General features: G+C 33.8%; 4 protein-coding genes across 7 annotated transcripts in view; 2 read left to right on the top strand and 2 right to left on the bottom strand.

The window, feature by feature from the left end:
• Positions 1-21,874, top strand: part of LOC123547106 (mucin-like protein) — a 22,818-nt gene extending 944 nt beyond the window's left edge. Inside the window, exons 2-7 of one of the 4 annotated variants that reach the window (XR_008372423.1) lie at positions 12,403-12,582; positions 13,733-13,900; positions 14,172-14,339; positions 15,615-15,782; positions 16,789-17,094; positions 20,538-21,873. Coding sequence is in view for 3 of the 4 variants with exons in the window: in XM_053551393.1 (XP_053407368.1) it covers positions 9,364-9,436; positions 12,403-12,582; positions 13,733-13,900; positions 14,172-14,339; positions 15,615-15,782; positions 16,789-16,898 (867 nt within the window). In the remaining variant the exon portion in view is untranslated. Of the gene's footprint in view, positions 1-8,874; positions 9,437-12,402; positions 12,583-13,732; positions 13,901-14,171; positions 14,340-15,614; positions 15,783-16,788 lie in introns of those variants that run through there. The other 3 variants (XM_053551393.1, XM_053551391.1, XM_053551392.1) reach the window with 3 other exon arrangements.
• Positions 21,875-38,818: 16,944 nt separating this feature from the next.
• Positions 38,819-54,548, top strand: LOC123547104 (uncharacterized). The gene is made up of 5 exons (XM_053551390.1): positions 38,819-39,384; positions 40,879-41,058; positions 43,116-43,283; positions 43,439-43,606; positions 47,651-54,548. Exons 1-5 carry the CDS (start codon positions 39,006-39,008, stop codon positions 48,043-48,045), a joined length of 1,290 nt encoding a protein of 429 aa, XP_053407365.1. The 5' UTR covers positions 38,819-39,005; the 3' UTR covers positions 48,046-54,548.
• A 132-nt stretch (positions 54,549-54,680) lies between these two features.
• LOC128545850 (vitelline membrane outer layer protein 1-like) lies at positions 54,681-56,656 on the bottom strand. The gene is made up of 3 exons (XM_045333918.2): positions 56,400-56,656; positions 56,053-56,259; positions 54,681-55,083 (listed from the first exon to the last, which is right to left on the bottom strand). Exons 1-3 carry the CDS (start codon positions 56,577-56,579, stop codon positions 54,805-54,807), a joined length of 666 nt encoding a protein of 221 aa, XP_045189853.1. The 5' UTR covers positions 56,580-56,656; the 3' UTR covers positions 54,681-54,804.
• A 6,724-nt stretch (positions 56,657-63,380) lies between these two features.
• Positions 63,381-65,335, bottom strand: LOC123547105 (vitelline membrane outer layer protein 1 homolog). Its single transcript, XM_045333917.2, has 3 exons — positions 65,077-65,335; positions 64,729-64,935; positions 63,381-63,712 (listed from the first exon to the last, which is right to left on the bottom strand). The coding sequence occupies exons 1-3, from the start codon at positions 65,254-65,256 to the stop codon at positions 63,434-63,436; spliced, it is 666 nt and encodes a 221-aa protein (XP_045189852.1). The 5' UTR covers positions 65,257-65,335; the 3' UTR covers positions 63,381-63,433.
• Positions 65,336-72,089: the final 6,754 nt, after the last annotated feature.

Here is a 72,089-nt window from a genome sequence, read left to right as displayed (position 1 = left end):
AAATTAAAAAGGCATTATTTAACACAATGTTTCTATGTTCTATGTAAATTGGCTAGATACAGTAATCTTATACTCAATAATTGATGTAGCTTGTAAAGTTTCATGTTGGACTAATATACGTTAAGACTGATATGGTGTCATTTTTTTTCTGCAAACGAGTTCATCTAAGATGGTAAACTGCAGTATACACAATTCAAAATATTATACGTATTTCTTGTTTGTTTGTCCTACAAGAGAAAAAAACTTTATTTTTTAATACAATAGACGGTTCAGTATCGAAAGTATTGCAATGTGATTCCCCTACCCCTTCTACCCCCTACCCCTTCCTCCCCCTTTTCTATGTTTTGCATAAATTTAAAATGTACTAGTTGGATTTTTGAAGCAACCCGTCTATAATATTTTTCCGTTATAGCTTCTTTTTTGTGGGCATACTTTGTAAATGCGTGGCTCTGTGACTGTGTTTGTGGTGCTCTGTGCTTCCGACAAATCTACCCTTACCTATTATCTTGCAATACTTGTACAATCACTTCTTTTATATTCCAAAAATATCGTTCATGACGACATAAAATATCTGTTCTGTTGATTGCTACGTTTTGGAACATTTAAGGACACGTTACGGATATGATATCTTAGTATTATTGTAAAACGCAATAGATAATGAAATTTTGTTACCAGTGTATGTTCTTATTAGATAAATCATCAATATATATATATAATTACAATTAGTCAAAACAAATATATATATATATATTTGTTTTGACTAATTGAAATTTTGTGAATGGCTCTAATTTGTGTCAGTTACAACCTATAGACAGTAAATCATTCATCTTTAATCTATTCAATCATATGACAGTCTTAATATTCCAGTTACATTCATTAGTAAATGTCGCAAAAACAACTTAAAGTTTTCACTGGAACAAGATAAATGATACCATTCTAACACGGTATGAAAAAGAATTTTACTTCAGCAGAGCCAATCTAGATTTTATGTACTTGTTATAATAAAAGTCAATAATACCCTCCCAAAAGGCAGATACAAAACAAAACATGCTAACAAACTGATCAAAAGAAGTTAAGACAACATAAAATATGCAGAGGTGGGGGTGTCGGATCAAAATGGAGAAACCAAGAGAGCGAAGAAATACCTTCACGTTTTAACAAGTAGTTCATCACGACATTAGCCAAATAAATAGGTATGACGAGTACATTCTACTTAACGGCAAATGCTATATTTGGCAAATAACAGAAACGTCTGAAGTGACAAATATCTGTGCTACACTAGTTATTGGCTATCTTGAAAATAAATTATACATGGGACTAAATTGCGATTTTTCAATACTAAACAATGTAACATCGCAAAGGCATTTCGTTCAATTTTTTTTCTCGCCGTGTATACCAGTATATAAGTAATAGAATGTTTAACCGTCATTAATCTAGTATGCATTGATCAATGTACTGTATAATATTAACATGAAGACGTTGCTAGTTAAATCTAATAGTGATCATATCATAACTATCCTAGCCTTCAAAAATGTTGCAAATATGTTCGTTATTAATACTTCAACTGTGGTCTCTTAATTAAAAATTATTTATTCAGCCTATTCAAATCATAGCCCTACTAATTATACATGCCTTTCTCGTGACGCTAGTGGATTTGCTGATTGACATGGGATAAAAGCAATGCCCAGTTTGACAATTTTTACATGTAAAATTTCAATGAAGTGCATTCTTAGGTATGAAAACAGGGATGGTCTCAACAATGCACTCGGTATTTAATTTCTATTGCCCAAACTGTACACTAACATTCATATCGAGGGCTGAGCGCGAAACGACTGTGTCTTTTTCTTTATTTATATACAGTTACAATACTTTCGCGCTTATCGCATTATATCACTTTGGTTGTTGGTGAAACAAAGTCTTCTAACTAAAGAATATGTATGACATGCTTTTTTAGTAAATTGTCGAAATATTAGAATGACATATACCTGATATTTTCACAGTGAAAAATATCAAATAATTGTATTTTTCATTAGAAAGAAAATATAAAATCCACAAACAGAAACATTTAAACCAATTGCAATACGAACCAAATAATTATATCATTAAGAAATGTTAAAAACATTTTTGTTGAATGACGTCAGCTCTCTGCTCTGTTCGATTATTTTCTTGACCTCCCAAAAACATGAAACATTTTTTACATTCATTTTTTCATTAGAACATTTGCAACAGAAACACGTGCATGTAATAGCAATTAAATGTCAAGCAGTAACAGTCGTTACTGGAATCTAAGTGCACATTTGTAAGTGTGTATAGCAATACATGTGTGTGCTATTTTAAACCTGATACGTAGAACTTGCGGATCCAGGGAGAGGGCGCACCCGGCGCCCCCAACCCTAAAATCGCCAGAGCATAGGGTCTGGGTGAAAAAAAGAGCAAAATATGCATTTTCTTCCTCGCTAGCTCGCATACGTAATTTATCTCTTGTTCTGGGTGAAAATATATCAAATATGCATTTTTTTCTCGCTCGCATAGTTAATTTATCTTTTGTTCTGGATGAAGAAAATATGCAATTTTCTCGCTCACTACGCTCGCGCAAATAACATCCGACAATGTTTGCCCGAGCTCCTATAACGCTCTTTACCATTTTTATGTTAAATAGCCCTTGGTAACCCCTCCCCATAAAAATCCTAAGAAATCGGGCTCAGAAATTCCGAGATTCCGAGACGTACGCAAGAATAAGTCTGACAAGTCATAAAACATGAACTATAATAGCATGTTATTTGGGTTAATTTTGTTTCAAAGTCTGTCTTTTTTCAATACCAAATAAAGTACCTCATAACGCCCAGAATGCACCAGATGGATCCATTGTTTTCAAAATTTTCCGTGGGGATGGGGGGGGAGGATGCGGGCGGCTCCCCCCAGTTGCTCTACTACAGATATTGTACGTCCACCCTAACAGCATATCCTGTATCCGCCCCTGCGTAGTACTGTTAAAACACACATACATGTTAATTGTATGTTCACAGAAACTGTATATAGTATGTGTTCATATTGTCAATCATTTGGGTTAAGTATACCTTTAAGTGAGTGAAAACGGGTCACTATCGTATTGTGCCTTATAAAGTAAAACACTGTTTACATATTTTTACAAAGCTTCGCCTACATTTTTTCTGAAAGAGGGCGGCGAAATTGAAATCTTCTAAATAAAAAGGAAGTAAGAGTGGCCTTTTGTATCAGCTGATATTCATATGAATTTCGGAAGAGTATTTCCGTAGTTACAAATCAAATTATGAAAGTGATAAACTGCCCGAGTACTTGTTATATTTGCCACCGGTTTCCCCCTTTATCTTTGTTTTTAACAGTTGGACTATTACGCAAAGGGTAACAATTGCTTGTTACAGTAGGTAAAAGTAACAGAAAAACAAACTATTATACAGCAACTATTAATAATAACAAAATCTTATTCATAAAAGTAACAATTCAAATACATATGTACTTTAAAAATGTCAAAAAGCCGTAAAATCTAATCTAATGTGCAAAAATAGTCCAAATCCTGTCTTGATCAAATCCAGGGAGTAATAATTCCAAATTATTCACAAATCAAAACTGTATTTAAGTATGTCCAATGATTATCAATCCTCTCTTCAAAGATAACTTTTTAAATCCTCAATTTTAATGAAAATAATTCAAATGTTAATTTTTATTTTATTTTGTTGGGTTTAACGTCGCGTCGGTACAATTATAGGTCATATGGCGACTTTCCAGCTTTGCTGGTGGAGGAAGACACAAGGTGCCTCTCTGTGCATTATTTCATCATAAGCGGGCACTAGGGTAGAACCACCGACCTTTCGTAACCAGCTGGATGGCTTCCTCACATGAAGAATTCAACGTCCCAAGTGAGGCTCGAACCACATCGATGAAGAGCAAGTGATTTGAAGTCAGCGACCTTAACCACTCGGCCAATAAGGCCCCTCAAATGTTAAATAATCAATCTTGTAATAATTTGTTATTACGAAATACAGGAAAGTTTTCAATAAGATCTATAACTCTAAGTTCTATCCTAAACAGCTCCCTATTTAATGTATCATGGAAGGTTTCAGAACTTTCTTGAAACACTAAGAATAAAAAGAAAATTCTGGAAAAACCAAGAACAATCCAGACTTTAAAAATAATTATTACAACCTGTTTATTAGTATTGTGGTAGAACATTCTGGAACACCATAGAATATAACAAACTTATTTACAAGATGTCTCAAAACTAGGTCAATAAAAATGACTCATCAATAAAGTTAAGCCTAAAGGTGGAATGATATATACATAACAGGACATCAAATCATAACAAGCTTCTTGGTAGCAAACAAAACAGAGCATTTTGATGATAGCGCTTAGTTCATATCAGATCATGTCACCGTTTCAGTATTCATATGACGAACATAAGAAAACAACTAACACAATTATATATCCAACATGGATAAAAAGAGGCTTTAATAAATATATTAAATATGTGAAAGTATTGCGTGGACTCTAAGAGGAGCAGGTCCAAAATTAAAAAGGCATTATTTAACACAATGTTTCTATGTTCTATGTAAATTGGCTAGATACAGTAATCTTATACTCAATAATTGATGTAACTTGTAAAGTTTCATGTTGGACTAATATACGTTAAGATTGATATGGTGTCATTTTTTCTGCAAACGAGTTCATCTAAGATGGTAAACTGCAGTATACACAATTCAAAATATTATACGTATTTCTTGTTTGTTTGCCCCTACAAGGGAAACACTTTATTTTTTAATACAATAGACGGTTCAGTATCGAAAGTATTGCAATGTGATTCCCCTACCCCTTCTACCCCCTACCCCTTCCTCCCCCTTTTCTATGTTTTGTATAAATTTAAGATGTACTTGTTGGATTTTTGAAGCAACCCATCTATAATATTTTTCCGTTACAGCTTCTTTTTTGTGGGCATACTTTGTAAATGCGTGGCTCTGTGGCTGTGTTTGTGGTGCTCTGTGCTTCCGACAAATCTACCCTTACCTATTATCTTGCAATACTTGTACAATCACTTCTTTTATATTCCAAAAATATCGTTCATGACGACATAAAATATATGTTCTGTTGATTGCTACGTTTTGGAACATTTAAGGACACGTTACGGATATGATATCTTAGTATTATTGTAAAACGCAATAGATAATGAAATTTTGTTACCAGTGTATGTTCTTATTAGATAAGTCATCAATATATATATAAAATTTCAATTAATCAAAACAAATATATATACAATTGAAATTTTGTGAATGGCTCTAATTTGTGTCAGTTACAACCTATAGACAGTAAATCATTCATCTTTAATCTATTTAACTCCCTGGGGCCGAAATGCGACTATAGGCGTTATATTTTCTACCCCTGCAGCGTCGATATGCGACAATACGCGCGTTATCAGGACTCCCCAGGACGGAGATTGACGAGTATAGTCGCGGCACCGAGATCATGATTATTGCGATAAGTACTTGTTAATTTTTGATAATCTTGACAAAAGCAAAATTACTTTGCATACTGGCTATTATTTCTTTGATGTAATAATTACTAGTTGTGCTAATAGTTAGTACCCTTGTTAAAATAAATGTCTGTAACTATGCGGTAATGTAAATGAAATAAAAAGACGATCTCCGCTATGTTTCGTTCATACTGTATTTCAAAAGAGTAAAATATTGTCGTCGGCCAGAGATCTTTCTTAAAATGAAGAAAATGTTTATTTATTATCATGCTGGTTCTGAAATATCAGTTCCGTCGGATGATGATTCCGACGATGCGATTCCATTATCAGACAAATGAATGGTCGGAAAATGTTAAGTTTTAGAAGGCTGAAATATTGGTACACTTACATCACATACGATACAAATTGATAAAAAATAACATCACAATGCATGTTTCATAAAATACAAAAACAATATATGTAAATAAACGCATGTTTGTAAATTTAATAATTATTCAAAGATGCATGTAAATATTACAACTTAATTGTCTCAGCGCGTGACACACAACATTTGTGTACATGTTTAAAAATAGATTATACATCAAAATAAACCATTGATACTCACACAAAAACGGGTGTAAATTTCGAGTAATGCTCATGTAAATATTCATGGTTAATGATGCATTTCTATTTATGGGAATTTAATGTTCAAATATCTATTAAACGCAGTAGGTGTGTTAAAATTGTGAATATGTAGAAGTGAAAATTTTGTTCTATTTGGATATAAGCTACGGACGCAATTGGATTTAAAAAATATTTGTTCAAACTTCGAATATTTTGTAAGTATATTCTAATTTACACCCAAGTTAATAATGTTTCCCTACATGATTTCAACTTACCGTATGCGAGTGTGATTATAATAAGGTTAGATAATGTTCTTCGACGTCAGGTGGTAATTCTTATCCCGCCGCAGCAGGTATGTTACGATATCGGCCTCAGGGAGTTAATCATATGACAGTCTTAATATTCGAATTACATTCATTAGTAAATGTCGCAAAAACAACTTAAAGTTTTCACTGGAACAAGATAAATGATACCATTCTAACACGGTATGAAAAAGAATTTTACTTCAGCAGAGCCAATCTAGATTTTATGTACTTGTTATAATAAAAGTCAATAATACCCTCCCAAAAGGCAGATACAAAACAAAACATGCTAACAAACTGATCAAAAGAAGTTAAGACAACATAAAATATGCAGAGGTGGGGGTGTCGGATCAAAAATGAGAAACCAAGAGAGCGAAGAAATACCTTCACGTTTTAACAAGTAGTTCATCACGACATTAGCCAAATAAATAGGTATGACGAGCACATTCTACTTAACGGCAAATGCTATATTTGGCAAATAACAGACACGTCCGAAGTGACAAAATTCTGTTCTACACTAGTTATTGGCTGTCTTGAAAATAAATTATACATGGGATTAATTTGTGATTCTTCAATACTAAACAATGTAACATCGCAAAGGAATTTCGTTCATTTTTTTTCTCGCCGTGTATACCAGTATATAAGTAATAGAATGTTTCACCGTCATTAATCTAGTATGCATTGATCAATGTACTGTATAATATTAACATGAAGACGTTGCTAGTTAAATCTAAATATGATCATATCATAACTATCATCAAAAATGATGCAAATATGTTCGTTATTAATACTTCAACTGTGGTCTCTTAATTAAAAATTATTTATTCAGCCTATTCAAATCATAGCCGTACTAACTATACATGCCTTTCTCATAACGCTAGTGGATTTACTGATTGACATGGGATAAAAGCAATGTCCAGTTTGACAATTTTTACATGTAAAGTTTCAATGAAGTGCATTCTTCTGTATGAAATAATAAGTCTGACAAGTCATAAAACATGAACTATAATTAGCATGTTATTTGGGATGATTTTCTCACAAAATCTGTCTTTTTTCAATACCAAATAAAGTACCTCATAACGCCCAGAATGCACCAGATGGATCCATTGTTTCCAATACTTTCCGGGGGTGATGGGTGTGTGGGGGGGGGGGGGGGGGGGCGGGCGGCTCCCCCTAGTTGCTCTACTACAAATATTTTACGTCCACCCTAACAGCAAATCCTGTGTCCGCCCCTGCGTAGTACTGTTAAAACACACAGACATGTTAATTGTATGTTCACATAAACTGTATATAGTATTTATTCATATTGTCAATCATTTGGGTCAAGTATACCTTTAAGTGAGTGAAAACGGGTCACTATCGTATTGTGCCTTATAAAGTAAAACACTGTATTTTTACATATTTTTGAAAAGCTTCGCCTACATTTTTTTCCGAAAGAGGGCGGCGCAATTGAAACCTTCTAAATAAAAAAGAAGTGTTTTGTAAGAGTGGCCTTTTGTATCAGCTGATATTCATATGAATTTCGTGAAAGTATTTCCGTAGTTACAAATCAAATTATGAAAGTGATAAACTGCCCGAGTACTTTTTACATTTGACACCGGTTTCTCCCTTTATCTTTGTTTTCTAACAGTTGGACTATTACGTAAAGGGTAACAATTGCTTGTTACAGTAAGTAAAAGTAACAGAAAAACAAACCAGCAACAATTAACAATAACAAAATTTTATTCATAAAAGTAACAATAAAAATACATATGAACCTTACAAATGTCAAAAAGTCAGCTTTGATGGTGGAGGAAGACACAAGGTGCCCCTCCGTGCATTATTTCATCACGAGCGGGCACCTTGGTAGAACCACCGACCCTTTGTAACCAGCTGGATGGCTTCCTCACATGAAGAATTCAACGCCCCGAGTGAGGTTCGAACCCACATTGATGAGGGGCAAGTGGTTATAATTCAGCGACCTTAGCCACTCGGCCACGGAGGCCTCTCAAATGTTAAATATCCAAACTTGTAATAATTTGTTATTACGAAATACAGGAAAGTTTTCAATAAGATCTATTTCTCTAAGTTCTATCCTAAAACAGCTCCCTATTTAATGTATCATGGTAGGTTTCATGTAACACTAAGAATTACAAGAAAATTCTGTAAAATCCAAGAACAATCCGGACTTTAAAAATAACTATTACACCCTGTTTAAGTGTTGTGGTAGAACATTCCGGAACACCATAGAATATAACAAACTTATTTACAAGATGTCTCAAAACTAAATCAATAAAAATAACTCATCAATAAAGTTAAGCCTAAATGGGGAATGATATATACATAACAGGACATACATATCAAACTTAATGTAGATGAAGATTTTGTGATTGAACAAATACAAACCAAGTTTGAACTTTAAAAATAACCATGTTTAAGACTGGCAACTCTTCCCTTTTTCACTGGTATAAAGATCGAGAAAGATGTTGACAAATAGTGTATCACTTCATTTATTAAATAATGTACTGATTTAACAAAGAAATATTTTTATTTTTAATATATTACATTCTTATTCAAACTTCCTTTAAACATCAAAGATTCGTACGGAATTTATAAACCTTACAGAAAGGTTAACATAATTGACACTGCTCTTTGTATTTTACGAAACTGCAAGTGGCCAGAGACTAAAACAATTACCAAGGAAGTAAATGTAATAAAACCGCAAATAAGTTATGGAAATTAATAAGTCTAAAAGGAACATTAACATACATATGTGAAATCTCTGTTGTTTTAAGCAGCATGGAAGGCACACATTCAGAGGAAAAATTATACATAAACTCTGGCGACGTTGTTTTAACAGTTTTTGAAAAGACAAATTCACGACGTAGATAAAAATGTGAGACACTTCAAACAGCACCAAAAGAAGAACACAAGACCGACGCTTCTAAAGTAGCCATCTACACGACGTGGCAGAAAGTAATGTTTATATTTGTTTTGTCGAGTGTGTTAATGAGCAGTGTTTCTTTGATTGCTCTTACCATTCATTTGACAGGTAAGTTAATTATTATCATGGACATCAAATCATAACAAGCTTCTTGGTAGCAAACAAAACAGAGCATTTTGATGATAGCGCTTAGTTCATATCAAATCATGTCACCGTTTCAGTATTCATATGATAAACATAAGATAACAACTAACACAATTATATATCCAACATGGATAAAAAAAGGCTTTAATAAATATATTAAATATGTGAAAGTATTGCGTGGACTCTAAGAGGAGCAGGTCCAAAATTAAAAAGGCATTATTTAACACAATGTTTCTATGTTCTATGTACATTGGCTAGATACAGTAATCTTATACTCAATAATTGATGTAGCTTGTAAAGTTTCATGTTGGACTAATATACGTTAAGATTGATATGGTGTCACACAATTCAAAATATTATACGTATTTCTTGTTTGTTTGCCCCTACAAGAGAAACACTTTATTTTTTAATACAATAGACGGTTCAGTATCGAAAGTATTGCAATGTGATTTCCCTACCCCTTCTCCCCCCTACCCCTTCCTCCCCCTTTTCTATGTTTTGCATACATTTTAAATGTACTTGTTGGATTTTTGAAGCAACCCGTCTATAATATTTTTCCGTTACAGCTTCTTTTTTGTGGGCATACTTTGTAAATGCGTGGCTCTGTGGCTGTGTTTGTGGTGCTCTGTGCTTCCGACAAATCTACCCTTACCTATTATCTTGCAATACTTGTACAATCACTTCTTTTATATTCCAAAACTATCGTTCATGACGACATAAAATATATGTTCTGTTGATTGCTACGTTTTGGAACATTTAAGGACACGTCACGGATATGATATCTTAGTATTATTGTAAAACGCAATAGATAATGAAATTTTGTTACCAGTGCATGTTCTTATTAGATATATCATCAATATATTTATATATATATATATATATATCTGTGTGTGTGTGTGTTTTGACTAATTGAAATTTTGTGAATGGCTCTAATTTGTGTCAGTTGATTGAAACAACAGTAATTCTTACAGGATTTGGATAGAGAAAAGGACAGCAAATTAACAGTCAGTTCTTTGTTTGTTTTTACTTAGCAGTTGTAAACTAGAATATAGAACAGCCTTTCTGAGAAAATCGAACTGGAAGGCAGAAATAACAGCAAAGTTTTAATTATGTCAGGAGTCATTTACCACCTGGCAAATTTTGTCATAACGTTTCTGTAAAATTAGTTTTATCTCTAAATTCTTTATATCCATTGGTTTTGCAACTACCTTTTAGTACATTGAAGTGTGTAACATAACAATAAATTTCATAACCACAGTTGTAATAGAAAATTGTTTTGTTGAGCTCTTTGGGGTCACATAAAAATTTATATTGTTTTAGTTAATTGTTGGTAATAAGGACATCAAAACTCATTCTCAATGCACAAGAATGGTTCCTTTCTAATGGATGAAGAAACATATTAGTGTGACTCTGAACGTTACATTTTTTGTCAACAATTGTATATTTTTGTCATTCACCGGAAGTTCACAATCTTAATACTCAAGCAAAGCAAGTTTCATGTCTCGCAGAAACGTTCACAGAACATACTAAGCACATTTCAAACATGACAAAACCTGTCATATATTGATAGAAAAACAGCTTATTGTTTGCATCCATTCCATCCACAATACTCACAATCCTGCGACTTACGGTTACACGATTCATTCTGAACACATGTTGGCAGTGGACGTTGGGCATATGTTTTACAAAGAAGTGTGTAAAATACATAGTCAAATGAACACAGAATAGTGGCACAATGAATTTTGTTTATTATTATTGATTTCGAAAAGTGTGTATAAGTAGTTTATATGCTATGAAGACATGCTTAGGCGAAGATTGTGTTTGTTACTTTGTATTGCTTTCGGCGAATACATACCAAATATCAGTGTTTGAATTTTGTCAAATATTACTCGCTCAACTAGAAATGATGTTTCAAGCATATAATGCAATATGTAGATGAGCGTACAGGTAAATAACTTAAAATCTCAACTTCTCTTTCTTTTATATAATATATTTATTGCAACTGTAACATAGTAACAAGTTATCATTAATTCCCAATTGAAATAACAATGATATACTATGTACAAGTCTACGATTACTTAAAAACCTGTAAATAATTACATGGAATATGAATGACAGAGTACAATCATTATAAAATGACAACGCGGGACACAGCAACCTTTATTACTTTTGATATGCAACACCTACTTTGCCATATGTTTTCGCTGTTAACTGATATCAAGTTTTGTCGTTTATAAGTATATGTTTTAACAGGAAAATACTATGAATAACAAATCATTTGTTAAATGATACATTAATCTGCTTAATTGGGTCATATAAGGAAGTAGAAAAAACGAGAAGTTTAATTAAAATTTTAATTTTTGTTAAAGGCACTGACCTCCAGATCGTTCGACAACAAAATAAAATAGTTTTTTAGATATCAGAAGAATATTGCTATATTTATTAAAAAGGCCTTGAAGCTTAGTTACTGATAGATTATATCTTATGGTACTAGCTTTTTCTAGCGTTTGTAACGGGGTACTGGAGACAAACCGCCTTAATTATAAAGCTTTATATCAAACGATCGTCAATTACATATTTCTCTGTAGTGTATTGGTCAAGACCGCAAGAAACTATTTATTGCCGCGGCGACCCGGGCCTGTTCCCATTACGGGCACGCTTTTGTTCTTGAGGGAAGTTTAGAAACAAAAACTCATGTGCGAATGTTCATAATTTGACCAAATTTCAATTAAAATCAAGCATATTTTTTGGCCAAAATCTGAAGGTCAGTGCCTTTAAATTCTTATACATCAAGATCAAATCTATTGACATATACTACGTAACTGTCGCGATCATATTTTATAATTTATGTTTATACCCAATACTCCTATCGTGATGTTTCTTATTTTTGATACTGTTTTATCTTACAACGAAGTATTTTTTGCAAACAGCCGAGGCAGTGGACGGGTCCTGGAGTGACTGGGGATCATGGGAGGCCTGCTCAACTACATGTGGTGTAGGATTGCAGACACGTCATCGGAACTGTTCAAGTCCTGCTCCATTAGGAGATGGCCGTCAGTGCCTTGGCGAAGTCAACGAACACAGATTGTGCATGCCTGGACCTTGTTCAAGTAGGTCTTGAAATACATCTGCAACCAAGATAAAGCCGTCATGGCTTCAGCTAAAGAAACAAACAATTCCTTAATCTAATAATTACTTACTAATATGTAATAACTTCTGACTATTGACACCAAATATAACCCTGACTTTGACATACGTCACGATCTGACACGAAACACACGTGGTCAGGTCGACCATGACATAATTCTTAGTATTTTTCACTGTTCACTTCTGTCACTGTAAATGATATGTTTTGCATGTTGATATAATATTAAAGATATTTTACTAATTTTAAAAATATTTAATCTTTAGATATTTACTTCAAGTGACCAAACTCCTCATCAAACTTTTCTAAAAAAAATAATTTATTGTGTATGTAGAGCTACATTCATAATTAAATGACATGCTGTAACAGCCGTTTAGTAAAAAAACTTCCAGTTTTAGCTGTTTAGTTACTATTTTAAGTCTAATGCATAGTACTGTTAATACACATGAACTTGTTGCTTTTATGTTTAAATAAACTAGATGTAGACATTGTATATATTTTGAAATAAGATGTTGGGTCTAGTACACCGTTAAAATGCGTCTCTAAAACCGAAATGACTAAATGCGTATAGCATGACACATCATGGCCCAGCTGCTTCTTCATATAATATCGGAAAAGTATAATATTTCACGTCCCGCACTTAAAGAATCTCGACGTCATATTCATATGACAATCAACTTATCTTTTGAATGTTGAGTCCTTGTTTTAGTATGTAGTTTTATTACATAGAAAAAACGGTAGACACGAAGGGAAGGGATTAGGTCAATGGAGTGATTCTTATAGGTACTATTAGATGCTATCATAACGTCCGATCAAACGTAAGATAAATGCTCATTTTTAATGCAACTAAGTAAAACTAAAACACTAATGTCTTAATTATTTAACAAATCAATCTAAGTAGATTTTGTAATAACGAAATCATTTCTAATATACATCTATTTGAGGGATTACTGATACAAGATCAATTTAGGCTTTCCAGTTTGAGTAATTGCTGTATTCCTGCATCTTTGCTTTTGAGACAATTAAGATAAAGCAACAGTTACTGTTATTTGAAAGCCAATAATTTCAAATATCAGTGTTAGTTGCACCTCTTATACTGACTTATTCTATTATAGACGGAGGTTGGTCAGCTTGGGGAAGATGGGGAAGTTGCAGTGCTTCTTGCGACGTTGGACTTAAATCAAGATTAAGAACTTGTACTCGTCCTAGACCTTCACCGTTTGGTAGTTTTTGCGAAGGGGATAACATGCAAACAGAGATTTGTGGCGGAGAGCCATGCAGTGGTATTATTTATATTTCAAACATAACTTGACACTTTCTTTTAAAAAGGATCATATTGAAGGGACACATGCTGATTTGTGAAGCAAGTACGTTCTTACTACGGAAGTAACGAAGGGAAGGAATCAGATCAATAGAGTGATCAATTAGACTTTTCAGTTTGAGAGTAATTGCTGTATTCTTGTATCTTTGCTTTTGAAACAATTAAGATATAGCAACTGTTATTTGAAAGCCTATAATTTCAAATATCAGTGTTAGTTGCACCTTCTATTATAGACAGAGGTTGGTCAGCTTGGGGAAGTTGGGGAAGTTGCAGTGCTTCTTGCGATGTTGGACTTAAATCAAGATTAAGAACTTGTACTCGTCCTAGACCTTCACCGTTTGGTAGTTTTTGCGAAGGGGATAACACGCAAGCAGAGATTTGTGGAAGAGAGCCATGCAGTGGTATTATTTTCATGTCACTTTCTTTTAAAAACGATCATAATGAAGGGAAAATGCATTGACTTTTCATTAAAGTAATAAATAGGTAGAAGACAATGTGTACAACATGTGCATTATTTTATTTTCTCCGTTTGCCCATCCGTTCGTATATCTGTCTATTCTTCCTTCTGTCAATCACAAATGGTGTTTTCTGTCAAAATTTTGAAGTACAAAAGATTTTTTCATGAAACCCGTGACATAGACAGAAAGCAATATTAGAACGTTTTATTTTATGTGATGTGATTCATTTATCCGCCGGTTCGTCTATATATATGTGCATCAGTCACAGTGACTCACAAAGGACAGATCCTTTGTCAACGTTGCAAGTGCAAGACTTTTTTCCCCATGAAACCTGACTTTAGATAGTAATTGAATTGAAGATTGAAGATATTTCGGGTTTTTCAATTAAATTTCAATTTAAAATTGTGGTTTCTATGACAGAAAATATGGCAAATACCCCTCCCGGTAGGAAAAGTTTAAAAACCTGCTTGTACATTATATCTGTAAAAAGATCACTTGGAAGCATAGAATGCAACCAAGCAGAGTAATAGCAGACTCGGTTTCATGAGTCTGTTCATGAGAGGTAATGAAATGTGCAACACCTCTCATGCCCCCTTGCACCAGCTTTAGCGGAACTCTATTGTACATACATTGAATTGATTCCATGTTCCCAAAGTACCAGAAAATATAACAACACTGAATTCATATGTAATAAATATAGCACCGCACACAAAACGCTTGTAACGCAATAGAAATATGATGTGACGTAGAAGGAATTCAGCTGTTCTCTATATCATACTTGTAAAATAGTTTCTTAGAAATTATTGAATATGATTCATTTTTTTGTTTTAGAATTTATAAATGATGACCTCTATTATCTTTCTGCAGCTTCTAAATATCGGATAACATTTCACGTCTCACCCTTAAAGAATCTCGACGTCCTATTCATATGACAGACAACTTATATTGTGTATGTTTAAACCTTGTTTTAGTGTGTAGTTTTATTACATAGAAATAAATGCTGATTTGTGAAGCAAGTACGTTCTTACTACGGAACTAACGAAGGGAAGGAATTAGATCAATAGAGTGATCAATTAGACTTTTCAGTTTGAGAGTAATTGCTGTATTCTTGCATCTTTGCTTTTGAGACAATTAATATATAGCAACTGTTATTTGAAAGCCTATAATTTCAAATATCAGTGTTAGTTGCACCTCTTACACTGACTTATTCTATTATAGACGGAGGTTGGTCAGCTTGGGGAAGTTGGGGAAGTTGCAGTGCTTCTTGCGACGTTGGACTTAAATCAAGATTAAGAACTTGTACTCGTCCTAGACCCTCACCGTCGGGTAGTTTTTGCGAAGGGGATAACACGCAAACAGAGGTTTGTGGAAGAGAGCCATGCAGTGGTATTATTTTCATGACACTTTCTTTTAAAAACGATCATATTGAAGGGACAATGCTTTGTCTTTTCATTAAAGTAATAAATAGGTAGAAAACAATGTGTAAAACATGTGCATTATTTTATTTGTTCCGTTTGTCCATCCATTCGTATATATGTCTGTCCTTCCTTCGGTCAGTCACAAATGAAGGATTCTGTCATAACTTTAAAGTGCAAAATATTTTTGATGAAACCCGGGACAAAGGCAAGAAACAATATGTAGAACCTTTTAATTTTATTTGATGTGATGTGATTCATTTATCAATCTGTTCGTCTATCTATCTGTACATCATTCACCACAAAGGACAGATCCCTTGTTAACAAGTGCAAGTTTTTTTCCCATGAAACCTAACTTATAGATAGAAGACGATTTGAAGATTGAAGATAATTCAATTCCAATTAAATTTCAATATAAAATTGTGGTTCCTATGATAGCAAATATGGCAAATGCCCCTACCAATGGGGATATTTTATTGCTTGACAATAGTCTTGTAAGCTAAAACCTACTTGTACACGTAATAAATGTAGCAACACAAACAAAGGCGCTTGTCACGCAATAGAAATATGATGTGACATAGAAGGAATTCAGCTGTACTTAATAATATAATCGTAAAATAGTTACTTACATTGTGTAAATATTATTGAATTCTTACTTCTTATTTGATATATGTACTTTTCTGAAATTAAATCAATTTTATAAATTAAGTTCGTGTAGAGATTGACCTTTTATAACAGAAGTAATCATATGCGTAGATGATTACAGTTTCATTCTTGGTATGTATTTCATGTCAAAATGTCTTCCCTATAAGAAGAAACCAGTCCTGTCGTTCCAAATGTGTTTCACAGAAACAGCATATTTACTTGTTCTTAAAGAGAAAACTATTTCATTTTTATTTTGATATTAAGGACATAACCCGCTTCAATTAATGAATTGTAGTGGCAGTTCATTCATTCTTTTATTGTTGTAATTTCAGAAACTCGCGTTGCATTTAACGTATATGAGTCCTCTGTCACGGGATATAACGAAAGCCACACTGTAATATTTACTAGGATATTACTTAATGAAGGGCAAGCTTACAATTAAAGTAATGGAATCTTTACCGCTCCATTCAATGGACTTTACCAGTTCAACGGGCAAGTTTGTACAGCAGTAGGAAAGGATGTAGATTACGCCATTAAAATCGAAGGAGAGTCTATTGCAAGCGGAGAATATAGAACACCATCAAATAAAACTGATGGAAAATGTACATCGTTCAGCACAGTTGCGTCCGTTCAAGAAGGTGAGAAAGTTTGGATTGAAAGTAGTTATTTGTTCCAAAACGACAAAGATTGGAACTCCTTTTCTGGGATCCTCATTCACAAAACGTAGAGGAATTTATGATTAACGGAAAACCAGAACGGAACCAATTACACGAAAAGATAAAATTACTTAATTTTCACACATATTTCGATTTACCGTTTTCATAAAATAAATTTATAAATCAGTAGATAAGGTGTTAATTCATGAACACATTCAGTGTGGATAAACCATAAGTAAGCTTAGAACGTACAAGCTTTTTAAGAATTCGTAAGGAAAATTATTGTGAAATTAATGCGCCATTTGCCTACAGATCATATTTAGCTAAATTCAGGCGGAGCGGTACCCCACTGAGGATATAAACAGGGCATTGCACTTACACACCAGAACATAAGCGGGAAATTGAAAAGCAAGTATTGCTTGACTGGCCTGTGCACATGTTGGAAAGACAGCAGCTACTTGCAAACTAAGTGAATGAATTATATCCAGGAGATTTTAGTAGCTTAAGTGAATCTTAAAACCTTAAATACTTAAATAAGAACTGACAAGGATATTAGAAATAACAAAGGTTAGAAATAATTTGTTGTATTTAAGAAATATGTAAAATGAGTCATATCTGAGACCTAACTTACTGTATCTTAACAAGTTTCAAAACCTTTTTGAGATCCATTAACAAAGCTCCAAGTGATAATATTTTATAAAGGCAATTATTATTACTCCTCTAAGAAAATTTGTCTACAGGATATTTGGAAAAATGTATTAATCTGTTCAATTCTAATCTGATCAAAAGATGATACGTATTTTACAATATTTTTACTAGAGTACTTTTTGTGCACCTGTCAATCATCTCAGTTTCTTAGATAAATCAGTTTTAGCAATTTTTAAAACAGTACCATATGTTGTAGTTGTCATGAGTAACAGTGTTTCCCAAACTTTTCAATTCGTATCTGAATAAGTACAGCTGTGCAAATTGTATTTAGATTGCTGTAGACTGGGAGCAATATCTTTTCCATGATTTATTTTAATTAGGTCGATAATTGTAATTTATTATACACATTTAATGAATTGAATGTTTATAACTATAAATCAGTATATGGATGTACAATCTAATTTGTTGTATACTTTATCATAAAATACAGCAGTGTTGCAGTCAACCAATCATTTAATTTGCACGTGGTGTTACCTTAGAAAGTACCTTAGTCATATGGCTGTGTAGCTATGTTATGCTAATACAATGTATAGCCTCTTTAACTCTATATTAGTGTGGCAGTATGCATAGACATGTTAAATATTTATTTTAAATGTACATACCTGTGATGTACACTGATTTTCTTGCTTGTCTGTTTGTTTATCTATGTTGGGGGGGGGGGGGGGGGGGTGCGTGCGTATGCGTGTGCGTTTTTGTGTGTGTGTCTGTGAGTTTTTGCGTTATTGTGATTTACGGTGTAGGGAGTCTGCATTTTAGGAACGTGGCTTTCCCTTTTCAATATTTATAATTGTTTTTCCCCTTCCGCAAACAACCCCACCCTTTTGTATACCCATTACCCTTTTTTTGTATTTTGCATACAATTGAAATGCAATTGTTGGATTTTGAAGCAACCCGTCTACTATATTTTTCCTTTACAGTTTCTTTTTTGTTGCGGGCCTACTTTGCGATACATGGCTCTATAACTGTTTAGGTGCTCTGTTCCTGTTATATATGTCTGCATCTACTTATTTACATTTAATTTGTATCAAAATAATTTTTGATGATTGCTATAATTAACGGGCATCGCATAAAGATTAAAAAGCTTTATATACATGTAAAATACATATTGGGAACGCACACTCTTAGTTTAGTTTTAGCACACCTTTATGCCTGAAGAAAATATATATTATCTGTAAATATTTTGGGATACCGATCCGCATATTGTTCATTTAATGTATCTCTTTGTAAATATATATCATCAATAACAGAGTCAACTGATTAAATTTACACTCTAGCATTTATCGCAAGTGTAAAAATGCTAAATGGTGTCAAAGAAAAAAAAACATGGTTTTGGTTATTGCTTGTTTCAGCAATTCTTTTGATTAAAAAATTATGACTATTTCATACAAAACAAATTGACGTAAATGCAAATGGTAAGTCAGGGTTCATTATCAAACTGAGAAAATATATTTAGCTGTTCTCGCTCCGTCTTTTGATAATCACCAGTCGCATATTCATACTTATTTTCACATTTCCATTTTCCAAGCTTAAATCTGACTCGCGAAATTTCAAATATAAAGCCGTTGAAAATAAAGCAAAATTAAAGTATTTTATAAACAAAGATATTCATATTTTTTTAAATCTTACAATTGGACTAATTAAACACCTAAATTTTCAAAATAGCGACCAGTTGTTGTAAACATTTTTATTTGTACGATCAACTGTGAACTTGAATTTTTTATTATATGAGCTTACTTTCATTAAAAACTCGCCTTTTGGAGATCCCTGGCAAGCTATTGAATGACATAAAAAAGAAGAGAGCATCTGTCTATTTTCAGAAGCTGGTGTGGGTAATATAACAACCTTAATCATATGTCTTACTAAGTTTTTTGGCTTTTCCTGTTGGCCATGCGCTGTTTACCAGTTTCAAGACGCTCCAAAATTTAATGGTGATTATACATGATCGGCATAGAAAATTGAGAAATATAAGTAACTCGTTACACATTGACAGTGACATATATTAGGCCAAGACAATGTGTTTAATCTCTCCACAAGTTATTGAATCAATGTAGCAGTATGCCAATCACTTGATATATTTAGTAAAGTTTAGATCTCATTTTGTTTGTACGGTGCAAGACAGTTATTCATATATGATTTAAAACTATATTGAAAAGAGATTGACTAAATAACTTTGCATATGAAGTTGTAAAAACACATTAATTAAGGAAGGGCATAAACCTTCCGTCTATCATCTTGTAGTAAAGTTTATTTTACCGGTATTATCAGATTGATTTACATGAAGTTTATGTGCGGAAAAGTGGGTCACTAGGTAGTGGTGAGTCTTTAAATGGAGAGGAATTTTTTTTCACCATCGTCATCATAATGTATGTTTAAAAAGAAAAAGAAGTAGGGAAGTCGATCATATCAATACAGTAATCTACGACAAGTCATTTTGGACAATCCATTGAGTCATCTGCATGGCTGTAGTCATCCTAGAAGAAAGTAGAATGTAGATATTGAGCGCAACACGGTTAGGAGATTACAGTATAATCTTTTACATGTACTTTATTATAGATAGTATTAAATTTAATACACTAAGTCGTAAACGCTTGTATTTGATTTTACCTTAAATTTTTGTATAATGTTTATATTTTCTAATTAGAAATCAATATTTACTGTCAATTTATTTATAAGTGAGATTTTGTTCTCATCAACTAATATTGCTGCTCCACTTTCAGACTGAGCTGTAACATTGCAATGAAAATTGCAATGATAATTCTCACAACAGTGCTGGCAAATTGGAGTGGACCTTGACATGGAATTACTGGAATGGGTCCCAGTTCTGTCTGATCGTTTTAAAGAGAGACACTGTAAAAATGTTAGTATGTCAAAAGATATAAGAAGAACAGAATTTGATTTATACTACAGAATAGTTATTTTAAACTTTTAATGGAATCATAAAACGCGTGGTCTCGTATTTAAGCACTTAATGAGTAAATGGTATTATTTAGATTGCAGGTAGCTATTCAAATTCCTCATGGTAAACATAATCTGATAAGTGTTTAACATAATACAAGAGGTGCTACGTAAAGAAAGCATATCTTATTCCGTGACAAAACGTTCCTGCAAGAATAGCTGACAATTTAGTATTGTAGTGTTTATTTAGTTTGTTTCTTCTTTTGAACATCGACTGTTTCCCTAGGAAAACAAACTCATTTTATCTGAAAAAAAGCTTTCTTTCCTAGATTTTAGTGACACTTGCCTCTTAGAACTAAAAATGTAAGTATGTATATTGTCCGTGAGAATTTATAAATTGTGTATATAATTAGAAGTGTTGTTAGTACTTTCTTCAGACAGTTCTTCTAAATAGTTTCATGTCAGTGATATTTGTACCGCATAAAATACGTGGACACACTACATTGTACAACTGTGTCATGATTTGGCTGCGTGTATGGAGTTTACTCATATATGTAAAACTTTGTAAAATCATTAATTAATTACTCAAGCACTTTGTCTATAGTTAACAAATTTATTTATTTCTGTCCAATAACCGACATAGATAAATTCTTCTTTCTCAAATAAAAGAAATCTCCAGAATTTCTTTAACAATTCTTTTCAAAGTTAATTGTCGATATTTTTAACATTAAATTTCGCACTAAAAATGATTGTCAAATTAAAATGTTCTTCTATATAGTCACTTCCCAAAGAATTAGTTGAGTGTCAAAGCTTAAACTTGTTCCGTTCCTATCTATATGCTAACTAGGAACTTAAGGAAAGACTTCCGTCCATTTCTTATTATCATCTCTCAAGATCCTAAAGACAAGATTGACAGGTACTTAGATAGCCTGTAATGTTCAATGATAACCCTTTAACATGTCAGATGACTCTTTACAGATCTCTCTTTGTTGGAAACTTAAAGAGTTCATTGACGTGGCCGTTAAATTTTATACACTTTAAAATTCAGTTATGAAACAATAAGGCAATTAACTTAGTTACAGAATGTCATATGATGGCCCTTAAAACACAGTTATTTCCTCAAGATAAGTGGTTGAAGATTTTTGAACTGATCAATTAACCACAGAGCCCTTGAGGTCCTATAAATAATTACAAAAAGAATATTGTTAAATGTTTTGTAACTACACATGCAGTCGAAGGAGTGGACAATCGTGACTGTTTGTCAAGATTTATTCGAGGGTATTTTCCACGAAGCTATTTCACAGCGAAGTTCTATTGCAATAAAGTTTAAATTAAGAAATGCCAAAGGCGGTAGAAGACATAATGTATTATTATTATTATACCAGATTTATATAGCGCCCTTTTCATGATCAATTTCACGTTCAAAGGCGCTTTACATAGTTCAAATGCAGCCACACAGGGCGCATAATTCATCCTCTACTAGTACAGAGCGATCTGACCAGAGGGACAGAGTGAGACAAAGCTTCCACGATAGAGAGATCAAAAATCAGATACAGGCTTGTCCGGCTAACTTAGCCTAGCTCATTGCAAATAGACAGCCTGGTTCTTTAACGTGCACTGATACACGCAGGGATTGCCTGGCTTCCTGACCAGTACACCTCTAGTTGAAAAGCGTTTCTGAAAATTCCCGAGTAGCTGCCGGGGATCGAAACCCCGACCTCAGGATTGGAAGACCAGTGTGCAAACCACTGAGCTATCCGTCCACCACAAGTTTTATATATCTTAAGAACTCTATCAAACAGAAGAAAATTGCTATTAGCCTTACCTCTTTTGTGGAATTTTAGATTATCTTATAGTGTAAGTTTACGTTTAACAGAGCCAAGATTCAAACATTTATGAGATACTGCTAGAATATTTGTGATATGTAAGGTCTGAACTTACTTCATAGGGATTACAGAAGCTGGTGGTTTTGCATTATTTCATATTATACATGAATGCACGTCATAACACAGAGGGCCTCTCTGGTCCCGGTCAGGCAGTCTTCAATATAATAAAGTATTACGTTATTTTACATTCAACATTCTGAACAAAAAACGTGCCTTTTGACGAGTAACCGGGAAGACTCTCGACTCCTTCAGTATGTGTCTGGATGAATACGTGTATTAACAGGACATTTTTTTGTTTCAGTTTAAGAACTTTCTCTAATTACTGTACTTTTCGTTGGTCAAGTATTTCATTCAAACCATTGGGGGGATTTTTGTAACAAATTAAACATAAAACTCTCTGTTGCGGTGATACTGTTATATACTACACTGGGGATTTAAATACAATATATAATACTTCGAAACGTTGACATTAAACCTTTTGTAAATCTTCACTTCCTAATCCGACAATGTTACACAGATCAGAGGCGCTTCACTCAAAACAATTTGCAGAATGTTGTCGACATTAACGTCGCTGCTGAATGATGTATTGCTACATTTCATAAAATAACAAATATCTAAACGTAAAGTCTGATTTCCTGCAAAATGTCAAACGTATTTTCCTTCCAACCATACCTACAGCTACATATATTTATCCATAAATATACAGAGAGGAAATGTACGCCACTTTGAAAAATAGACACACATGACAAACAAACATCGATGTTCTATTTGCAATATAAAGATTTCCTAGCTTGTTTTACTATACCTTCTTGAAACAGGAAGCTTCTTATAGTAGTTCACAATGGAATCCCTTACACAACTCGCACAAATGTCTTATCAGTATCCTGTCTATATGCTGTGTCTACTCAATGGAAATAAAGTTGCGACCATTTTCATTTAATTACATAATGTTCATATATTTTTTTCCGATTTGAACAATATAATTTACATATTTAAATCTTATACAAGTGTTAAAATTTAAATGTTATTGACTTTGTTTAAGGAAACAAGAACAACATGAGAACAAAACCTTTATCACAGAAACCTATTTGTAAGAATAATTGGCATGTAAAAAAACAACTTACTTTCGATTTGGTACAGCCTGTTTTATAACGGACTTGTCCTTTTTTTGTTGTGAATGTCTCCACATCGCATACCTGAATTAAGTTTTGATAAACAAAATCAAGTAAATATTTTCTCTGTACCATAATGTGTTGAAACTAACTTTAAGTTATAGTACAGTAAAATGGTGTAAAAATACTTCAGAAAATGGGAAAAGCATGAAACTTGGTACATAACTACTTTAGGGCAAAATACTAAAAATGAGGATGAGACCCACTCCGAAAAATCCAATATGGCCGAAAAATCCAAGATGGCCGCCATATATGTATATATTATAAAAAATACATAATATTATATATAAAATTTCTATTGACACTTACAGTCATCAATATGATTAAGCTAAAACCACCTGCCTGAATAAATCCAAACATATTATATTAACAAGAATACCGCTCTTCCAACAAAAATGAAAAAAGTTGTCTCCCTTGGATAAAATGGCTATTAAGCAGAAGAAAAGTCATAATGCATTTATATGAATCAAAATTAAGTATATAATGGTAACTGGCATATCAAGAATGTTTAAAATGGCAACAGTCCTGTGCAGAACTTTACAACAATTTTAAATTAATTAATTATAAATACATTCGAATTTCGGTAACTGGAACCCATCAGGACCGACTAAATTTATTCGAATTATCGGTAGTATGAGTGATCGAAAAATATATTATAAAGGAATTTGTTTGGGACCTGACGATAGATTAATTGAAGAATGGTGTTCGAATCATCAGAGTTTGAGCAAACGAAGTTTTAGTCTGTAATGTGTATTAGTGAATAAATGACATGTGTTTCACTTTGTCATTAGTTTTCGTGACTCAGAATTTGTAAGTGTTGCTGTATTCATTTCAATTTATTTACACTAAGAGAACTAATGACACTTAATAAAACTATATAATTCATTAATTATGTTAGTGTGATAGACCATGTGAACATCCCTGGCCTGTCAGATCATCATGATTCTTTGGGAAAAAGTCATTGCCGGTTGATCAGCGTAATCAAATTTACATTTGCATGTTCCTGTAATATTCTGTTTTTGTCAAATTGTAGCACATTGTGCCATAACAATGGTTTTATAGTTTAATGTCATAAGCATATAATGTACAGTCACTAATGCCCTGATCACTCTCAGGCAAAGACCATGAAGATTATACTGCTTCCTGAAAATTTTGACGCGGTGGGGACGGGGATCAAACTCGAAAAATGTGCAGTTCTAAAGTTCATACTGCGCGCTTTTAATATCCTTGCCAGGTTCTTAGGCGTCTAACACTAATTTTCTTACCATGCGCTTCTTCATGTCCAGTGTGTTCTTACTACATTCTTAGTACGATCAGTCAGATTGCACCTCTCGCTTACCATGCTTTAACCATATGCTTATCACCTTTTCACTGCATTCGTCGGCTACTTATAAATACTACGCCATGCGCCTCTTTTTTTTCATTCCTTCTGCAAGTTATATTGACATAATTGTGTCCGCATCTACACTCAACAATCATAACTTACAATAAACGACGACCCCACACCCCACCCCAATGCCCCAATAAAGAAAAAAGAGCAGTCTTATAGAGAGACTGCGGTGGAATAAGCAAAAGCAGTGTGAAGGATATACGGAGGTCCAAAAGTCCACTACAAGCTGCCAGTGCTGCCGAGTCCATGATTATGTGGCAATTCCTGATGATGTTCGATACCCATTGCTGATTGAAAACGAAGTGATTGGGAATTGGATCCAGTATTCATACTCAGTTTTCAGAATCTGAACCAATCATGGTGAGAACCTGCTGCAAACGTGACATAGATGTGTTAAGAACCGAAAGAACGTATTAATAACCTGATGCGGTATACTACAATGTGGCATGCACGTAGCATGGTCATAGCACACAAGCGTAGATAAGTTGTAGTAAGAACTCCATTGACGTAGCAAGAACGCAATGATAACCCAATGACAGCGCAGTGAGCGCGCCATACAGCCTTTCCCGTCCGCACCACGCTTGTACTATGTCATACTAGGTTTTAGTTACATCATTACTACGTCCTTCCTGCTTCCAGATTAGACCGCGTTCTCACTACATTTGTTCTGAACATGTCCAAAATTCGACCGCGTTCTCTACACTCATGGAGACCATAATTATCATGTTCTTATCGGAGTCTACTGTATTTCTTCTACATTGTACAAGTTCTTACTGCGTCCTGCTAGTTTTTACGACGTAAGGGGAACGTGGCTGAGTGTAACGGGGGTATAAATTACGAGCAGAATCTATCATTTCTACAAGAAAAATGTGCTCTAATATCTATTTCTGGACATTTTGCTGAAATTAAAATAAAATTAAATGTGAGTACTTGAGGATTTTTCTAATGAGCACAGGTACATTCGAAACACAATTTTAATACCAATTTAAATTACTAGTTTTAAGACGACAAATATTATCTATTTATCAGTTGTACTTCCAGTTAAGCTGTCTAATGTAAGAATAACACTGTCTTGTCAAACAAAACAAACCAGTACAGCTCGCGCTTACCGGTAAATCAAGCTTTTAAATGCATTTTCCACATCTTCCTACAAACAAACTGTTCGTATTGTATTTCTGGGGTATAAATGGAGGCTTTCGATACTCTTCTTTACAGCAAAACATGTCAAGTAGCTTGATCAACCATCTGTTCACATAGATTAGGGCTATAATGTGCATTCCTGCATCGTTTGCTACACCTCTTGAACATACTAAAAAAGGTTGCCCATTAGGTCGGGCACATATGGGTGTCGGGTGTTCCATCACTTTCCTAAAATTCCTAGTCAAGATAAATAAGGCTGACCAGGGAGATCTTTGATATATTGGAACCTTTTCAATAGTTTTTGTCTCAAGTACCCAGAGTCTCGTACCTCAAGTGCATTTGCAACCTCGATAAAGGCTGTGGAGTAAAACGTAATTTGTCAAACGTGCTGAAATGCTCTGCACTGCCTTAAGCAAGTTAACTAAAGTTGTCGACAATCTTGTGCTTGTGTGTACTGACAAGAGTATCTGACATGTACCTTATTTCAGATTTCAGCTCACTGTTCAGAGTAATATATTTCACTAGATAGTTACTAAGTGTTGTCCATGAAAGCAACTCTTATATTTTCAGCCTTACTCTTCTTTGTTACACAGTTAGCAATTTATTACGCAGACATTGTGACTGAGGGTGCATAATAAGGAACATTGTTTCGTTTGATCCTACTAGCCCGTCGCTATAATCTATTCTTGCATTTCGAAGTCCCAAACTGAAAGGGGTAGTTGTCGTACTTGTTGTCAAAGAAACTACAATTTTATATAGCAACTAAGTTAATTGACCTTCACATTCTCCATATTACTTACCATCTATAAACAAGGTTTGATAAAGAAGTCTTTAGAATTTGCAATTTTGAAGTTATTGAAGAATCTGCCATTTGCAAATGATGGACCGACATACAGACGGACAAAATGATGTATAAGAGGAGAAAATAAGAAAACAAGCATGTTCTCAATTTGTCCCTCTGTCTATGTAAAATTTCTCAAGAAACAATCTCTCCTTGTTTTAAAGAAATGCAGGATGACACTTTGTGTCATATTCGCGCACTATTTGTTGCCATAGCAACAACATTTGTTGCCATAGGAACAAATTTAAATGACATTGGCATTCTCTGCATTGCCTATCCATGTACCACGTATCATGAAAAATTCTGCTGTAGTTTCAAAGTTATTGCAGTATCCCACTCTGCATGGCTGACGTATTGACATGCATACAGGGGCAACCCTTAAGCTCCATCTGGCTTAATACTGGTAAGGGAATAACAACATTATTTCAATATGCTGCTGTGGAGGGAATTCAAGTGAAATAATATAAATTACATATATTAAAACAAAATATTCTTTAAAATATGAAAACTACACAATGATAATATTAAACTAAGTTTTAAAGGTTAGATTTTTGCCGTTACCATGGAAACAGAAAGAAACTAACATCATTTGAATTGTTATTTTTTGCATTTGATGCAAATTTAGGATTTGTTTTATTATATACATTCATATTTAGTGCATTTTGGGGCTGAATGTAAATATAATGACCTTTCATTAGAATCTTCTAAGGTAAATATCGAGTTTTGGCGGCCATTTTGGAAAATGGCCGCCATATCGGCCATCTTGACAGATATCAAATGGGTCCCATGAAAAAAAATGTTTTTAATGCTTTAATAAATAGCTGTGCCAATTTTGGTGCTTTTCCCATTTTCTGAAGTATTTTGGCATTTTCTGTTACGAATTGATCGCACTATTAGCTATTTTATGTATAAAGAAACGTGTGATGTGGTCTAGCAAATACACGCTCCTCAACTATCTGACTGAATAGACAATATTGGGTTCAGAAATACAATCTGTAGGATGAATGAAGTTCGTTCTTACAAGAACAATAACCAGTGCATCAACAAGAGAAGTACGACATCAATAGTTTTTCAGTCATATACAAGGCTGATATCATATTGTTGATATAAATTTTCGGCAAATGTCAGATTTTCTTAGTGGAGAAAATACAATTTATTCGGATAAACAATATTCAGATTGTTCAACTATTTAAAAAAGAAGAATAATTATTTCATTCATTTATAATGACGCAAGCATTTTTGACATAACCTACTTGTACGCGCAATTATAACTATTTACCTACTGCACTGTAAGATAGAACAACTAACTTCCAAATATATTCCAAGTGTGTTAAAGTTACTACCATGACATTTAGTGAATGTTGCCTTTATCTATAACGTTGTACAAAAATACAAACTTTTACCTGATGGTATATATTCGTCTGACCTTGTACATGAATAAAACCCATAACATGATTATAGTAATAACCTGTGTGATTGTTTTTCGTCACAGTCAAATAATATATCTGCTTGTTTAACCTGAACGCATTGCCTTTGCACCGATTAGCATATCGGAGAAGAGTTAAAGTCGGAAATAATTTCAAGGCGGTCTTCATACTTTATTAACTTATTAGTATGATTCTTTGAACAGGCTTTTGAAACACAGTTTTTACACAGTCACGTAATCCCTTTCGTAACTTTCAAATGTCTGTTTGGATGCTACGGTGGCATAGAGGGGACATAGGAAATTTTATTTATCACGTGCGCACGTGTTAGCTATTACGTGCGAACGTGTTGATTACCACGTGCGCACGAGATAACTATCACGTTCGCACGTGTTAGCTAGCACGTGCGCACGTGATAACTAACAAATGAAATTAATCGAAACGTGTTAGCTTTCACGTGCGAACGCGATAATTAATTAACTATAATGTTCGCACGTGTTAGCTATTACGTGCGAACGTGTTGATTACCACGTGCGCACGTGATAACTATCACGTTCGCACGTGTTAGCTAGCACGTGCGCACATGATTACTAACAAATGAAACTAATCGAAACGTGTTAGCTTTCACGTGCGAACGCGTTAATTAATTAACTATCACGTTCGCACGTGGTAGCTATCACGTGCGAACGTATTAATTGACCAATGAAACTTATCGATTCACCGATGAGCACTTCCCTATAGCCGACTTCCATTATGTAAAATGGCAGATCTTTCAAGTTGTCTCATTGGTCAGCTAACACGTGCGCACGTGTTAGCTATAAAATGGTAGATATTTCACGTTTTCTCATTGGTCAGCTAACACGTGCGCACTTGTTAGCTATAAACTGGCAGATCTTTCACGTTTTCTCATTGGTCAGCTAACACGTGCGCCCGTGTTAGTTATCACGTGCGCACGTGATAGTTATTACGTGCGAACATGATAGCTATCACGTGCGAACGTGGTAGCTAACACGTGCGCACGTGATACTAACATGTGCGCACGTGATAAATAAAATATTTCCTATATCCCCTCTATGCCACCGTATCTTTCAAAAACAAGAAGCACTTACTTTATAAATTATAGGTAACTACTAAATAATACTTCCCAATAACCGACTTCCATTATGAAAAATGAAAGATCTTTCACGTTTTCTCATTGGTCTGTTAACACGTGCCCAAGTGATAAATAAAACATTTCCTATGTCCCCTCTATGCCACCGTAGGATGCACTAATGAACGTGTATATATAAAGATATATATAAATATGGTTGAATACAGATGATAAAGCATTGTCGTTATTCTTATTATAACTATTATATTATGTAGATTTTAATAATAATAAGAATTTTGCCTAAGTAGGTGGCAATACAGTAATTGTCTAGAATGATATTAAACATCCTCAAAAATGTGTCATATTATTGTTGAGGATTTTTATCTGTGTTTCATTTCATTTCATTACATATTTCATACCAAAAACTTTATGTTGGAATTTTTCACCCCCAAAAGTAAAAATGACCAGCCTAATGATGTCAAAAAATTATTATAGTCATTTTTTATATGTTTGTTTTACATGGAACATGGTGTTACATTACTGACGTCCTTCAAACTACATCATCATACATGCGTTGTGAAAACGGTATTATGTTGCCAAAATATTTCGTTTTCCGACGATTTTAAACATCAGCCTGTCACATCATAAGGACTTTTTTTCAAAAGAAAAGTGAAAAAAAACATTCATTTTTAAGAGATTTTGAAGGACGAATTTGACTGAGATTGCTATTTGAACTTATAATTAAGTGTTGTCGCGTTAAAAAGTATATAAACGACGATAGTTTTTGCTTTTTATCAGACCAAAGAAATGTGTGCATGGTAAAAAGTGTAAATGCGTTTTGCAATAAAAAAAAGATTAGTTGGTATAGTCTTTACTAAAAACATGCTCTAGTGCATTGTCCGGGATCTATGTCGCGCAAAACACTTGCATATTTCTCGATACAAAAGTAATTATCTATAATAATGGTACGTATTTTCAATCTCCATGTAATAATAATAGAACATCGGATATCAATATTGTTAAGCTTCATATCAGGTTCGTGATTGACAGCCTGTGACGTCATTTGAATTTGTGTTATCGCGTTAAGGTTTAAGAGTATATTATCAAAGCACAGAACTATTTTATAAACGAACAACATCATTACCAAAAATCTACCTGTCCATTACATGTGCTACCATGATGTCCCGTATATCTGGATACTAAAGATATTCCCAAACAGTTGTCCTGGTGATTTTAACTGTACAGTAGCAGACACTTTTCACATAGTTATGTGAAATGTCGGCACTGGGACATTATTGCAAATGCATTATAATATAAAACGAAGTTGTGACAGTAACAGTTCTTTGAAAATAGTGAGTTTTTAAAGGCGTTGAATTGTCTGAAAGTGTGATGCTTTCATGCGGTCTTTTTCCAGAATACAATATACATATTAGTACATTGACAACTGTTTTGTAAAGCATTATACATGTTTTATATGCTGTTCAATTTCAAGAAAACAACCCTTTCTTTTTATGATTAAGTGTTGTCTGAAACTTTTTTCCCAAAATATGGGGCTAACAGTTGAAAAGTTCAATAACGGCGATACTTCTTTATTTTGCTGAAGCCAAACAACAAATTTATATGATTTAAAAAATAATAATACACGTATATGCGTATGTCATAAGAAGGGTTTCAGATTTGCTTCGAGAAATATGCACCTGTTCCCCTAAAGTTACCGCTACAGAACTTATGCATGGTGTTTCTTGATAAAGATCTAACAACCTGTAATTGGTTTGGTTTATTGCACCACATTTGAATTGTAAACTTGAAAATATCAACGTATAGATTTAGAAAATAAACAAACCAAATATCTATGAACATTAACACGTCATGCAACTATGAACATCAACAAACCATACATCAAAGACCATAAACAAAGCAATTATGTATCATAAACATTAACACACCACGCATTCATAAAGATTTACACATCTGCATCTATTGATATTAATAAATAATGCAACTCTAAATATTACTATACATCTATGAAAATTACCAAACCATACATCTATGAACTTTAACAATCCATACATCTGTGAACATTAACAATCCATACGTCTATGAACATTAACAACCCGTACGTCTATAAAATTGTGCAATTCGTACATCTATGAACATTAACAATCCGTTCATCTATGAACATTAACAAACGAAACATCTATTAACACTAACAAACCATACATCTATGAACATTAACAAACCATACATCTATGAACATAAACAAACCATACATATATGAACATAAACAAACACAACATCTATGATCATTAATAAAAATATGCATCTATGAATATTAAAAAACATACATCTAGGAACATTAACAATCGTACATCTATCAACAAAAACAAACCATAAAAATATTTGAGCATTTATAAACAAAACATCTATGATCCTTAATAAACCATACATCTATACTCATTAACAAACCGTTCATCTATGAACTTTAACAAACCGCACATCTATGAACATTACCAATTCGTACATTTATGAACATTAACAATTCGTGAACATTAACAATTCGTACATCTATGAACGTTAACAATCCATACATTTATGAACATTACAACCATATAGACTGCATTATAACATACACTATTGAAACATTAACCCGAATCCATGATGCGACATATTTCGCACTACTAATCATTGTACGCAAGTTGAACCGATAAAAATTGCTAAACTTAATATATTAACTGTAGGTTCAATAGAAAACCCGGTGCTTTCCTCGCCACAAAGCTTCTGCCAGAAATCACTGATACTTTTCTCAAGTACTTCGCCTAAATGGTTTTTCACTGTTCGAATGTTTAGGTAGCGCTGGAATTTGGGCGATAAGTTTGAAGACAGTATTGCCTAACTTTGGGTAAAGTATATACCGAGGAAAGCTCTTGTTTTTCTGTCTTCGACGCTTTTCATTTCATTAAAATCAATCAAGTAACAAGCAAATTAAGAACAAAAATGTTACGTGAATCTAACGATTTCCGCGAGTGCGATACAGAAATGTCATGTGCGTGAGTTTGCCGCCCTGTATGTAACATAATATTTATTTTATCGTACGATGCAACAGTTGTGTAATAGCAATGTCATTCGTGTTAAGGTTGAGAGTGTGTAATTTGGGCAACTGCTATGTGATAGAAATGATATTCTCACATACTTTACAACAATTATGTTACCCAAATGTTGACATACCGCACTTGGACAGAAAATTATGTACCATACACGAAACAACATTCTACACATGTAAGAAAATACGCCAATACCTTAATCTAAGATTATGTAATTGATAGGTCTTTACTAGTACCTGATTGAAACTAAACTAAGATATATGTCTTGTTTGTTCTATGACTCCGTAGGCAGCTTTAACTCAAGTTTAATCGTATGCTGTGATTGTAATCATACTGTCACGGATTATTTGTCTTTTCAAACGTGTAGCAGTTATGTTATGATTTGTTGCTTTCATATGATCACATAATATAAAATACAAACAAAATGATTATTTAAGATATAGATTACAAGATTTAAACAGTTGAAGTGAAAACGTCTTTGTATCTTCAAACTCTTGTACGATTTATATCTATGGTCGCATGAATTCATTTTAAATGTCCACTTATTCAAATACAGCCCTCTCATAAAAACTTTTCAATTTATAGTGGTGGAAATAGACTTGATTTTGAAAACTGGAACCGTGTATAAGGGTAATATATGGACCTTAGATTATTATATTTATATAAGATTTAATTGATGAAATACCAATCCTGCTGGAGAGGGGTAGGGGGTCAAACCATAGCGGATGGTTCAGAATGTCCAATTAGGGACCATGCCCAGTTTGAGGTTTATTCGTGGGTTAATCTTTTCCAAGTCTTTTACGCGTGTTTATGACTGATGTCCCTATATTTATGCATACCGCCAACACGTATCCCCCGGCTTAAGAGTTTCTTAGAATAAGAAGATGATACTAACGCTCTTCAAAATGATATTTTATTGTACTTGTCATAACGATAGTTGAGTAGTATTGCTTGAGCAGATATTTCGTTTACTTGTATTGGATAAAAGTTTTTATCAGGAAAACAATATCCTGACGCAAAAACGTTTTCGAACCGAAGATCTTCTTCATTAGCGATAAAATCTAAATCCTACATATTGTAGAAAGTTATTGATAACTATCAATATTTTTGTGCATTAGTTGTTCAAAATTACTTTGCAGTTTATGTGGATTGAGTTTGATCAAAGTCTGGTAGTACTCTTACATATGTCAATCAACATATTATAAATATATGTCCACCCTTGTTATCCGGATAATACGAAATGCTGTGATAATTCCAAAATGCTACCAAATGACAGATGAACGCTTCTGAAAATTTCAGGTTTTTCGGTAAGTTGCTTAGGCTTGATAAGAGATTTTAACCACCAGATGTTGCAAAAAGAACAAATGGGAACTCAAACTATTTTATCTTATAAATGTGAATACAATACACAATATGTTAAATAGTTTACAAAATCCAGGCAAGTTTAGTTTGAAAATTCATAAAAAATACTTAGAATTGTTTTTTTATGCTTGTAATTCATTGTATTTACAGTTCTATCATTTCACTCTCTGACACAGTTAAGAGTAAGTTGTTTACATTTGCCGTTTTTATGTCAAAACCATTTATATTGATCCCTGTGTGAAAAATGGATACTAGCCGAAAATGACTATGGATAATGCCCTACATGTGTTGTCTTTGAAAGTGTATAATAGCCGTCATTAACTTCTTTCATTTACATTCCATTACACATTGACCAATTTTGTGTGTGAGGACATGTTTTGGTGAATGAGTTTGTAACATCATGATGATATGAACCTGTTAACGATTTTTATACTGGTAAAAGGCACAGAAACCTAATAAGTAGAGCATGTGAAACCCATCGCAGGTTAAGAGTTTTTACCTCACATGTTATCGGAAAGAAATTTTTACACTCTCTATTCATGAATGTAATTCTTACAATTACCGAGATAGTCCGAATGATGAGTTTGGATAAAGACCCAATAAAAAATGACGAAAAGATATGGCCATAAATTGGCGCTGGTTTCTGTCCTGGTGATGGGGGTGGGGATACCCGGTAGTCGACCTATACAGATCTCTGGCTCCTTTAGAAATGACTTATGGAGTTTGGCTTGAGGTAATCTTCAACCTACCAAGATCTACGAAACGTATAATACGGTCTTCAAAAATGCCAAGGATTTTCAACACCACAAAACATACCACAGATTTTGAACAGCAGTCAAAATACCATGGTTATTATAGCCTAAGGAACAAAGCAAAAAAAACTGATCTCAATTACAATAATTCATAACAGCAAATAAATGTATTGAACTTACAGAAGGAGAGGGAAGGGGATATTGAACAAATATTAAGTTAATGAACGTAGATCTTCCTATACACTGGGACCAACTCTTTATATTTCAGTATAGAAATGTATGTGAGTCTTGTACTGCAAAAGAAATTTTGGTAGGGTAAACATGCTAAGGGGGACAACTTTATATGGAAAAGTTAACAAGTGTACTAAATTATTAAGTACAGTATCAAACTGTTATCAGTTAAGGGAATGTACTTCTTCTATGAATTCACAGCAGTATTCAACGTAGTCCAGCAAAACTGACCTGTTAAAGTGCCATAATTTTCACACTATTGAATTGCTAACAGATCTCTAGCATACTTGATTTCTAAATATGGGTGTACCCGCTCCCCCTGTGGAATCTCAGCACATTTAGATTCAGGTGTTAAATTTACCTGTTCTGGCATGTTTAATGTTTTACCAAAATCTAGCAGAAAAATAGACGTGTAAGCTTTAGAACCTTCTGACAGCGGAATTGAGTTTTAAAACAGAATTTTACAAAGATACAGACATTTCCCTTTTGATCAAATGTTTCAGGAACATCTGGTACTGACCATGTGTATACAACATTACCTTGGGCATGCTATACAGTCATTAGTTATGACATTTTATGAGTATACTTCTTCAATATACAACTATATGTACCTTTAGAACAGCATACCGTGGGCTGAACGCGAAATTATTGTAACTGTATATAAATAAAGAACAAGATGCCATAGTTTCGCGCTCAGCCCTCGATATGCAAAATTTCAAACTACATTTTCGGCTATTATCCTCATAGCATTTCGGGCCTTATCTTCGAAATTTCTATGAGCACTTGTGTCATTATCCATCGACTACTACATATGCTTATATATTTGTCAATGTGGGTTATTTGATCCAAAATAAAATCTTTTGAACATGTTCATATCATTGTTTATATAATAACTGAATAATACAAAGTAATATTCATTACCGAAAGTCCATTAAATGAGGTTGACAACGCTTTGAATCGCAAAACTCATTCTCAAAGCAAAATATACAAATTGTTTGGGCCTCTCCATACTGAACAATATGTCCCATATGCAAATTGTTTAGTGCAAATGGTACAGCTTCTAAACCATGTTGAATCAATAGTAATACTTTTAACAATCAGAATGAGTAATTAGAAAATATTGACAAAAACAATGTCCATACCAAGTTTGACATTTCCCCCAGTTTGTAGCATTTTGGAATTATCACAGCAGTTCGTATTATCCGGATAACAAGGATGATGTCAGGCACAATAATTCCTTATAAGGGGTAGGTCTAGATAAATCTTCTAGTGACTCAAAGTCATCTCGTGATAAATGCTCGATCAGGGAGGGTTTCTGAAACTACAAGTAAAATTGGTTCATGTCCGACCAGACAGGGCTTTAACACTTTGATGGGTACTGATGAATAAGATAAATTAGTCTGCATATTTACCGTATGATCTTGAAAGGAATATCTCACGATGTCTTATTATTATATGACCTGGTACTTATTTATGTGGTTACCGCTATATTATCTCTCATGGCCTGAATGAATCATATATATATATTAAGACTGTGCACTAGCCTGATTGACTGGTTATTTATTTCGTAAAAATAACAAAACTTGGACATAATTACTTCTATTGCATATTTTACGGTACAACACACAAACCGGGTTTTCTTTTAATTTTGTACGCTTTACAAAATCTACGAACACCTACCTCGTACACAGACACTTGGGGTCAGGACCCCCCCCCCCCCCCCCCCCCCTTTTGCCGCCCCTGCCAACTGAAAGTCGGTACTTTCCTTTCTTGCATGATAACACGTATTGAGCGTAGGAGACATGTTTTAAAAATGCACTTTTAACCATCAATGCTCTTAAAGTCTGAAGACGTGCAACTGTGAAACTAACACTGGGAACCCTTTCTTACGCTTGAATCCCCGCTTTGTATCGTGCTTATCATAAACCGGGTACAAAAATTAATACGCTTACGACTACATTATACCGGATCATCACTTCCTATGATAAAATAAATCCAATTTTAGTACTCGCCTACGATATGCGCAGTACAAAGCAGGGGTTAATTCGCAGCGAAGTGTTCCATACAAGTAAGATTGGTCGATTTATGATTTATTGCTTTTCGTCGGAGTCCGAACGTCAAAACCGATATCATTTGACAGCATTGTTACAGAATCGTCAATTGATACTAGGGAGTCATAGGTAGGTGCTAATTAAAAAGTTAAAACGACTATTGTTTTCTAGTGTAAATTTTACAGATTCACATCTTCAATGTTTAAGAGCATGGATGGTTAGAAAGTGCATATTTAAAACATGCTGAAATTGTAACAATACGCTGAGTACGCTCAGTACGTGTTATCATGCTATAAAATACTGGCAATCAGTTGGCAGGAGCGGAAAAGGTTGGGTAGGAGGGCGGTTCTGACCCCAAATGTCTGTGACCTCGTACATAGCGAAGCTCATGCCAGGTTTTTCCTGGATTTTCTGGAACCTACCCTGATCGAGCTTTCATCACAATGATTTAAAGTCTAGTTCAAATAGAATCATTGTGCCTCAGATATATTTATTGTATGTGGATTGACATATCAAATTATTATCAGGCTTTGATCAAACTGAATCTAAATAAATTACTAAGTAATTTTAAATAACAAATGCCGAAAAATGCTGATACGGATCAAACAATTTTTAATATGTAGGATTTAAATTTTATAGCAACTGAACAGACCTTCGGGTCGAAAACGTGTTCGCGTCAGGATATTGTTTCCCTTGTGAAATTGTTAATACTGTACAAGTGTTGAAATCTATAAAGCAGTAGTGCAAATTTTACGCCGCTAGCCGGTGCACAACAAATACTGCATGCATAGTAATACCACCCGATTATCGTTAGCACAAGGAACCGGGAAATACGTGTGGGCGTTCTGCATAAATATAGGAATATCAGCCCTAAAACACATGTTTAAGACTTAGATGTGATTAACCCATGGGGCACGGGGCCCTTGTGAGGCTTTCTGAACCATCCGCTCTGGTCAGACCCCACCCCCCCCCCCCTCATCTCTTTCCACACACACGCACGCACACACGCATAAACACACACACGCGCGCGCACGGGCGCACACACACGCACACCTTAACATAACATTTTACCAGGCATATTAAAGAACCAAAGAGCTCAGCTAAGTGAGCCGGACAGGCATCTCTGAAGGCTTTGTCTCACTCTGGTCAGATCGCTCTGTGCCTTTACTAGTAAATGGTGCATTTAGCGCCTGAGTGACTGCCTTTGCGCTATGTAAAGTGCATTTGAACGTGTTTATCATGAAAATGGGACTATATAAATTTGGTGATATATAAATATTTATTACATACTCGTTTCTATTCCCCGTTAAGTTACACTGGTACCGGAAACGTCAATATTTTTCGATACACTGACGCCTGAATTTCATATCGGGTGCGTGACGTAATTCAGTGTGTGTTGTTGCACTATTTTTTTTTTCATTTACTTCGCTATTGTCAATCCCATTCAAGCTATTAAACATATTTATGATATTTACATAATATTTATAGGTGTAGATGCGTATGTCATTAAAAGGTTATTATCTTTGCATTATATTTATAGGCTTTATTTACACTTGAACAACAAGTATATCATAATGAATGTATTTAAGTCATCAACCGAATTTTGAACACAAATCTTTAAACGTTAAAAATGACATTGTTTAAAACGTCCTATTTTAGTACATACATTGCATTCTTCTTCAATCCTCCTTTAAGCTTAAAATCAATACATATTGAAGGAAGTATCAAATTACAAGATTAAATTACAAATTGCTGGATTTTCAGTACATTTCATTTAACAGTAATGTTAAAATATTAAGATCATTTTTACGCATACATGTATTTGTGGAACGTAAAATATATTCATAACCATGGATGTTACAAAGTTGAAGAAAACTAAATACATAGAAAACATTGAAGAGACTGTTTCTGAAATGAAAGACCGTAAACAATGTAATTTGGAAGAACCGATTGACATTGAATTCTATGAAACAATTACACCGAACAAAGAAATATATGAAAACTTACGCATTGTTCAACCAGTTTTGGACAAAACTAATTCAGGACCGGGAGAAAATTATGAGTCACTTAAAATAGGACCAAAGCAGGAACACAAGGTCAAGGCTGCACAATATGTCTGCATGACTGAATCAGATACAAAGCAGAAAGCTGTGCTTCTTATACTTTCGATGACGGGTGTTATCTTAAGCAGTGTTTCTTTAGTGATCTCCTCTACTGCACAAGAGAGAGGCAAGTGTATTTTTTTTATCAAAATAGCATCTGTCTTATTATTTTGTAACAAAAGAAAAAATATATGAGCCGTGCCATGGGAAAACCAACATAGTGGGTGTGCGACCAGCCTGCGCATCCGCGCAGTCTGGTCAGGATCCATGCTGTTCGCTAACAGTTTCTCCAATTCCAATAGGCTTTAAAAGCGAACAGCATGGAGCCTGACCAGACTGCGCGGATGCGCAGGCTGGTCTGGATCCATGCTGGTCGCACACCCACTATGTTGGTTTTCCCATGGCACGGCTCATATTATTGATGACAAACGTCCTCTACATAAAGTCGAGACACCGCGTATCAGATATATAGACAGAAGAAAAATTAAATACAAACAAAAACCAAAATATGTTTTAAGTATAAAGAGAAGTGTTACTCGATGTAGAATATTTGATGCTACAAACGTACATTTTAAACTATTCCTCGGATTGTCAAAATAGCAGCTTTGATATATCAGGTAAACAGTATATCATTCATATGAGTTCATATAACACAACGTTATTATGGCATATGCATTGATGAATTTGGACTAAATTTGTATTTGTTTGAATCGAAATTGATCTAGGATCTCAGTCAGCACCAAACGGAACGAATATAACGAATATAAATTAAGATTAATATAGAGTAATCAAGTGTTTTGTTTACTTTTTCTTTCTTTCTTGTTTATTTTTTTTTTTTTTTTTTTTTTTTTTTTTTTTTTTTTGTTCTTGTTGTGTTGATTTTTTGAAGTTAAACAAACCTTTAAAAGGTGCTTTAAAGATGACAAGCTGCAGTGACAGTAAACACTTTAGGATATTACTGCATTTCATGTTGCATTTTATGAACAGCAGCAAGAAATGTTACATGTTGTTCATCTGAAGCTTATCATTTCTCCAGTCATGTTTAAATAGCTATAAATTTTTCTATCATTTCATTTTTCAGTTAGATCTCTACTTGTATTTGTAACACAGTTATGTAAATAACAGGAAAATGAGAAATATTACATATAATTTTACTATTTCACATACAGTTTATTGTCAATAACATGATATAAGTGGCACAAAGCAACCTTCATTATTTTTAATATGCATTATCTTATTCGATCGTTGCTGACTTATAAAGCTCAAGAGTTACCGAAAAGATCGATAAAGGGTGAAACGTGATACATCTCATTGTTATCTGTGGGTTTATCTTTAATGATTGATCTTTTTGATTCAGTTTTAGCCTTGGTTAAAATATGATAAAATCATATGCTATATGCTTATAAAGTTTGTCTTGCTTACTAAAATTATTTTCATAAATCGGTCATAAGGAAAACACTTGAAAATAATTTTAGTAAGCAAGGTCAACTTTATAAGCATATAGCACATGATTTTATCATATTTTAACCAACGATTAAACTGAATCAAACTTCATAGCTTCTTTTAAGATAAGTTTTCTTATCTTCCACACTAAAATAAAAACATTAATTTCTGTATACAGCCGAGGCAGTGGATGGGACCTGGAGTGGCTGGTCATTATGGGAAGCCTGCTCAACTACATGTGATGTAGGAATACAAAGACGCCATCGCAACTGTTCTAATCCTGTCCCATTAGGAAATGGACGTCAGTGCCTTGGCCTAGACAATGAACATAGATTATGCATGTCTGGATCGTGCACAAGTACGAATTTCAGCATCTTAAAGTAGAAAATTATACTGACAATTTAAGAAACAAACAATCTCTTAAAGGTGCTAAAAAGACAAATAAAAAACACACATCTTATAAAAGACTACACATATTCAATATTCCATTGAAGTCAAAACATGTGCAAAGATACGAATGATTATTTTTGTATTTTCTTAGACTGACATGGGTGGTCTTTTTGTCCTACTTTTGTGTTTAATGCGTTTCCGTAATCGGTCGAAAATTCTTCGGGATCACGTGATTTCAGAATTCATTGAAACGAATATCCTTTAAAATTACGTAGTAATCCCAAATGATAACGTGATTCCCGCGCAAACTCAAGGACGCGTGCATTTTATGATAATAGATATAATAACTTCATATTGCTTGTGCAATACTTGAAAAGTAAATATCAGTTACTGTATTTGTTTCATTTTAACTGTTTTGTTTTTCATTTCCGTTTTCAATTCTGTTCCCGTATTCTTTTTTATGGGTTCTATGTGCAAATATGTCTTTATAAAACATATGTTCATTATTCAATTTCTATTTATATGTTTAGCACATGCATTTAACTAATATCACATTGCCATATCGGCCTCAGATATTTCTCTGTCGTTGTGTCATAGTGGAACAAAATTAATCATTTTTAGGCAAAAATAAAAAGAAAATTACCTGCCGTGAGTTTCGAACCAACACGGCAAGATATCTTATGGACATAATCAGTATGCTTTGCCACTGAGCTAATTTGTAATTGGTATGCTTTGTTTGTTTGTTTGTTTGTTTGTTTGTTTTGGGTTTAACGCCGTTTTTCAACAGTATTTCAGTCATGTAACGGCAGGCAGTTAACCTTACCAGTGTTCCTGGATTCTGTACCAGTACAAACCTGTTCTCCGCAAGTAACTGCCACTTTCCCACATGAATCAGAGGTGGAGGACTAATGATTTTAGACACTATCTCGTTTATCAAATAGTCACGGAGAACATACGCCCCGCCCGAGGATCGAACTCGCGATCCCGCTATCCGTAGACCAACGCTCTACCTACTGAGCAAAGCGGGAGGGCTGTAATTGGTATGCAGACAAGAATTATTTACATTTTGATCAGTTAATTCCCAAAGTTTCATTTCAATCTATTTGTAGTTATGTTTGTAAACATCACGTTATACAGTTGGGGCATGTCTATCTATAAATTATAGCCTCGTTTCGGAGCATTCTTCCGAAAAATTCCGAAGATGCGCGACGGATCCTTAAGCAGTCGGAAAACATACTTTCGGTTTGAAATAGGAAAAAGGTATTTGTTTATTTGTTGGTTATTCGCGAGCATATTCATGACTATTTGGTCAGATCAGATGCAATGGTTCATATTTTCAGTGAATATGATGTCACAGCTACAAACGCAGGTTTTCATATAAAACTCGTTCGGGTGTTAGTAGCGGAACTTTGATAACATGATTACTAAGTCTCACATTTAATAACGTTTTATTTTGTTAACAAATACAACAAATTGCAAAACGCAAGCCAAACAAGAGTTTAAGCGAACAAAAAATGATCCCTGACATACTCAGCAGATCATTTATATTACCAAACAAAATTCTGATATAAGCAATTAAGTGCACTAATTCCGTTTGATTTACTTATACCTAAGTGGAATGAATTTTGTTTTATAATTTATTAGCGACAATAATCTGATGAAAAATAGAAAGCTATAATAAAAGTTAAACACATGTCAATTTATTCATATTTATAAAAGCAGGTGCCTCTGCCACTGCCTGTTTCATGAAAAAAAAATCATTAAGAGATAGTTTACTGCTTTCATAATACAGTGATGGCTATGGGGGTAGATAGAAAACGTTATGTTTTCTCTTTCAGTTTTCGTTTAAGAAGTCGCCTGTTCAAATTTTCATGTAAATGTATATCAAACACTTGTCATTGTAGGTTTAAACTTGAAAATTTATGTAAAATCTCGAATCTTTTTTCTTATGAGACAAGAAGCACACAGTCATCTTTTATTTGAACACTGTTATATTCGTATAAAAACTAAATTATGATATTACAGACGGAGGATGGTCAGCTTGGGGTAGTTGGGGAAGTTGCAGTGCCTCATGCAACGTTGGTCGTAAAACAAGATTCAGAACTTGTACTAATCCTAGGCCTTCTCTGTTCGGAGATTTTTGCGAAGGGGAAAACACGCAAGTGGAGATTTGTGGCAGGAACCCATGCAATGGTATAACTCTTATCTCAAACATAACATGAGACTTTCTTTAACTTGAAAATTCATGTAAAATCTTGAATCTTTTTTCTTATGACACAAGCAGGACACAGTCGTCGTTTATTGGAATACTGTTATATTCGTATAAAAACTAAATTATGATATTACAGACGGAGGTTGGTCAGCTTGGAGAAGCTGGGGAAGTTGCAGTGCCTCATGCAATGTTGGTCTTAAATCAAGATTCAGAACTTGTACTAATCCTAGGCCTTCTCTATTTGGAGATTTTTGCGAAGGGGAAAACACGCAAGTGGAGATTTGTGGAAGGAACCCATGCAAAGGTATAATTCTTATCTCAAACATAACATGAGACTTTCTTTAAAGAAACATATTGTGACTGTATGAGAATCACAAATTTGGCTTTTTTATTTTATTTGATCACATATGTCATCCTGTCAATCAAGCCATTCCATCGTTTGATCTTGATATACAAAAAAAACACATGTAATTCGTTGAAACAGTGTATAGGAACTTTGATAAAAATATTTAATAGACTGATATTTCCAGTTCTTGTGGGTTTGCTTAGTTGTATGTAATGTTTCTTGGCTGACTAATGTAGGTAAATACGCTAACGTCATTTAACATCTGTAAAGGTCACACTGTGACATATCAAAAATAAACAAATCCGTGTTATACAATAAATATGTATGGAGCGGCCGTTGGTTGGTTTAACCAACGCTGGCTGTATTCATTGCACTTGTCAAATATAAAAAGTGATGTATCGGACTGATCATACATTATGAAGCTTAAATGGTTTCATGTAGCAACATCGTCTTTGACACTTACAAACCTTAGAAATTAACACAAACATGTCAAAAGATAACTTGTCACTTAAATTTTGACATGAGACGCTAATGGTTGAAGTACAAAAAGAACACGGTTCAAATGTTTTAAGATTTGCCTCCAAAGTAATCTAAAATATTTCGATATTGAAAACGGTTTGACAAGTGCTTGTACATTTTATGGGAAAATGTCCTAAGAAATTTTTACTAGTCGATTACCGGTCTCCCTTATGGTTTGCCCCGAGTCCTTCCATCAATCCGTCAGTCACACAAAGTGGGATCTTGCGATAGTTTAAAAGTACAAGATATTGCAACATGAAACTTGGAATATTGATGAATGGCAATATTTAGAATTTGCACATCCTTTGTTGTTGCTTTTTGTGGCAACAAAATTAATGTATTTGCTACGGCAACAAATTGTACAAATATATGATAAAAAGTGGATTCTGAGTAACATAAAAGTACAAAATATTTTTCATAAAAATGGTAAATAGTTAGAAGACAATGTGTAAAATATGCACATTATTTTATCTTCTCCGTTCGTTTACATGGCTGTCCTTCTGTCAGTCACAAATGGTAGGTTCTGTCATAACATAAAAAGTACAAAATATTTTTAATGAAACCTTGAATATAGACAGAAATTAATATGCAGAATGTACAGATTATTTTATTTGGTCCATTTATCCATCTGTTTGTCTCTTTATCTGAACATCAGTCACTCATAAACTTATTTTGTTCAGGTTGGGAGTTCAAGATTATGTTCCAATAAAACCTAACTTTTAAATATTAAATGATTCGAAGATTAAAGACAATTCGGGTTTTTCAATTAAATTTCAAAATAAAATGTGGTTTCTATGACAGCAAATATAGCAAATGCCCCTCCCGCTAGCGAACTTTTATTGCATGAAAATAGTCTTGTTTACTTTAAAATAAGTTTGTACCTGTAATGAATTATGCAACGCACACAAAAGCGCTTGTCACGCAATAGACATGTAATGTGAAATAAAAGGAATTCAGCTGTACTTAATACTATACGGATTCCGTATATAAAAACTACTTAAATAGTATTGCTTCATGACTTCTTACTTCATATTTAATATACTTTTGGTTTTGCAAATTATACATTTTTAAGTTCGATTTTAGAATTTGATCCGAGAACATTGGATTCGAGTGAACAAACAAAATATGTGTGGGAAAATGTGATCGCAGACATCTCTCTCGGTTTTCAAATTTTGCGAAGTAGAGATGTATGAAAATCAAAGCCAACTGAAGATCGAAAGGTCATGCCCATCTATACATTGCACTCGTTGTGTTTATGGTCGCAAAGGCCATAAACGCGCAACATTGAACATATTTGTTTATGATCGCAGTAATAATAAACGCATCAGTCTATGATCGCCATAATCATAGACGAACATGGAAAACGCCCATCTATACCTTGCACTCAATGTGTTTATGATCGCAATGGCCTTAAACGAGCAGCACTGCACATATTTGTTTATAATCGCAATAACCATAAACGCAGCATAGATGCACATGAAATATGCCCATCTGTACATCTCACTCATTGTGTTTATGGTCGCCATGGCCATAAACGCGCAACATTGCACATATTTGTTTATGATCGCAATAGCCATAAACGCTTGAGTCTATGATCGCTATAATTATAGACGCACATTAAAATAACTGTTATGATCGCTAAAATCATAAACACGCCCTAAAATCTCTACCAAAAATTAGAGATTACCTTCAAGCATAGCTGATCGATCGACGCCTGGCCTCTAGTTGTTACCATTGAATTTGAAGAGTCTAGATGGAAATTCCTCCAAACTCCGGTTACTTCACCTTAGTGAACCAAGATCCAGGGAAGTAATCCATCAAAGCCCTAAAACTAAAATAGATAACGACTAAGTGATCTCCCTTGGTTAGCCATAGCTGAGACTAACTATAAACTATGGGACAAATGACGATCCGACCAACAGTTGGCTACAATTTTCTACCCTGCAACGCGCACTGTCAATAGGTAAAGTATATATGCATTCTTCAGCGACTGCTAATGGCATCACTATATATCCTCATCTGCACCAAATAAATGAAATGTAGCAGGTTCGCGCCTATTTCATGCCGTCGTCGTACCATAATTTAAGTTCCATGATAACGACCATCACACGTTGCTTCTACGCATCCTGAAACTTATAACAACAGCTGTATCTTTGTTGTCAAATAAGCATCAATAATGAAATACAACAAGCAATAAATGAAATTAATGTTAATGCACAAATTATATAAAGGCTCAGATACTACAAGACTATAAAGTCTACTAATATTGGGTGAGGTCGGTGGATAAGTGAATTTCTGATGTGATACTCGTCCGAGAGCCAAAGGATAATGTTAAATGTGCTTACTACAAATGTATATTCGTCTATAAACGTATTATGTCAAAATTTCTTCTGTACAAATAAGAAATCAGTCCTGTCATTCCAATTTTGCTTCCCTAAGACAACATATTTATTTGTTCTTAAAAGATGTATAAGCGAATTTTTTCTAACGTTAAGAAATTGTTCATACCCTGTGAGCTTGAAGAACATTAGTTTCTAAGACAAACAAGAGCAGAAAAAATATAGGTCACCGAACTCGTTTTAATTTTATATGGTATTTTCTTCACCCACTGTTTACGCATTTCTGAAATTTTGTAAAATTGAAAAAAATGTTGGTACTTTATAAAACATATAATATCCTACTTATTCTTATAGGGATTTCAGGTCTTACCGGTTAATATGAATATATGGTGATGTCATTATTATATAAGCATAAATGTCACTAACAAATCTCTTTAATTTTTACATGTTGACATAATTACCCCACCCACGTTATTTTCAATTGAAAAAAAAACGTATTTAGATCTACAAAAAAATTTTGACGTTAAGATTTTCAAAATACTTTACAGCATTAATGACACACAAAAATCTTCCAAATGGAAAGAAAAAAAGTTGGGGTCACCGTGCATTTAAGAGATTTATTAAGAAAAAACTGTTAAAAAATGGTGAATTTTGATATTTTTGTTCTTTTTGTTTTAATTTATATTTTGTAGCTAATATAAAGTGCTATCTTGAAAACTTTTATTTTGTTTATAGCTTAACATTATATGTATCAGTCAGAAAAATATCAAAACCAAACCTGATTTACTTTAATAGATATTTGAAATTACCTACCCCTACCCCATTGTAAATCTTGCGTCAATTTTAGGCAAATGCCAGCCAAATATAAGGGTGAAATTATTTTTTTCGCTAAAAGCATAATATACTTAGTCAAATGGTACATTATTAGCCATATTTTAATTATTTAGCATTAATTTTTGGAAAAACTTTTGTTAGAAAGCAATATTTGAAGAAACATTTTTCAAAATGGCGGATATCCTGAAATAAACGCTCGTACATCCTTAAGAGAAAACTATATAAATTTTATTTTATTTACTGATATAACCTGCTTAAATTAATGAATTGTGGTGGCAGTTCATTCATTCTGTTATTGTTGTAATTTCAGAAACTCGCGTTGCATTTAATGTATATCAGTCCTCTGCCAAAGGAACTACCGGAAGCCACACTGTAATATTTACTAGTATATTACTCAATGAAGGGGAAGCTTACAATCAAACAGATGGAATTTTTACTGCTCCATTTAGTGGACTTTATCAGTTCAACGGGCAAATTTGTACAGTGGTAGGAGAGGATGCAGACTACACCCTAACAATTGAAGGAAAGTCTTTTGCAAGCGGAGAATACAGAACACCATCAGAAGCTTCTGATGGTAAATGTACATCATTCAGCGCCGTTGTGTCCGTGCTAAAAGACCAGAGAGTCTGGATAACAAGTCAGCATTTGTTTGCAAACGGCAACGATTGGAATTCCTTCTCGGGCATCCTAATTCACAAAACGTAAAAGGGAACTTTTTTTCAGGAAAGCCAGAGCTGAGCCAAAGATATCCAAAGAACATCATGTTTGACAGTATTGGTTTACAGGGAATGGACAATTAACGGAGTACCGTTTAAACAATCAATGCAGTAATTAGGATAACAGCTAAAACTTCTGTATGATAATTTTTGCAAATTGATTCGAATGATGCACACAATGTTTCGTTTTTTCATCGTCCGTAAACGCCACATTTTACCACGACGCAGACGGTGTCATAAAAACTGATTATATCTCCTAGCCCACTATTCGGTAAAAATACTTTTTTTCTTTAACTGTAACACTTAAGTTAAAGTTTATAATTACTTTTCATAACATTAATTATTTGGTGTCTCCTTGGCCGAGTATTTAATGTCGCTGAGTTAGAGTCACTTGCGCCTCACCGTTTTGGTTTCGAAAACTCGCTTAATGTGTAGAATTCTTTGTTGGAGGGAAACTATCTGTCTGGCTAGCGGAAGTTCCGTGATTCTACTAAGGTGCCTGCTGTTGCCTACAATTATGTCCGAATGGCCGCTTGGCGTCTTCAGCGGTCATCAAAAGCTGGAAATTCGCAATATTGCCTAAAAGTGTGTCGTTGTGACCTTAAACCAAATAAAAAACAAACAGACTAATCTTCAGCGTTTGACTCATAATAACAATATTACAATACCATATACATTATACATGTTGGCGGCAATATGATAGGAAACAGAATGGTTCTAAATCGTCTTTAAGACAAAATACCCTTTATACTTTTAGTAGATGGTCCATTAACTGTGGGTATATATGACTGCATCAGTCCATTGATAATTGCAAGTATATAGACTATCGTTTTTATGCCAAAATCAGTTTGATTCTGTAGATACAATGACCAGGTAACGCATAAATCCTGGAAAAGCTTGAAACATGCTCAATACATATTGGGCACGCAAGCTGTTAGTTCAGTTTTTGTACGAAGTCAAATATTTAGACTTTATAAAAAGTGTGCTTTTTCTGCAATAAATTTGAAAGAGAAAAGCAAAACATGGTTTGAACAAATATAAAATCGCTACGGATTGTGATATTCATGTGTGGTACACAAGTGGGAGAATTATACCCATCGAGTTTTCTATATTCAAAATGTTTCGTATTTACTACAATTTTTAAAGGAAGAATTTTTGATTTTTGAAGCGTTTTATGAATGCGTATAGGATTTTGTTTCGTTATCGACAAGACTCGAACATTATCGTATATTTCCATCAATTCTTAACGAACTTGCGTTCTCTTAACGGCGAACTCTGATTTCTTCTCACCCGCTTAACTCTAAAACTTTTCGGGTTTTTATATAGAAATTAATACAGGCTCCATAATCTGATTTTGATTATTGACAATAGTCGATTTTAAACTACTTAAAGATTGGGATAAAAATTGAGTTGCATAGAATTTGGAGCTACCCGACGTTCATTACACAAATTTTCCATATTATATTATAGCCAGCACTGAACTTTTAGCCTGACTGTACATTGAAATCCACAAAACCGAATCCGAGCTTGAAATTAATTTTGACCTGTTTGAAGATTGAAATTCAAACTTACACCGAAATTTACTATTTAGGCGGCATTATTTTGGACTCGTCAGAAGATCGAAATTCAAATTAATAGAGCACCAAATTGTGAAAATGATCTACATATTTTTATATTTCCAGCTAGCATGAATTTCTTATCGGTGTCAGCTAGATGACCAACATTTTGAAAATCCGAAATTCAAATGCCAAATAAAAATTCAGCTTGTTGGTGTAAATATCGCACCGGCACAATTATAGGTCATATGTGCCCCTCAGTGCATTATTTCATCACGGACGGGTACCTGGGTAAAAACCACAGACCTTCCGTAAGCAAGCTGGATGGCTGCTTCGCATGAAAAATTCAAAGCCCCTAGCATGGAGAGGACTTCAATAAGCCTACTGGCTTCCAGTCCAATCCAGAATTTATGTATGTAAATAATCATTTGAAATGTACATATTGGGAAATAAAATATGTTTAAACCAAAGCCCCTAGTGAGGTTTGAACCCAGATCGGTGAGGGGCAAGTAAAGTCGGCGACCATAACCACGCTGCCAAGGAAGCCCCTCTTGCAAATTTAAGATATAATGTTCGAGCTTGCCTGAAATTCTAGGTCAGATTATATTTTTGTTTAGATTTTCAAGCTGGCTTTAAACTTACTACTAGCTCGATATTCAAATTTTGAAATTTAAACTGGAATTTCTATATTTGTGCTAGCTAGAAATGCTGTTCTAGATTTTAAAATCTTTCATTAGCTGCGAAATTAAATTCAATGCAACATCTTTGAATTAGATTGTTTTGAAGGTTCGAGCAGACTCAAAATATACCAGAAGCAATTCATTAATCTTCTTGGAAAAGTTCGCGATATTCGATATTGTGCAACATGCAGTACAGTGCTAGATTTTTAACTCCTAAATATGTTCTTGAAGAGGCCCGAAATTCAATACTACATCGAAATTCACCCTTACTGAATTTGAAGTTCAATTTTCGAGCTGGCTAGACATTCTATACTAGTTCAATATTTGACGTTCAATCTCCGAAGAGGCTGTTAACTTAATATCACGTCGAAATTCAGCTTTTGAAAAATATGAATTTGCGACCTTTGAGTTGGCTCAAAATTAAATGCTTTTATTTAAAATTAGACTTCTTGAAAAACAATAATTTCGATCAATGTAAGTTTGATTATCAAACAAACTGTTATAATATCGAGCTCCTGATCTTTTGATAATAGAAAAATCATTCCAGTCATAGTAATGTGCTTGTTGAGAATATCGTGATAAACGTATTTTGATTAGTCCATCAATTCACTGTAAGGTTACGACTGGTTGACAAACTTATTTTTGTTCATCACCGTTCTCACTTATCTCTGTAAGTATTATACAAATTGAGCCATTCAAATTTGTTCATTGCTTGCATGTTTTTTTCTGTTGTTTTTTTTTTTTGTTTGTTTGTTGTTGTTGTTTCTGGCAAATCGATAGCTAAATTGTTATCGGCTTTGTGGTGACATTTATGGTGGGTCTTATTTTCCAATATGTTTATATCTATCTTTCTGAAAAAGTTAGAAATATAGATTTTACTTCTATGTATAAATTTATACTTTTTATTCATAATTCTAGAAGTTAGATTTCTAATTTGATACAATAGGACAAATTTAAAACTTCAATTTTCAAATTAGTTTCTAATTGTTGTAAACATTCTTGTTCGTACGATCAGCTGTGAACTTGTTTTCTTTTAAAAGCACACTTTCATAAAACTCGTTTTGCAGATCCCTAGCAACTAACTGAATGGTATATATGACTATTTCATGGACTGGGTGTCACTGTGTAATAGTTTGTTTATATAATATTAACAATATTGATAACAGTTCTAAAAATACACTAGTGAGAGTGATGCCCCTATAATTATTCACATCATTTGGATCATCCTTTTTGGGCACAATGACACCCTTGCATACAGATTCGGAATACGCACCTGTATCAAAAAATATGATTAAACAGTTTACATAACACTAGTGCTAAAATGGTTTTGCATTCAATAAATATTTCAGGAATAAGTTAATCTATTCCAGCACTTTTACCACTTTTAAGGTAAGAAATAGCAATAATACAAAAATTTATGACAAGTCATTTGGACAATCCATTGAATCATCTGTGTGACTGTGAACATCCTACAAGAAAATATAATGTTAATATTTAGCGAAATACGGTTTATGGCCTGCGTATACTTTATAATAGATAATATCAAATAATTGACTATATCGTTCATGCTTGTTTTTTTTGTTTGTTTGTTTGTTTGTTTTTTTTTTTTTTTTTTTTTTTTTTTTTTTTTTCATTTAAGGTTTGTTTGTCTTTAATAATGTTTCTATTTTTTAATTAGAAATTAATATCGTCAATTTGCCATTGTTAGCTCGAGCTATTGTTCTCGCCATAGTATCAGCGTCACACCTTGGTCAAAATTTTGCATGCAAGTACGTATAGCTATTACGTATTACGTATATTATCGGCGTATTTTGGTTCAGTGATTTTTCCTGGTGTTATGGCCCTTTATTAGTCAAACGTTATGATATTTTGGCATCTTCTCTTGCACTATTGGGCAAATTTCCACCAAACCTTACAGGAGTTGTCAATATCAAACATTAAGTTATACTTGTCACTGGCATGTGTGGTTCAGTGAGTATTAGCAGAGTTATGGCATTTGATTTGTCATATTTTACTCTACTTTCTTTGAACAATTTCACCTCACCTCACTAGTGATTAGTGTGAAGCGTACTTGTGCATAGTTACGTCATGTTTTGATTGAGTTATTTTCAGCGGAGTCATGACATTCAATTGATCAAATTCTTTGATATGTACTTCTTCTCCTATACCACTGCTTGGAAAATAAATAAATATAAGTATTCATGTGGGTCTAAAGGTATGCTTTTTTGGTAATTTTAAAATAAGAGTGAGAATAAATATTTCCGAATAAAATAACAAATATGACACAAAAAGATCCTGTGCTTAGAATAAAACCAGTTATCGCAATGACATGTATTACACATTGATGGATTAAGCAGTTACTAAAACACTGAAATACAACGATGTTGATAAGTCGATATAACGAAACCACAATGTTAAAAAATCTAAATTGCGACGATGAAAGTACGAAATGGGTTCGACTTTTCATTCTCATAGTTTCGTTATTTCAACTTTTCAACATCGTTGTATTGTACTTTTGCTGTTTCGAACTCACAATATCCGGCAATATCCGGTTTCTAACACGGCACCGTATTTCTTTTATACATGTGTATTTCAAGTATATGTTGTAAAACTCGTGTAACTGGTACTTGATGGTATGTCGATTCTTATTAATATAATTTATTTATATTTCAAGTTTATGTTGTAAAACTCCTGTAACTAATACTTCATAGAAGAAGAAGAATGTCTGCATAAAATGTATAAAACATGGCATCACAATACATTATCCATGAAAGCAGAAACAAACATGTGATAATGATATATGTCAACTACATTATATAGAAAGGAGTGGAATCTCTTATCTCCATTGTGTTCCTTTAAATACAAAATAGTTTGACATAGGAAGACAATTTTAAATAATACCACAGCAATTGGAAAAAGTATGGTGAACTATTAAATAATAGACATGGACTTTTTCATGTATCACAGATTTTAGACATCACTACAATATTTAAATGATAAATTTATCTATAATTTAAAACCATTATTAGAAAATGAAACCTACTCCTTTAAATAGGACTTAAAATTATCTAAAAATACCACAGCAATTTGAAAAAAGTATGGTGCACTATTAAATACTACTCATGGACATATCATGTATCAAAGAATTTAGATAATCACTAAAATATTAAAATGATAAATCTATCTTTAAATAAAAACATGACTTGAAAATGAACAAAAATAAGAGAAGGAAAGTATGTTGATTCTAATGAAACTAACTTGTTTCAATGATACTTCGTATCATATTGATACTAGATAATAGTTTTTACATTATGCTAATGCTAATATTATAAAGTAATGTGACTTGAAATTTTTATTACGTTGAATATATATGATTTGAACTTATTATACGGATTTATATGCTAGTATGACTTGTACATACTGAATTAAATGCTTACGTGACTTGCACAATGATGATGTTTATCTATTTTGTGATGTTTCTAATACAAATAAATATTTTAACTAAAATATACGCCGTTTAATTGTTCTTATAAGCTATCTGAGGTAAAATGCTTGAGGAAGGAGGACATATCCAATTTGATGGCTGTAGATATACAAGAGTTGTCATCATTATATCGTTTCCATTCAAATTTTGGCCAGGGCGGTATCTCACTGCTCCATTTTGAATCGTGGTGAGAGTTGTATATCAAGATCAATTAGAATCCTGATGAGTGCAGTAAGTGAAAGATCAATTAGGATCCGGATAAGAGAGAATTGCGAAAGATCAATTAGACTCCTGATGAGAGCTAAATGTGAAAGGTCAATTAGAATATCCTAATTAGAGCGGAATGTGAAAGATTAATCAGAATCATTAAAAGAAAAGTACTGGAAAGATGTATTAATTAGAATCAGGTGAGAGGGTTTTATATATAACAGACCAGTTAGAATCCTGGTGAGAGCGCTATGTGACATATCAATTTCAATTCTGGGAGGATCTTCGGGGTAACTAACTAGGCAAAAGTACATTCCACAACATCCTAAGCCTCCTGAGACCATTTTTGTAGTGAACCTTTACCATGTTAATTAAATGCCTTTATTGTATAGAAACAAAGCTTTCAAAACTAGGCTAGATAAAACTACCGTTCGAGATAAGCAATGTTGATGGATATACGACCTTTTCATCAATACTGCAGACGAACATTCTCAACCATCAGAGGTGTGTTATAGTTCCGAGACCTCAGACATGCGAGTATATACACTAAGTATGGCATGGCAGACAAGATAGACAGCTAAATCATTAATTTGATAAACTTATTTCGGTTAAAGGACTTGTCCGACCTTTCTTTTGAGGAAAGACCCAATCAAGTTAACACAAATTGTATCAAACAAGTGTGATGACCACAAAAATATAACAGTTAGTTTTTATGTTATGTGGATATATATAACATAAAATACATTTAGAAAATCATCAGATACGACTTAAAGCGCATATAATTCTTATTCCATTTTTATAATATAAACCCAACGATTGTGCTATTTTCCGACGGGAAATCCGGATCCCGAGTCATCATTGCAGCAATAGAAGATGGCGTCATTCAATCCAGTGTCGTCACCGCCTCCTTGTTGTGACTCAACTTTCGTATTTAGACCACAGATAGCACTGTCTTTGTCACAGCTGTCGCTCCACTCGCCCCAATTTCCAAAATTACCATGACCAGGCGGACGGTTCAATTCTGTTTCAGCATTGTTCCCATCAAAGTCACGACAGAAGAATTTCACATAGTTTGCAGAAGTGTCGTCACCTGCCCCTTGCTGTAATTAAAGAATATTTGCGCAAATTTTTATTACGTGTGACATTTGCTGAAATTGGTCACCACTTATTGCAAAAAAATATTTTTTTTAAAAATATACAATATTCAATAATTTTTATAATTGTCCATTAATAACGAGACATTCATTCAGAATCCTAAATTGTTCTGAAAACGATCACTGAATTACCCCTATGATGACTTTTGGCCGAAATAGCTCACCATAAATTTTTATCTTTAAATTTTAACATTAATTTCGAAATTCTGTGCCGGTATAAATATCACAATGTTTCAATGAAAATGACACATTGCGGATCGAAACCCTTTGTTGCTATTATTGTGTTGACTTCATTTTGCTACGATTTGCTGCAGTTACATTAGTCTTTTATAATAATGGAAATTGGGGTAATCGGGGATATTGGGTCATTCGGGGATTGGTTAGGATATTCAAAAGCTCTGCGTTGCTAAATTTTGTTTCTGACAGGAAAATTCATGTATGCAATTTAATAACAAGTAAATCTTGTTTGCCTTTTAATGGAGTTTCTCTTTTTGTCATTAAATGGGGACCAGTTTAAACCAGTCTCATATCTATAAAAAAGATGAAATATATTCAGTGCTTTCCAGTTTTATTTCAACTGTTCGGTTGAGTTAGTTGGTCAATGACAATTAAACAAAATATATTAAATTTAATAATCGTGTTTCCGTGAGAAAACCCCAACAGTTGAACAGGTCTCGGTTTTTTATCGTTTTAACAGTATTTCACCTGGAGCTCAGTACTGTCCTGTTTTGAAAATCCAAACCCGACTCAGAGGCTGATGGCAAATTACTGCACAATATCGTCGCAAAAACCATTCGCCTTGCCCAGGGTTCGAACTCAAAGCTACTGAGCCGATTAACTTGTGTAGCGAGTAAAGATAAATATATATAAAGCGCGTTGTAGGTTGTACATTAAATTATAGATATCTTTTCTTACCGGTGCTTCAACTTGCAGGGCGAAACCAACCAGGAAGTTTGACGCATGAAATTGTTGATTGCACGTTTCTGTCTTTGACCAGCTGCCAAATGGACCCTCACCAGAAGTGATTTGGTAACCTAACTGCGCATGTCCAGAGTCATCACTACACGTTAATCGAATAGCATTAAGTGCTGTATCATCTCCAGTGAACTGGTTACTTTCAATCTGTTTAAAATTCAAAGAAGCTCACAAGTTTATTTAATTAACACAATTTTTTTAACAGTTTGCAATCACTATCATTTTATGATTTCTTGACAATTGTCACGCGATTAAATTTTAAACTTTTATAAATTGAAAATTATTACCTTCATGCTAAATCCGGATGCAAATGTCCCCGGAGGGCAAAACTGTGGATTCGACCAATACCCGTACCGTCCTGCATTTGTTACTTTCAATATTTTAGTTACGTTCCGGTTACTAGTTTCTAAAAGAAACCCACTGGCTACACTAATAGACAAAATAAACAGTACAACACTATGTTGCATTTTTCTTGCTGGTGTCGGAACGAATATTTTTGGTATACGTGTCCGCTTTTGAACGACCTTTAGTGATCTGATAAGATATCTTTTGTTACTACAATTTAGCCTGAGTTCATTTTGGAATGTCACAACATTTCAAAATAAAAGTACCAACGCAGAATAATTATATATAAAATACGCTTCAAAGGTCACTTAAAATTTCAAAAGGGTTTTGAATACATACGAGTACAAAGGAAAAATGATGACATATAGAATGACCGTATTTGTATGAGGATGGTGACCTTCGCAGTGGTTTGTAACGCCTGTTGTTCCTCTAGAGGCATGTTATTTCTCAGTGTAAAAATGAATCGTTGGGTGTTGGAATGTGCATTGATTCATTTAATCTAGCTGGGTGTCTGAAAAACTGTCAGTTGCCATATTTCCAGGTCACATTACAACAAACCTCTATGTGATTTGGGTACCATGACCTCTTTCATTTTCCAGTGGATGCGCTAGGATTCCTATTACTGTATACTTAGTAATTATAATGAATTATTTCACATGTGTATCAGTGCTTGGTATCAAAATGTGTCCGAAATTTGGTGCATATGTGCATATGGTTTGTCAAGGAATATGCAATGAAAGGAAATAAATTAGCGCATTAAATGAATAACTTGGACCAGTTAACGAATAAATAAGATTATTTAGGCATAGGAATAGAGATCAATATAATTGCACCTTTACTAATCTTACCTTTCCTGTATTACAAAACCTGTTCTATTGTGACATTTTTATACAAGCAAAACTGTATTATCTTAACTATAATATACTTACTGTTATTTCATTTTATTATCGGGTTGTTAAAAGCAAACATGTGAAGCAGGTATGATATTAACTCTAAAACCGTTTCCATTTTCCACTCAACTGTGTAATTGCAAGGGAAGTAAACGAATAGATATCTCTGCTTGTAAGTACTTGCCTAAGGCAAGAGATGTCATTCTGCGGATATAAACTAAACCATCATAAATTTGACATTCGTAAAATAATGTTTGGTTATTTGAAGGACTTAGAAATTAATTTCTAGACTTTATTTAATGTATTTCTATCACTGAAAATTTTAGGGTCGATCTCTAGATTATTGCTTATCATTAGACTGTTTGATTTCAACACATTTACATGTCCTTTGGCACACTTCGGCGCGTGATGTTTACTTCTTGCCGCTAGAGTTATTGGCTGTCCAGTGTTTGTCTTACTTATTCACGTAATCTTACTAGCTTCAGTTTCCGTCTTGGTCATATATGATAAGCTAAGAGTTTTACCCCTCCGCCTAATATATAAAACCACGCTTTACCTAATAACAAAAATGATCATGACGTCGACGACGACGTTGATAGTAATAATTATGTGAAGATGATGTTATGTATGGGGGTGCCTTTGATGCTATGTTTTTGGTCTGCCGAACTGCTGATTTATCACATTATTGCGTTAACGGGGCGAAAACACACAATTATGCAATTATGCGGCAATTATGGGCCGCCAACACGTCAAATTTAAATCCGCGGATGCGGCAAGATGTTCTGTCGTATTTTTGCCCTAGAGATGTCGTATTCTCCCATTGTCGTCCTGTCAAGACGCCAACAGAAGTCCTAGTACACATGCATTGGACAGATGACATATTGAAGTAGTTTGGTTGAATGTTCCATGGAACAATTCCTGTGTTCGAAATGTTCACTATCCTTGGTTACGTGAACCAACATTTTGCACAAATATGATTTTTTTTCCAGAGGATGCTTTTGGAGAAAAATGCAACATACGGTAAGACAGCCAGTGGTCACAAAAGCTCATGGCAATCACTGCTTGATCGGATAATGTAGTCACGTACTGTGAATGTTCACGTACTGTGAATGTTTAAACATTTATGTTTTATTAAGCGTCTGGCAGAGCAATAGATAAGCTTCGTATTTGCGTAAATACCTAATAAGGTTTGCAAAATCGCAATTGAATTTTCTTTTAATGCATATAAATACTCATATGTTGAACCAAATTGTCCAACATTCATCCCTGCCTATAAACAAATTATGGACGACGGTAAAACGATGTTTTTGAGCTTGCTCCGACTAATCCTACGGGATAAAAGATACATAAATAAGAATTTCTAGTATGCTTAGGGAAAGTATTGAACTAAATTACTTAAGTTATTTTTATCAAAATATCTCTTCTATGAAATATTCTACAACTCTCTGAGGTTAATAAAAATGTCTTGTACCGTAAGAAAATGTGGAATGCGAACACAGCCGTTACCTTTTTACGTAAATGAGGTGCATCAGGACGATATTATTAATGTATATTTATTTCCTTATCTTGCTAGCCTATTTAAAATGTTTTAAAGTTCAGTAATTATTTCGACGGAACAGTCGTCTGATAGGAAAAGTTATTTACAATGAAGTCTACTATACTTTAACAGAAAATTCAGCTTGATATCATATCGCCCTCGTTTTCTACAATTTATTGACATTAATCACGAAATTAAGAAACAAGGTCTCTCTTGCAAGTCTAGAGATCGCACAGACGTAAACATTCTAAAAGTAGAAATCGCCTAATCGTCAAGGCCATTTTTGGCACAAACTCAAAATGTGTCCTAACTGGTGCTATCTTTAAATGTATTAAAATAAGGCGGATTTTAATGCAAATAATTCAGTAAGCGGACAAATTAGAAAAAATAATGATCATATACGCTATACCAACACGTCAAAATGTAACGTGTCTAGAGTATTTTCTAATGAATTATTTACTCCCTGGTAAGAGAATAGGTTATATTGGTATTTTTGATGAGAGAAATTGAGTAATTTCTAACTGTCTTCTTGTCCTAATTTCTATTTCTGTTATTAAACATCATGTTTACTCAATTAAAGAATTAATGGTTATAATGCTAAGTTCGGAGGCTAGTCTACAGAAGAGCATTAGTGCCAGGTGTGTGTTTTTATTAACTCGAAATTTCGACTTACTAACTCGAAATTTCGAGTTACGTATCTCGATATACTGAGTTAGTAACTCGAAATATCGAGCTGATAAATAAAAAGCACCTGACACTAATGCTCTTCCGTGCTAGTCCTTTCTGATTGATTGATACTTAATACATTCTCGAAATTAACCAATGTTATAGCTGTTTTCTGAGTCTGGTCACAAATTTTATTGGATAATCCTGGACCCCGGCTAAACCTTGAAATCTTTAATATGACATTTATAAGTGTTATATACATTATAAAGTTTAAGATATTTCTGGAGCATCTTATCTTTAAATGAACAAATCTGTTATGAGATATTTTGAAAGTATAGAACGAAAACAAGACTCAGTTTAACTTAGTTTGTGTATGAGAGATAATGAAATGAGCGGCATCTCTCGCGTAGTCGTATGAAGTGAAGTTTTGAACGTCCGAAGATGTGATATCGCGAAACTTCAGTCTTTTTTCATCTACTCTGTCCATCGGCATCAAAGACTGAATTCTGGATGGAGGCACATGGCAGGACAGTCATTTTACTTGAAAAATAAATAATTACGCGCGATTATCATTTGATGGAACATTTTAATTTCACTTCCAGATAAAAACAATCCGTTTCTATCTGACACTTCGACAGTTGCGTTTTAATTATAAACATAAAATGGTAGTAGTAAGACGAAAAATTCGTCTGAAGTATCAGACAATTTCAGATCTATGATATCATCATGCGCGAAGTTTCCTGTTAGCCGTATGGGATAATTCCATTTTTTACATGCACGGACCCAGAGCCTGGTAGAGGGGCATTGTGGGTCAACTCCCCCCCCCCCCCCTTTCAGCACAGCCCCTTCAAGCCGTTAATTGTAATGGTGTTTGTACCTTCACTTGCCTGCTTGAAATATCTTTAAACACACCGACGTTTCCAAACGAAAAACTTCTGGTAAGTTCCTGTATATATACTGTTATGATACAGAACAACTTGCTGAAAATAAATATTTACCTAATATTATACACAGGGAGTTTGAAATTCTTCTGCTTTTAATAATCATGTCAAAACGGTAAAATAACAAGAAGCGTACTTTGTGCAATCAAGCACAAAATCATATTATTTTCTATAAGTAAAGTAAGCAAAACGTAATTTATTGCTAACCTTGAATTGCTTTAGCTAAGCAATAAAAGGCAGTACTTTGCCTCGCGTAAAACACGACAGATACATATTATGCTTAGCTTAGCTTAAAACACATTTGAGACAAAACGCCCTTGTATATAAAAATATTTTGATTTGCAATTGACTTTTGTATTTTACTTTATGGTGGTTGGTCTCTATGGGAAAACTAGGGATCATGCGCTGAGAGTTGCTGAGGTGGTGTACGTACATGGTCAAGGTCATTACCAATCCAAGTCCTTCTTTACAAGGTCGGCCATATGCAGGAGATTATACAGATGTTTGCACATGTAACAGGACAGCGTGTCCTGGTTAATATAATATGTGATGTTACAGTAATTAAAAATCGCTGTGTTCTTAATTGTGAATTCTATATAGTTACGAAAACTATGTAATCATGCCAGTTCTGTTACATACAAACCAATGTAACTAAGCTATATATTTTATTACTTATATTTCTTAGAAAGAGGTATTGCAGTTTATTCTTGTTGTTTGCATAATATTTATGTAGGTCACTGGTAGGAATTAGCTAAACAAACAAAGTTGCTTTATTTTATTCATTCATCTTAATGATTTTGTAATTTATTTTTCAATAAACTCGCACTTAATTCATAAATACAAACACAGAACCCAATTTCTTAAATCTCTCGGAATAGATACGTTTGAATTTAATTTTACTTGTTTACCATTTTGTTCAATAGAACACAATGTGGCATACACAGCGTACCATATATACAGTTAATCATAGTAATATATCATTTTATCATCCTACTGTACACCTCTGGTTCCTGAACACCTTCATCAACAATAGAAACGCATATGGAACTACCACAAAAAAAATACATGTGATGTTCCTTGTGTGTACAATTTTGTTGTACCTTTAGCAGAGGTCTTTCAAGATATTAATTCTATAACTGTACTTTTACGAAATCAATGGTAGAATTAAGATTGAAATGCACCAAAACCCATAACCTTCAGCCTGCTGGCAGCAACAGATTCTGCCTTTGCCACCTGTGCAGACCATAATTAGCCTGCATATTCGTGCATGCTGATCATGGTCTGCACTGTTCGCTATTCAGTTAGTAAATTTTCAGCGAACGCCCCTTCGAATAATAAGTGGTACTGCCCAAATTGAATGATTGAACAGTCCATTTTAGAAAGATAGTAGAGTAAAGGTTAAAACAACTACAACAATGAAGCTGGTAGCTACATGTTGACCGGTGCTGGTACCTTCATTTTGAACCGGAATGATTACAAATATGTTTATGGCATTCCTAACTATATTTATGTTTATAATTCTTACTTCACTGTGTTCTTGATAACCACAGATCAATAAAGTCAGTTTATTAATTCTTAAATAAATTCAATCATACAAAAATCAGAAATATTATTTATTGTAGAAAAAACGATTAAATCATTTTAATGATAGATACAAATCAAGCGTTTTCTGACGGAATTCGAAATTTTCTTATTTCTCGGTAAGCCTCGTGGTGAATAAACTTTTCTCAAACTTGACAGATAAACTAAAGCTAAGAAAGACAGTAACAAGATATTCTCAATATCATTTTACATAAGGTAAAAGGTTTATATCATAGAAAGCCTTTTCAAGGTACGTCTCGCGTCAATGTGTAAAATAACTTTAGCATGAATCATTCTACGAATTGACTTCAACTACTAATAGGATAACAAAATCTAGAAAATACAGTGTGAAATTTTTACACACAATTTGGATTTTGTATAAATTATTGATCATAAAGGTCATTTGCTATATCTAGGACAAAATGTGATGGTAGTATAGTAGGATGGTAGAATAGCGATGTTAAGATGGTTAGATAGCGGTAGTAGGAAAGCAAGATAGTAATATATCATTTTATCATCCTATTGCCGCTATTCTGCCGTACTTATGTCGCTATCCTATCATCCTACCATCTACCATCCAACCATGCTACAATCGCGCTTTGATAATTAGGCGATGAGCGCCTGTAGGACCTTATTTTTTTCTCAAAATTAACTGTTCGTCTTTTATATTTTGCATGACCATGTCGTTATCTATGGTGTATCGTAAAGGCCATGCTCCATTTTGAATCCTGTTGAGGTTTGTATATTAAGATTAATTAAAATGATGAGTGCAGTAAGTGAAAGATCAATTAGGATCTGGATAAGAGAGAAATGTTTAAGATTAATTAGACTTCTAATGAGAGCGTAAAGTGAAAGGTCAATTAGAATATCCTAATTAGAGCGGAATGTGAAAGGTTTATCAGAATCTTTATGAGAATAGTACTGGAAAAATCTATTAGAATCAGGTGAGAGATTTTATATATAACAGACCAGTTAGTATCCTGGTGAGATCGCTATGTGACAGATCAATTGGAATTCTTGGCAGAACTTCGGATTAACTAACTAGGCCACAGAACATTGCACAACAGCCGAAGCCCCCTGAGACAGATTTTGTAGTGAACCTTTGCCGTGTTAATAAGCTTTCAAAACTAGGCTCCGTAAATCTACCGTTAGAGATAAACAGTGCTCAACTTGATGGTTACGACCTTTTCATCAATACTGCAGACGAACATTCTCATCCATGATGACCACAAAAAAGATAACAGTTTTTTGTTATATATGTGCATATATATAACATAAAATACATTTTAGAAAATCATCAGATACGACTTAAAGCGCATATAATATTCTTATTTTTTTATAATATAAATCCAACGATTGTGCTATTTCCCGACGGGAAATCCGGATCCCGAGTCATCGTTGCAGCAATAGAAGATGGCGTCATTCAATCCAGTGTCGTCATCGCCTCCTTGTTGTGACTCAATTTTCGTATTTAGACCACAAATAGCACTGCCTTTGTCACAGCTGCCGCTCCTATCGCCCCAGTTTCCAAAATTACCATGACCAGGCGGATTGTTCAGTTCTCTTTCAGCATTGTTCCCACCAAAGTCACGACAGAAGAATTTCACATAGTTTGCAGAAGTGTCGTCACCCGCCCCTTGCTGTAATTAAAGAATATTTGTGCAAATTTTTATTAAGTGTGACATTTGCTGAAATTGGTCACCACTTATTGCAAAAAAAAATAAAATTTCACAAAATATTTTTTAAAAAAATACGTAATATTCAATAATTTTTATAATTGTCTATAAATATCAAAAGACATACATTCAGATTCCTAAATTGTTCTGAAAATTATCACTGAATTACCCCTACGATGGTTTTTGGCCGAAATAGCCCACAATAAAAAATTGTTTAAAAAACTTTTAACATTTATAGATGTTCGAAATTCTGTTCCGATATAAAGATCATAATATTTCAATGAAAATGACACACTGCGGATCGAAACCCTTTGTTGCTATTATTGTGTTCACTTCATTTTGCTACGATTTGCTGAAGTTACATGTAGTCTTTTATAATAATGGAAGTTGGGGTAATCGGGGATATTGGGTCATTCGGGGATTAGTTAGGATATTCGAAAGCTCTGTGTGGCTAAATTTTGCTTCTGACAGGAAAATTCATGTATGCAATTTAATAACAAGTAAATCTTGTTTGCCTTTCAATGGGGTTTCTCTTTTTGTCTTTCAATGGGGACCAGTTTAAGCCAAGCCAAAGTCACATATCTATAAAAATGATGAAATGTATTCAGTGCTTTCCAGTTTTATTTCAACTGTTCGGTTGAGATGCTTGGCCAATGACAATTAAACAAAATATGTTCAGTTTAATAATCATGTTTCCGTGAGAAACCCCAACAGTTGGACAGGTCTCGGTTTTTTATCGTCTTAAAGGTTTTTCAGTTGGAGCTCAGTACTGACATGTTTTGAAATTCCTAACCCGACTCAGAGGCAGATGGCAAATTACTGCATAATAGCGTCACGAAAACCATTTGCCTTGCCCACAGGTTCGAACTCAAAGCTACTGAGCCGGTTAATGGTGTAGCAAGTAAAGATAAATATATATAAAGCACGGTTTTTCCGCAGTATAGGTTGTAAATTAGAATATAAATGATATCTATTCTTACCGGTGCTTCAACTTGCAGGGCGAATTCAACCAGGAAGTTTGACGCATGGAATTGTTGATTGCACGATTCTGTCCTTGACCAGCCGCCAAAAGAACCCTCGCCGGAAGTGATTTGGTAACCTAACTGCGCACGCCCAGAGTCATCACTACATGTTAGTCGAATAGCATTAAGTGATGTATCATCTCCAATGAACTGGTTACTTTCAATCTGTTTAAGATCCAAAGAAGCTCACAAGTTTATCTAATTAACATAATTTTATTCAACAGTTTGCAATCACTATCATTTTATGATTTTTTGTCAAATGGCACGCAATTAAATTTTAAACTTTTATAAATTGAATTTTATTACCTTCATGCTAAATCCGGATGCAAATGTCCCCGGAGGGCAAAACTGGGGATTTGACCAATATCCGAACTGTCCTCCATTTGTCACTTTCAATATTTTAGTTACGTTCCGGTTACTAGTTTCTAAAAGAAACCCACTGGCTGCGCTAACAGACAAAATAAACAGTACAACACTATGTTGCATTTTTCTTGCTTGTGTCGGAACGAATATTTTGTGTATACGTGTCCGCTTTTGAACGCCCTTTAGTGTTCTGATAAGATATCTTTTGTTACTACAATTTAGCCCGAGTTAATTTCGGAATGTCTCAACATTTCAAAAAAAAAGTACTGAATTTAACGTAGAATTATTATAAATAAAATACGCTTCAAAAATCACTTTAAATTTCAAAAGGGTTATGAATACATACGAGTGCAAAGGAAAAATGATGCCACAAAGAGTGACCGTATTTGTATGAATCGTTGAATGTTGGAATGTGCATTTATTCATTTAATCTAACTGGGTATCTGAAACACTGTCAGTTTCCATATTTCCGAATCACATTATAACAAACCTCTATGTGATTTGAGTACCATGACCACTTTTATTTTCCAGTGATGCACGGGGAATCCTATTACAGTATACTTAGTAAATTAATAATATAACAAATTATTTCACATGCGTATCAAGAGTTTTACCTGAAATTAGTGCTATAAATGTAGCAATGAAGTGACATCGCCATTTTAGAAATCAACGCACTGAAAGTACTGGAGGAACGATTGTCTCTGAACATCACAGATTGTACACATTATGTGTAAATATCAGTGAAACCTTTTCTAGTGTAAAGTAATCCGAACTATCTACACAATTGCATATGTATGAAGTCTTCATTTAGCAGTGTATTGCAACGGAAAACTTGTTACACTGGTACTTTGAGTAAGAAAAAGATGAAAAAAATCATTATTATGTAGAAAATATAATAAAAGCGATTTTCAAAATGGCTGAATTATGATGTCTCGGACGTATCTGCAGAGGTCGAATTATGGTACAAAATTTACGCATGGGGGTTAGGAAAAATAAAATCACATGTGCAGAAAAATCTAAGTCTGTGATCCCCAGTTTTATTTGTCATTTGGACTCGATATACATTTTAAACACCGTTTATTGAAAAAAATCAATAATTTAATTCAGGGACTTTGTATTACGCTGATTTAAAGCCGAAAAATGCTGCGAAACTGAACGTCAATTTTAGTCAAAAACGGCGATTTTCTTTCCATTTTTCAAATAGTTTTCGGTGTAAAACAATGATTTTTACATCACCATAACGGAAAAAATAATTCTCGTCAAATAATGTATAATTTAAGAAAATTTGTTGGCTGGTGCCGTAACAGTTGCCAAGGATACGCGGCAACGTCAGTTTCAAAAACGGGCTTTGGTGGTTAACTTTGACGTCTCGTGTACAAAAACTGATTGGCTCTATTGGTATAAAATAAACTGCATGTTGTTTGAAATATGGTCAATTTTGCACATACAAAATTTCAAGACGCTACTCAAAGTTCGCAAAGTGTCGCGTTCTACCTTAAACCTATAGTTCTCTTGTAAAACTAGAAATACTTCAAACTGGTAAAATTTACTAAAACTGAGTTGTAAGAACATACAAATTGGACACTGTCTGTCTTTGGCAATCAGGAACATGAAGCAAAAGCATTTAACTGCAGTGTCACCTGCAAATTCAAAGGTGAATATTCATACCAAGTTACATCAAAATCCAACCATGCATGAAGAAGAACTTCAATTTGAAATTTGAGACCCAACTGTAAACTTTGCCTTTGAAATAGGAACATGGGGTTTATGCATGTCACATCTTCTAACTTAGATAAACATTCATGCTAAATATAAACAAGATGCATGTAAAATTTATGATCCGGACAAAATCGGACGGACGCACAGACGAACAAATGCACACACAAACACCTACTCCCCAAAATGATGACTAAGTCCAGCTAGTCGAGCTCATCGCAGGCAACTCATTTCAAAATTTTGTTTGCACGTAAGTATCAATATCTTTAGTAAATAACAGGTATCAGTAAGTTTATGCGTCATGAGAAAACCAACATAGTGGTTTTCCGACCAGCATGAATCCTGACCAGACTCAGGGCAGATATTCGCAGGCTGGTCTGGATAAGCGGTAGTTGCAAACCAACTATGTTGGTTTTCTCATGGCGTGGCTCAAGAAATCTATTAGTCTGGATGGCTACAAAATCCCCTGGCTAGGCATCAAGTTACCGGACAGCTAGACACTTCCTTTAATATTTGCTATTGTCTTTTCACCATTATGTTTCCTGTAACTTTCCACATAAACGGAAAAGAAAAAAAGTAGGAGAGCAAACTTTTGAAATCATCACCCGATTTTATATAGGAATGGGACGATTCCTTGGTTAATTGGATACTATTTGATTACTAGTTGAAACCGGTTTCAATTTTGCAAAACCGCTTATCGCTCTTTATACTTTATCTTTTACATTTCTTTGACAAGCAAATAGACCCGCAATATATTTCTGCTAAAACACAGTGAACATAGTCAATAGTCAATAATTTGCTTGTCATGATATATTTAAAATAAAGTACACCGAAATATGACTTATCAATTAGCGCACTGCTTGCAAATGATAAAGTCCACCGGAAGTTCCTGATGTAATCAGCTGCTGGATGTACCTTGACACAGTCATCAGGAAAGAGAACAGCATTTTAAATATAGTGGCCGATTAAACAAATCGGTTTGATTTCATATAAATAATCGGTTTCAATATTTTGAAATCCTCCCAGCCCTTAGACCTAATTTTAAAGATAAAATATATGTCTCTCAGTATTTATACTGTCTTGTACATGTTGTCTAAAAGTTCTGTTTTTGGCCCCCTAGTCACTGCTAATTTTAATATTTTCGTACTGATGACAATTCATCTTTTTTTTCTCTTACTGCGATAATGTCTGAATACTGAGTATGAGACATTACATGTATATATTTCTTTCAGATGTTTAGATTTTAACAATTTTTCAATGGATTTTCAAAGGTAAAACAGTTTTGAAATATTTACAATTTTCATATTTTAGTATCCAAAAGTTTTTTTTAAATTCCATATAACACCAATAGTGGAATGTGATGTTCAAAATATTAGAAAACCATCAGTTAATCATGAATAATCCTTTTTATTCGAAATACATGTGTAAAGTAAAAACTGATGAATGAATTGCTTGGTTTATAACCTTTCAATTCATAAAAAGATATTTATAAATTTATGTTTAATAGATGAAAGTTTATGCCGTTAGAAAAACATAACACGGCCGTTTGGCAATCAATGTTTTATCATTACTAAATAATATAACAATGGATTTGTATACAAACATGGTCTTATTCATTTTATCGACTGATAAATTGGTAATCTATCCGAGAAATTGAAAAATGTACATTGGTATGTATTCACAGTGTGAATTTCATACGATATTTTGTTTACAGATTATTAAAGTACTGATGTCATAAGTAAATAACAGTTAATCACCTGAGAATTTATTAGCTGTCCGGTCACCGGAGGGCACGTCAAAATAATTTGACGTTCAAACTGTTTTACACTTTAAAAAAAATCCCAATTGGTCAGTTTATTTTGTATTACTATTTTTTTAATAATGCATGTATTTACAAGAAATTTCAAATAGCGACATTTGAATAGGTACTGCAGCTAATTATTGAATTATTTTTGGCCGACTCACGGCTAGCGTAACCGCATTAGGCGTTTTGACCAATATTGCATATTTTGCACGTGCAGGGCATGCACACCAACATGCACTTGAAACATACGGAAATAAGGTTAAAAATGGAAATAACCATCAAAGTAACAGCTACAAACAAATTACATCAAAATTCCTTTGAAATTGCAAAAATAATCACACATGTAAATGTGTCCCGGCTAGCAACATTCCGACAGATTGATCGCGTTGCTTTTGTGTCAATTTCACCATGATATGTACGTATTTTTCTAGTAGAACTTTCGTCAGTAATGCCAAAAGTGTAAACGAACACGTGCACGTTAGTGCACATGCCCTGCATGTGCAAAATATGTAATGTTAGTCAAAACGCCAATGCGGTGACTTTGACTGTGAGTCGCCAAAAAGTAAATAAATAATTAGCTGCAGTACCTATTCAAATGTTGGTATGTGAAATTTTGTGTTAATACATGCATTATTAACATAATAGTAATACAATATAAACTGACCAATTAGGAATTTTGTTGAGTGTATATTTGTGACACTCCTGGCAATCTTAACATCAAAACTTTGAAGGACCAAAATAATGGAAGATATATAAATCAAAAATTACAGTCATGTAAAGTTATTGGTTTTATCACTAAGGCATTAAAAAAAAACATTGTTTGTTTCTGGTATCCCGACCTACCCTAAATTTTTCACCCGGCCCTAAGTTAGTTTTCAATGGCCTTTGAGAATATTTTTTTAAACTTTTTAACAAAAAGATGCAAAACTGCACTAATGTCTTTTTAAACTTTAGATATGCCCAGTGATGTTGGTAAGCAACTTACTGATGCTCTTAAGGCATAACCACCTTATTTGTTGTCATTTTTTGAACAAAAAAGATTTCCGAAAAGTCTCCCTAAAAAAAAAAAATAAAAAAAAAAAAAATCCGAATTACCTAGACCCTATTTTTTTTTTAGCATGTTACCGGAAACAAAGAATTTTTTAGGCCTAACTCACTTGTGAAGAAAGAGTAGATGTTAATCGTGTACAATACATACATAGGTTTAAATCACCAGAACATTTGTAATTTTTGATATTATTTGATAATTTTTACATACATCAATTAGGAATTGAATTCCCTTTTGATACATGTAAGTTGCATTTGAATTTATTGTCAATTCCGTGCAAAAATTGGCATTTAAACCTAGAGCATGTGAAGCGTCAGCAGCGATGAAAGTTTCATTGGAATCGCTTCAACTATTTTGGTCTTTCGAGTGTTTGACGTGAGTGGAGATATTGCCCATATGAAAAAAATATCTCAATATTTCTGAGGACAACGTCAAATTAGTTAGACTATTGAACGCCTAGAACTCAAGCTAGTAGTAGACATACAGTTACCAGATGACGAGACACTTCCAATGATAAAATATATATATATAATATTATATAATTATAGCAATTTGTACACCATAATCAGAATCTTTTCTTAAATTCATATTTGTCTCGGAACTGATTGATGAAAATAATTAAGTTGAAGTCACGTTTCCTTCAGTCAAAGAACTATAAAATACATAGAATGGCAACTGGAGATACTTCCGCATCATCGCATAATAATGCGTTATCTTATTTTAAAGCGTTTGCCAACTTGATCAATTGTGATCAAATCAACAGACGCTAATACCTGAAGTATAAAACAGACGGTACGCCTGGCCCTAATAAACCGAATCTAGTCCATTTTTAAACAACAACTGTTGATTTGCCAGACTTCCAGTCATAAGTTCATTTCTTCCCCATGTAGAAAATACTAATAACAATAAAAAAAACACCATTATCATTGAAAACATACATCCGAAATTAATCTAATTTCAAAGCGTTTGCCCACTTAATTGATTGTAATAGTGATCAACGGACGCTTACAACGAAATCTCATTCAGTAGTCACGGGATGTTGGCAAGATTTGTTCTATATGCCTTTCAAGTTGCCGATCTATTATTTTTTTTAGCTCTTTGCTCCAGTAAATAAGGCATATGGAGTGTGCTCATGACTTATTGTATAAATTATTTAGAATTATAAATAAAACATTTACAAAAATCGCGATAACAATTAATCATAATTTTTACAAGCAATTACTTTATACACTTGCTTTACAGTTAATAATACGTACATGTTACTTATTGCATATTAAGTAACGGATCTCTAACCAATTCCATTAAAATTGGGGACGAAATGACTGGGGCGAAATTACGCCTTCATCCTGCATAAACAGATATCAACTAACTACAGCAGAGTCTAGAGCATTTACAGATTAAATCAGCATGTCTGTTGTACAATAAAGTTATGATTTGCCTGATGATTTGAAAAGTTGGAATGGGATATTAAACTCTATTTGTTCGTGGAAAAATGTATTCCTGACATGTTTGCAAAGGACGTATTACTAAATAAAACGAAGGGAGGTAACTTTTTGAAAGACGACTCGAACTACAGTTGTTTTTCCGTGCTATCTTGGACCATTTTTTTTTCTCAATTCAATAAAATCTTATCGGATAAAATCGCTACAGAAAAGACTCTTCTAGGTTAGCTGTAATCTTTAAACAACATCTCAAGGATCAGTCTGTACTGTAAACAAAGCTGGCATCTTAGGTTTGTCGGTGACCTAGTTTTCGCGCATTAATACGTCAGTGCAGTCAGAAATACACAGCAGAAATGTATATTATAAAATCTGGAAAATATGTTAAGAATTTCTTGTTTTGGACGTTCGACAGCTGAAAATACAGTCGTGACAGAGTAATTGCATTTTGATGGTTGACCTAATGTATGGCATGGAACTACTTTCCGCACTATTTTGTTCGGTTTGCAGTAAGGAAATTTCTGCATTGTTAACTTTGGATCGATTGTGAGACAATCGATCCAAAAACATGATAAAGGCATAGTTACGCATAGTAAATTATAGTATATTAATGGGCTAACTAGAACTTACGCAATGCATTCTCTAGATTTTTTACCAAAAGTAAGCTGAAAAAAAGATATGAAGCAGTGTTCAAAAGGTAAATCAAACACATATGAATGTATCTTAGATATTTTTGTTGTGCAAAAAGGTATGATATTAACTCTAAAACCGTTCCCATTTTCCACTCAATTTCAAGGGAAGTAAACTAATAGATATTTCTGCTTGTAAGTACTTGCCTGAGGCAAGAGTTGCATTCTGCGGATCACAACTTTAAAGTAAAAGCTAAAACTTTTGTTATTGATATAAACTAAACCGTTAAAAAGTTCACATTTGTAAAATAACTTCTTTT

The sequence above is a fragment of the Mercenaria mercenaria genome, chromosome 9, assembly GCF_021730395.1.
Source record: "Mercenaria mercenaria strain notata chromosome 9, MADL_Memer_1, whole genome shotgun sequence".
NCBI classification, from domain to species: Eukaryota; Metazoa; Mollusca; class Bivalvia; order Venerida; family Veneridae; genus Mercenaria; species Mercenaria mercenaria.
Note: the sequence above shows the minus strand (reverse complement) of the source record. Positions and strands in the feature narration are given on the sequence as shown.

Coding starts and splice junctions, on each gene's coding strand:
- LOC123547104 (XM_053551390.1), top strand. CDS start 39,006: ATGGATGTTACAAAGTTGAAGAAAACTAAATACATAGAAAACATTGAA. Junction 39,385..40,878: donor CTCTACTGCACAAGAGAGAG/GCAAGTGTATTT, acceptor TTCTGTATACAG/CCGAGGCAGTGGATGGGACC. Junction 43,607..47,650: donor TGGAAGGAACCCATGCAAAG/GTATAATTCTTA, acceptor TTGTAATTTCAG/AAACTCGCGTTGCATTTAAT.
- LOC128545850 (XM_045333918.2), bottom strand. CDS start 56,579: ATGCAACATAGTGTTGTACTGTTTATTTTGTCTATTAGTGTAGCCAGT. Junction 56,260..56,399: donor CATCCGGATTTAGCATGAAG/GTAATAATTTTC, acceptor AATTTTAAACAG/ATTGAAAGTAACCAGTTCAC. Junction 55,084..56,052: donor CCCTGCAAGTTGAAGCACCG/GTAAGAAAAGAT, acceptor CTTTAATTACAG/CAAGGGGCAGGTGACGACAC.
- LOC123547105 (XM_045333917.2), bottom strand. CDS start 65,256: ATGCAACATAGTGTTGTACTGTTTATTTTGTCTGTTAGCGCAGCCAGT. Junction 64,936..65,076: donor CATCCGGATTTAGCATGAAG/GTAATAAAATTC, acceptor GATCTTAAACAG/ATTGAAAGTAACCAGTTCAT. Junction 63,713..64,728: donor CCCTGCAAGTTGAAGCACCG/GTAAGAATAGAT, acceptor CTTTAATTACAG/CAAGGGGCGGGTGACGACAC.